General features: G+C 29.5%; 1 protein-coding gene across 1 annotated transcript; it reads left to right on the top strand.

The window, feature by feature from the left end:
* Positions 1 to 53779: 53779 nt before the first annotated feature.
* On the top strand, positions 53780 to 64593 carry LOC136971622 (adipocyte plasma membrane-associated protein-like). The gene is made up of 9 exons (XM_067266101.1): positions 53780 to 53872; positions 55958 to 56059; positions 56132 to 56247; positions 56358 to 56447; positions 58035 to 58148; positions 58228 to 58399; positions 58574 to 58708; positions 59236 to 59503; positions 64274 to 64593. The coding sequence occupies exons 2-9, from the start codon at positions 55962 to 55964 to the stop codon at positions 64463 to 64465; spliced, it is 1185 nt and encodes a 394-aa protein (XP_067122202.1). The 5' UTR covers positions 53780 to 53872; positions 55958 to 55961; the 3' UTR covers positions 64466 to 64593.
* The last annotated feature ends 7496 nt before the right edge of the window (positions 64594 to 72089 follow it).

The following is a 72089-nucleotide window of genomic DNA, read 5'->3' as shown; positions in this document are numbered from 1 at the left end:
ATGGAGTAATAGTTTCTGATATAAGAGTTACCCATGTCTTCGAAGCTTTCACGATCCGAGACGAAAATCTTCCATTCAACATCTTATGTAGACAAATTGGGTTTGAAGCAAGACATACAAACAATTTTTGGAAGATGGATTTTTATAATCAATTCATTACTTTCGATAATTTATCACCACGAGATAATAAAAAAAATCTGTTAAATTTGGAAATTTCTTTACATGAGCTGTATTTATCATATAAAAAACATAATTTTGGATGTTAGAAATTCATAGTAAGGTATATGAAATTTTATTTAATTTATATAAAAAAGTACGATATAATTTATTACAAGGGAGGGCAAATTGAATTTAATTTTTTAAACTTAACCGAAGCAATATATAACATAAAAATTCCATCATTTGACATTGAAAAGTTGGGAGTACCTAAATCCTCAAAAATTGGACAGATAGAAATTTTTATTTTACTAATGGAACTACAATTATTTAGACATCGAACTTCTTGGGTGTTTAAGATTGGATAATATTAAAAAGAAATGTTCCTTTTGCGATATGCTATCTTACCAACAGTTCTTAAACAAAAACCAGATATTTTCAAAATGAATACACTGTATAGGTATTTAATAAATAAGTAAGAAACATAATTTAAATAATTATTATATTGAACTATTTCCGTATTTTACTTTGTCTTGTTAAAATATTATTTTAAGTTGTCGTGTTTTAATTTACTTGGATATTAGAACAAATTGTAAAAATTATTATTGCAAATTAATTTAATAATTTAATAATTAAAAAAATTATTAAACTTTGCCTGATTGTTAAAGTATTATTTTAAGTTGTCGTGTTTTAATTTATCCTTTATATTAGAATAAATTGTATGGATTGAGAAGTTTTCTAAATATTAAAATTATTTATAATTGTAATTTACTCGATAAATTTCTGATCTGAAAATAATTTATAACCCGAAAAATTAATTTGAAAATTAAACACAACAAATTATTTGTAATCTTAATTTTGTGAACAAGATTTCTCTTGAAAAATTAATTGATTGGAATAAAGTCGCCGAATTTCAAATTCTTTCCGATAATTTTATTAGGCGATACATACATACGTTTGATATTAAAAAAATTTTAAAATACCAACGATTAAAAACTATGACTTTACGCATATTAAAAGATTATCTAAACTGGAATTATGTTTCTCATTACCAAATACTTGACCAGCAATTTATTGACGACTTTCAAAACGAACTTTCTTCGTGTCACATTTTAAAATATCAAAAATTAAATCGAGAATTATCGTCAGCAATCGTGAAGTCATTCCTGCATTTACTTGCAGAAATATGTCTTACTTTAGATAAACTGAAGGAAAAAGTGGAAACACTTAAATAAACTGTAATGTAAAAACCTTCTCAAAATAATTTCGGTGTTATATTAATTTGTGTACCCGAATATCAATCAAGAAAATTGATTTCAGTATTGATAATAAAACTATTACTCGACAAATTATTTGTAATCTTAATTTACTCGACAAATGTTTGATCTGAAAATAATTTTATTAAAAAAATATTTATATCCTCAAAAATTATTTGTAATCTTAACTTAATTTACTCGACAAACTTTTATAATTTTAAATAATAATTTATTAATTAAATTAAATAATAATTTGTAATCTTAGTCGAAAAATTAATTTTGTGATCTGAAATAATTCTATTCGACAAATTTTTATTTCTAATCTTAATTTAATTTACTCAATAAATTTTATAATAAATATCAATCGAGAAAATAATTAATTTAAAAACATAATTTCAAAAAATTAATTCTGGTATTGATGATAAAACTATTACTCGACAAATTTTTATTTGTGATCTTAATTTAATTTACTTGACAAATTTATTATCTGAAAAATTAATTTTGTGATCTGAAATAATACCATTCGACAAATTTTTATTTTTAATCTTAATTTAATTTACTCAATAAATTTTATAATAAATATCAATCGAGAAAATAATTAATTTAAAAACATAATTTCAAAAAATTAATTCTGGTATTGATGATAAAACTATTACTCGACAAATTTTTATTTGTGATCTTAATTTAATTTACTTGACAAATTTATTATCTGAAAAATTAATTTTGTGATCTGAAATAATTCTATTCGACAAATTTTTATTTCTAATCTTAATTTAATTTACTCAATAAATTTTATAATAAATATCAATCGAGAAAATAATTAATTTAAAAACATAATTTCAAAAAATTAATTCTGGTATTGATGATAAAACTATTACTCGACAAATTTTTATTTGTGATCTTAATTTAATTTACTTGACAAATTTATTATCTGAAAAATTAATTTTGTGATCTGAAATAATTCTATTCGACAAATTTTTATTTCTAATCTTAATTTAATTTACTCAATAAATTTTATAATAAATATCAATCGAGAAAATAATTAATTTAAAAACATAATTTCAAAAAATTAATTCTGGTATTGATGATAAAACTATTACTCGACAAATTTTTATTTGTGATCTTAATTTAATTTACTTGACAAATTTATTATCTGAAAAATTAATTTTGTGATCTGAAATAATTCTATTCGACAAATTTTTATTTCTAATCTTAATTTAATTTACTCAATAAATTTTATAATAAATATCAATCGAGAAAATAATTAATTTAAAAACATAATTTCAAAAAATTAATTCTGGTATTGATGATAAAACTATTACTCGACAAATTTTTATTTGTGATCTTAATTTAATTTACTTGACAAATTTATTATCTGAAAAATTAATTTTGTGATCTGAAATAATTCTATTCGACAAATTTTTATTTCTAATCTTAATTTAATTTACTCAATAAATTTTATAATAAATATCAATCGAGAAAATAATTAATTTAAAAACATAATTTCAAAAAATTAATTCTGGTATTGATGATAAAACTATTACTCGACAAATTTTTATTTGTGATCTTAATTTAATTTACTTGACAAATTTATTATCTGAAAAATTAATTTTGTGATCTGAAATAATTCTATTCGACAAATTTTTATTTCTAATCTTAATTTAATTTACTCAATAAATTTTATAATAAATATCAATCGAGAAAATAATTAATTTAAAAACATAATTTCAAAAAATTAATTCTGGTATTGATGATAAAACTATTACTCGACAAATTTTTATTTGTGATCTTAATTTAATTTACTTGACAAATTTATTATCTGAAAAATTAATTTTGTGATCTGAAATAATTCTATTCGACAAATTTTTATTTCTAATCTTAATTTAATTTACTCAATAAATTTTATAATAAATATCAATCGAGAAAATAATTAATTTAAAAACATAATTTCAAAAAATTAATTCTGGTATTGATGATAAAACTATTACTCGACAAATTTTTATTTGTGATCTTAATTTAATTTACTTGACAAATTTATTATCTGAAAAATTAATTTTGTGATCTGAAATAATTCTATTCGACAAATTTTTATTTCTAATCTTAATTTAATTTACTCAATAAATTTTATAATAAATATCAATCGAGAAAATAATTAATTTAAAAACATAATTTCAAAAAATTAATTCTGGTATTGATGATAAAACTATTACTCGACAAATTTTTATTTGTGATCTTAATTTAATTTACTTGACAAATTTATTATCTGAAAAATTAATTTTGTGATCTGAAATAATTCTATTCGACAAATTTTTATTTCTAATCTTAATTTAATTTACTCAATAAATTTTATAATAAATATCAATCGAGAAAATAATTAATTTAAAAACATAATTTCAAAAAATTAATTCTGGTATTGATGATAAAACTATTACTCGACAAATTTTTATTTGTGATCTTAATTTAATTTACTTGACAAATTTATTATCTGAAAAATTAATTTTGTGATCTGAAATAATTCTATTCGACAAATTTTTATTTCTAATCTTAATTTAATTTACTCAATAAATTTTATAATAAATATCAATCGAGAAAATAATTAATTTAAAAACATAATTTCAAAAAATTAATTCTGGTATTGATGATAAAACTATTACTCGACAAATTTTTATTTGTGATCTTAATTTAATTTACTTGACAAATTTATTATCTGAAAAATTAATTTTGTGATCTGAAATAATTCTATTCGACAAATTTTTATTTCTAATCTTAATTTAATTTACTCAATAAATTTTATAATAAATATCAATCGAGAAAATAATTAATTTAAAAACATAATTTCAAAAAATTAATTCTGGTATTGATGATAAAACTATTACTCGACAAATTTTTATTTGTGATCTTAATTTAATTTACTTGACAAATTTATTATCTGAAAAATTAATTTTGTGATCTGAAATAATTCTATTCGACAAATTTTTATTTCTAATCTTAATTTAATTTACTCAATAAATTTTATAATAAATATCAATCGAGAAAATAATTAATTTAAAAACATAATTTCAAAAAATTAATTCTGGTATTGATGATAAAACTATTACTCGACAAATTTTTATTTGTGATCTTAATTTAATTTACTTGACAAATTTATTATCTGAAAAATTAATTTTGTGATCTGAAATAATTCTATTCGACAAATTTTTATTTCTAATCTTAATTTAATTTACTCAATAAATTTTATAATAAATATCAATCGAGAAAATAATTAATTTAAAAACATAATTTCAAAAAATTAATTCTGGTATTGATGATAAAACTATTACTCGACAAATTTTTATTTGTGATCTTAATTTAATTTACTTGACAAATTTATTATCTGAAAAATTAATTTTGTGATCTGAAATAATTCTATTCGACAAATTTTTATTTCTAATCTTAATTTAATTTACTCAATAAATTTTATAATAAATATCAATCGAGAAAATAATTAATTTAAAAACATAATTTCAAAAAATTAATTCTGGTATTGATGATAAAACTATTACTCGACAAATTTTTATTTGTGATCTTAATTTAATTTACTTGACAAATTTATTATCTGAAAAATTAATTTTGTGATCTGAAATAATTCTATTCGACAAATTTTTATTTCTAATCTTAATTTAATTTACTCAATAAATTTTATAATAAATATCAATCGAGAAAATAATTAATTTAAAAACATAATTTCAAAAAATTAATTCTGGTATTGATGATAAAACTATTACTCGACAAATTTTTATTTGTGATCTTAATTTAATTTACTTGACAAATTTATTATCTGAAAAATTAATTTTGTGATCTGAAATAATTCTATTCGACAAATTTTTATTTCTAATCTTAATTTAATTTACTCAATAAATTTTATAATAAATATCAATCGAGAAAATAATTAATTTAAAAACATAATTTCAAAAAATTAATTCTGGTATTGATGATAAAACTATTACTCGACAAATTTTTATTTGTGATCTTAATTTAATTTACTTGACAAATTTATTATCTGAAAAATTAATTTTGTGATCTGAAATAATTCTATTCGACAAATTTTTATTTCTAATCTTAATTTAATTTACTCAATAAATTTTATAATAAATATCAATCGAGAAAATAATTAATTTAAAAACATAATTTCAAAAAATTAATTCTGGTATTGATGATAAAACTATTACTCGACAAATTTTTATTTGTGATCTTAATTTAATTTACTTGACAAATTTATTATCTGAAAAATTAATTTTGTGATCTGAAATAATTCTATTCGACAAATTTTTATTTCTAATCTTAATTTAATTTACTCAATAAATTTTATAATAAATATCAATCGAGAAAATAATTAATTTAAAAACATAATTTCAAAAAATTAATTCTGGTATTGATGATAAAACTATTACTCGACAAATTTTTATTTGTGATCTTAATTTAATTTACTTGACAAATTTATTATCTGAAAAATTAATTTTGTGATCTGAAATAATTCTATTCGACAAATTTTTATTTCTAATCTTAATTTAATTTACTCAATAAATTTTATAATAAATATCAATCGAGAAAATAATTAATTTAAAAACATAATTTCAAAAAATTAATTCTGGTATTGATGATAAAACTATTACTCGACAAATTTTTATTTGTGATCTTAATTTAATTTACTTGACAAATTTATTATCTGAAAAATTAATTTTGTGATCTGAAATAATTCTATTCGACAAATTTTTATTTCTAATCTTAATTTAATTTACTCAATAAATTTTATAATAAATATCAATCGAGAAAATAATTAATTTAAAAACATAATTTCAAAAAATTAATTCTGGTATTGATGATAAAACTATTACTCGACAAATTTTTATTTGTGATCTTAATTTAATTTACTTGACAAATTTATTATCTGAAAAATTAATTTTGTGATCTGAAATAATTCTATTCGACAAATTTTTATTTCTAATCTTAATTTAATTTACTCAATAAATTTTATAATAAATATCAATCGAGAAAATAATTAATTTAAAAACATAATTTCAAAAAATTAATTCTGGTATTGATGATAAAACTATTACTCGACAAATTTTTATTTGTGATCTTAATTTAATTTACTTGACAAATTTATTATCTGAAAAATTAATTTTGTGATCTGAAATAATTCTATTCGACAAATTTTTATTTCTAATCTTAATTTAATTTACTCAATAAATTTTATAATAAATATCAATCGAGAAAATAATTAATTTAAAAACATAATTTCAAAAAATTAATTCTGGTATTGATGATAAAACTATTACTCGACAAATTTTTATTTGTGATCTTAATTTAATTTACTTGACAAATTTATTATCTGAAAAATTAATTTTGTGATCTGAAATAATTCTATTCGACAAATTTTTATTTCTAATCTTAATTTAATTTACTCAATAAATTTTATAATAAATATCAATCGAGAAAATAATTAATTTAAAAACATAATTTCAAAAAATTAATTCTGGTATTGATGATAAAACTATTACTCGACAAATTTTTATTTGTGATCTTAATTTAATTTACTTGACAAATTTATTATCTGAAAAATTAATTTTGTGATCTGAAATAATTCTATTCGACAAATTTTTATTTCTAATCTTAATTTAATTTACTCAATAAATTTTATAATAAATATCAATCGAGAAAATAATTAATTTAAAAACATAATTTCAAAAAATTAATTCTGGTATTGATGATAAAACTATTACTCGACAAATTTTTATTTGTGATCTTAATTTAATTTACTTGACAAATTTATTATCTGAAAAATTAATTTTGTGATCTGAAATAATTCTATTCGACAAATTTTTATTTCTAATCTTAATTTAATTTACTCAATAAATTTTATAATAAATATCAATCGAGAAAATAATTAATTTAAAAACATAATTTCAAAAAATTAATTCTGGTATTGATGATAAAACTATTACTCGACAAATTTTTATTTGTGATCTTAATTTAATTTACTTGACAAATTTATTATCTGAAAAATTAATTTTGTGATCTGAAATAATTCTATTCGACAAATTTTTATTTCTAATCTTAATTTAATTTACTCAATAAATTTTATAATAAATATCAATCGAGAAAATAATTAATTTAAAAACATAATTTCAAAAAATTAATTCTGGTATTGATGATAAAACTATTACTCGACAAATTTTTATTTGTGATCTTAATTTAATTTACTTGACAAATTTATTATCTGAAAAATTAATTTTGTGATCTGAAATAATTCTATTCGACAAATTTTTATTTCTAATCTTAATTTAATTTACTCAATAAATTTTATAATAAATATCAATCGAGAAAATAATTAATTTAAAAACATAATTTCAAAAAATTAATTCTGGTATTGATGATAAAACTATTACTCGACAAATTTTTATTTGTGATCTTAATTTAATTTACTTGACAAATTTATTATCTGAAAAATTAATTTTGTGATCTGAAATAATTCTATTCGACAAATTTTTATTTCTAATCTTAATTTAATTTACTCAATAAATTTTATAATAAATATCAATCGAGAAAATAATTAATTTAAAAACATAATTTCAAAAAATTAATTCTGGTATTGATGATAAAACTATTACTCGACAAATTTTTATTTGTGATCTTAATTTAATTTACTTGACAAATTTATTATCTGAAAAATTAATTTTGTGATCTGAAATAATTCTATTCGACAAATTTTTATTTTTAATCTTAATTTAATTTACTCAATAAATTTTATAATAAATATCAATCGAGAAAATAATTAATTTAAAAACATAATTTCAAAAAATTAATTCTGGTATTGATGATAAAACTATTACTCGACAAATTTTTATTTGTGATCTTAATTTAATTTACTTGACAAATTTATTATCTGAAAAATTAATTTTGTGATCTGAAATAATTCTATTCGACAAATTTTTATTTTTAATCTTAATTTAATTTACTCAATAAATTTTATAATAAATATCAATCGAGAAAATAATTAATTTAAAAACATAATTTCAAAAAATTAATTCTGGTATTGATGATAAAACTATTACTCGACAAATTTTTATTTGTGATCTTAATTTAATTTACTTGACAAATTTATTATCTGAAAAATTAATTTTGTGATCTGAAATAATTCTATTCGACAAATTTTTATTTCTAATCTTAATTTAATTTACTCAATAAATTTTATAATAAATATCAATCGAGAAAATAATTAATTTAAAAACATAATTTCAAAAAATTAATTCTGGTATTGATGATAAAACTATTACTCGACAAATTTTTATTTGTGATCTTAATTTAATTTACTTGACAAATTTATTATCTGAAAAATTAATTTTGTGATCTGAAATAATTCTATTCGACAAATTTTTATTTTTAATCTTAATTTAATTTACTCAATAAATTTTATAATAAATATCAATCGAGAAAATAATTAATTTAAAAACATAATTTCAAAAAATTAATTCTGGTATTGATGATAAAACTATTACTCGACAAATTTTTATTTGTGATCTTAATTTAATTTACTTGACAAATTTATTATCTGAAAAATTAATTTTGTGATCTGAAATAATTCTATTCGACAAATTTTTATTTCTAATCTTAATTTAATTTACTCAATAAATTTTATAATAAATATCAATCGAGAAAATAATTAATTTAAAAACATAATTTCAAAAAATTAATTCTGGTATTGATGATAAAACTATTACTCGACAAATTTTTATTTGTGATCTTAATTTAATTTACTTGACAAATTTATTATCTGAAAAATTAATTTTGTGATCTGAAATAATTCTATTCGACAAATTTTTATTTCTAATCTTAATTTAATTTACTCAATAAATTTTATAATAAATATCAATCGAGAAAATAATTAATTTAAAAACATAATTTCAAAAAATTAATTCTGGTATTGATGATAAAACTATTACTCGACAAATTTTTATTTGTGATCTTAATTTAATTTACTTGACAAATTTATTATCTGAAAAATTAATTTTGTGATCTGAAATAATTCTATTCGACAAATTTTTATTTCTAATCTTAATTTAATTTACTCAATAAATTTTATAATAAATATCAATCGAGAAAATAATTAATTTAAAAACATAATTTCAAAAAATTAATTCTGGTATTGATGATAAAACTATTACTCGACAAATTTTTATTTGTGATCTTAATTTAATTTACTTGACAAATTTATTATCTGAAAAATTAATTTTGTGATCTGAAATAATTCTATTCGACAAATTTTTATTTCTAATCTTAATTTAATTTACTCAATAAATTTTATAATAAATATCAATCGAGAAAATAATTAATTTAAAAACATAATTTCAAAAAATTAATTCTGGTATTGATGATAAAACTATTACTCGACAAATTTTTATTTGTGATCTTAATTTAATTTACTTGACAAATTTATTATCTGAAAAATTAATTTTGTGATCTGAAATAATTCTATTCGACAAATTTTTATTTCTAATCTTAATTTAATTTACTCAATAAATTTTATAATAAATATCAATCGAGAAAATAATTAATTTAAAAACATAATTTCAAAAAATTAATTCTGGTATTGATGATAAAACTATTACTCGACAAATTTTTATTTGTGATCTTAATTTAATTTACTTGACAAATTTATTATCTGAAAAATTAATTTTGTGATCTGAAATAATTCTATTCGACAAATTTTTATTTCTAATCTTAATTTAATTTACTCAATAAATTTTATAATAAATATCAATCGAGAAAATAATTAATTTAAAAACATAATTTCAAAAAATTAATTCTGGTATTGATGATAAAACTATTACTCGACAAATTTTTATTTGTGATCTTAATTAATTTACTTGACAAATTTATTATCTGAAAAATTAATTTTGTGATCTGAAATAATTCTATTCGACAAATTTTTATTTCTAATCTTAATTTAATTTACTCAATAAATTTTATAATAAATATCAATCGAGAAAATAATTAATTTAAAAACATAATTTCAAAAAATTAATTCTGGTATTGATGATAAAACTATTACTCGACAAATTTTTATTTGTGATCTTAATTTAATTTACTTGACAAATTTATTATCTGAAAAATTAATTTTGTGATCTGAAATAATTCCATTCGACAAATTTTTATTTTTAAAATGATCAGTGCGACTTAATTTTATAATAATAAAATATTATTTCAAATTGTCATATTTTAAATTTAATTGACAAATTTTAATTAAATTATCACTGCAACTTAATTTTATATTAAAAGAAATCTTAAAAATTAATTTTGTGATCAAAGCTTTCCAATATTGTTAAAATAAAATTAATTTAATTCAAATTTGTAATTAGAAAATTATTTTTGTGATCAGTATGGCCCAAACCACTACTACTCATAAACAATTACAACGAGAACAAAGGCAATCAGTACAAAAATACAAAAAGTTTTTTTACTAACAGACTGCGCCCACATGCAGTTTTAAATGTCGCCAGGAAAGTTAAGCAGCTGGTTTGTTGGAATTTTTATTTAGGGTAAACATCGGTAATTCCGTGTCAATTTTTAAATTATCTTTATCAAATAAGTAATGTATGATGAGATTTTGCTCGCAGATAGCGTGGAATACAGGGCATAAAATTTGAAAATTTTGTTCGTTTGAATGAACTGTTGTCAGAAAGATCCCTATTGTAAAAAGAAAACTGAAAATTCGTAGAAGTGTTGAAGGAGAGCAGTTTTATCTTAAATTTACAAATAAAATATCGATGGTAAGTAAGTAAATTATTCTTTTATATTTCAATAATCTAAGAGCTGGATATCTCTGTACACGCGGTTATTATATTTTTATTTTATTGTGCGTTTAAATTTTCTTAGCTGTTTGGACAGCATTCTTAGCTTTGGCTGTGAAATGCAAACACAAGTTCTATTCAATGATTAATTATCGTCGATTAGAGAAGTAAAATAATAATATACGTAACTTATAGATAATGTTAGTTGAATATCTTACCTTATAGGTCGAAAACGAAATGCAACAAAATAACCAATATATCGCGAAATTACTATTCGAGATGCCATTAAAACACGTCAATGTGAAGAAGATCAACTTTTTAAAGCCGCGAAGATGGAAAGTGTTCAATATACGAGCAATTAATTATCTATTGCGACGTCGTTACAATGCCGGGCTGCAATTTTTAATATTTTAAATTTATTTCGTTTAAAATGTACGCTCTCCACCCGAGATTAGTAGTGCCTTGCCCCCGTACATCATACTTTTCGTGATAACAACACAATCGTGCCGTCATCTAAATAACTCTGTTCTGGGAAAATTTTTGAATTGAAATCACGTAACTTCCCGGTGTAGACTGGAAATTCGTATATAGTTAGTCGGGGCCTATTTCCCGTAAGATTTCCATGTCTGGTCTCGTCTTTCATCTATCTAACATCGTTCTCGAGATTAAGGAGGACATTCGGCTAGACAGACACTGCAGTGGGAATTTATAGGTGTACAATTTTTTCAAATTGCAGTCCAATAAACTAGTTTTATTCATTAAAATCATTTAATTTATTCACTAATTTGCGTATGTTCAAAGGTAAATTACAAAACAACCTTTTATTTTAAAACTTAAACTTTTTCACTTAATAGCCTATCTTGATATTATATACCTTAAAGCTTAAAATTTAAGTCTTAAAATCGTAATGTCAATTAATCTTTATATCATAATTATAAATCTGTTGAAATTAGTATTTTCTTTGTTTTAATTAATAATAATTAGGATAATCTTACTTTAATGAGCATTTAATTAAATTGAATAAATATTTAAAGCAAATTTAAGGAATAATTCATTCCTTAAATTTACTTTATCCAATTAAAATTTTCAGCGTATGATTGAGTGTTTAATTACATCTTTTAATATAAAATAAATGATTTGAATTACGTTTCGAATACAGTATTTAATTTTCAACAAGTAGTTCGCGACTCATCGAACGCACAGATGGATAATCTGACGTTTTCTCTTTTCATAAAGGTTGAGAAATTATATTTTCAAATTCGAAGTTTAGACTATTTACAAAAATACACTATTCGAGTCTATCTTTTAATCCTTTAATCCCGAGGACTTTATAGTTGGTGAGAAGATTTACTTGTTTGTTTTTAATGTAAAAACGTCAGATCCTCGAATAAAAGGCTGACGTTTGATCGTTTTAACTTTGTGAATTTTTTACCGAATTTATGTTCTTTTATAACGAAGTTTTTCTTCAAAAACCATTGTAACTGTTACTTCTGTGGTGGTGTTGAAGGATTAAAAGATAGACTCGAAAATGTATATTTTTGTAAATAGTCTAAACTTGGAAATTTTAAGAAAAAATATCCCGAGTCATCAAGAAAAAATGATATTTTATATAAAAATATCGGGAGACTATCCGATTTGTGAACAAGTGATTAAATTGTTTATTTTTCCATTTTCTTAGGTAACTGCAGTTTATTGTTTTTATGTCCCAGAGACGGAAGAGGAAGACCTTTTCTCCAACTATTATCAACGAGGTTAAGGTGTGAGGATCCGTCTGGTGAATATTGCAGGAGTCAAATTTTGATATGGAGAAGGGGTCCGGCTCTTATTGCGATTGCATGCTTCGTTAAATGGCAAAATTGACGAGTTTATCAGAAGATTGGATCACCTTCCAGAGTGGGTTAAGAATGTAGACGAGGCCTCGGTTGATGTTGAGACAAGATTGGGAGAGATTGAGCTGAAGGTGGGAAATGCAGTAAATGGAGATGGGCATTCTTTTGATATGGGTAAAGTTTATATGAAATTGAGTTCGTTCGAAAGAGAATTGGATGTTATGGATAATCAAAGAAGAATGAAAAATGTTGTTATTCGGGGTCTGGAGGAGAAGAAAAAGGAGTCGTCCTTGGAAATATTTGATACTGTTAAATCTTTTGCGGTTAAAACTTTGAATTTACGCTCGTTACATTTTGTAGATGTATAACGGGTTGAGAAAAGAATTGCAGATAAACCTAGACCAGTAATTTGTCGATTTGATTCTTTTGGTGATAAATTAAGGTTTAAAAAGGCTGTATTTGAGAATCGGAATCTTAATGTGTTTGTGTATGACGTCTAAGGAACATTAGGTATAATTTAAGGATATTTGGAAAGAGGAAAAGGGAGGAAGGTTCGAGAAGTGTGCGGTTATGATAAATTGGTAGTTGATGGAATTTGGTATAAATACGATGAACTATCGGCCAAAGTTGTTCCTATTTCATGGCAACCATCGTTGATTTCTGTTTTCTGTGATGGCGTGGAATTGTGCCGGAATCAACAACAAACCGCGATTTTTTTTGGAGTTATTTACTGAACTATCATGTCAGAATGTGGTTCATCAAGGGTAGTGGTAAATGTAATAGGGAGGAATTAAGGGATTATCATTATATCGTTGGTGATTCTCTGAGAGATCACAGCAGGGGTAGGCCAATGGCCGGTTGGTTGTTATGTATTAGATCTTCGTTACAACTTAAAATCATTTATAGAGATAGTTATACAGTATTGTACTTGTTAATATTTATTCTTGCTTGGGGAATTTAATGTGTGTTTTGTTTATATGCAGGAACAGAGACGGCAAAAAATTTTCGAAGTGTTATATAAGGTGGAGGTTGAGGACGAGTCGAACTGGATTATGTTGGGTGATTTTAATGCACGAACGGGTGATCATAATGAGGTGCCAACATGTATTTGTGATATTTTTGGTATTTGTGCTAATAAAAGATGTAGAGTTTCTAAGGACGTGACTACGAATGCTAGAAGTTGGAAAAGGCTCGAGTATTGTGCGGATAATAATTTGATAATTTTAAATGGTAGAACATGTGGTGATGAAGCGGGAGAGTATACCTTTGTTTCTAATCGAGGGTCTTCAGTAATTGATTTGGGAATAATTACTCCTTGTGTTTGGTATTTCATTAAATTTGTTAGTATTGAGAACTGTTTCTGGTCTGATTATTGTCCGATGGTTCTCTATCTGGAAGACTTTTCTACACATTCTTCGAGTGTTACCGGTAGCTGTTATGAGAGGATTTTTTGGGATAGTGATTAAGTAGGGACGTTTTCGGCTAATTTGGAGTGCTGCTTGGAGCAGATATTTAATAGGGCCTATATCCCTGCTGGAGTTCAGTAAGATCATACTGGAGATTGCTAAAAGGAATAAGTTGAATCATAGGACTAAAAAACGGTGGGACTATTCCCACCGTTTTTTTTTTTTGATGAATGGTTTGATTTGGATTGTCGTTTAATGATTAAAGCTAAAAACAAAGCATGGTTAGAGTTTAAGAAAAACGGTTTGGCCTCGTTGTTGTGTTGTGTTTCAAAAACTTTTTGTAGAGTTTTGTATTATAGGTTAATAACTTGGTTGAATATGAGAGATATTCTGTCATAGAATCGGGCCGGTTTTCGTGAAGGTTATTCGATTGTTGATAATATTTTTATTTTGTATGCTATTATCTCTAAGACATTAAGAAGGAAATGGCGTAAGGTATATGCTTTTCTTGTAGAGTTAGCATCAGCATTTGATACAGTTGACAGGAATTTATTATGGAGGAAATTATTAAAGTATGGATTAAGTTATAAATTTATTTCCCTGCCTGTGGAGTTATATAGTGGTTCGAATGTTAGTATTAAATGAAGGAATCGTTGTTCTCAACCTTTCTTTTCAGACAAGGATGTTAGACAGGGATGTATTTTGAGCCCCATTATTTTTAGTTTATTTTTAAATGATTTATTAAACTTTATAAATTATGTCGGGATGGAAGGTATTGATGTAAGGATATTAGCATATGCGGATGATGTGGTAATTGTGACTGATTCTGTGAGGTCGTTGCAGGTGTCGATCGACCTTTTGGATAAATATTTAATGATAACAGTCTACAACTGAATTTTACAAAATCTAAAATTGTCGTTTTTCGAAATGGTGGTAAGGGTTCTAAGTTCGATAGGTGGTGGTTTAGGGGTGTCCCAATATCGGTTGTTTCACAGTATAAGTGTTTAGGCATGACCTTTAAGAGCAATGCAATTTTAATACTCATATGAAGGTTTGTAAAGTTAATGCTGAGATAAAGATGGATAAATTTATACAAATGTGTAATCCGCTAAATTGTGTAATTTGAGGGACCAGTTAAAATTATTTAATGCAGTTGTAGGCTCCTCTCTTCTCTATGCCACCGAAGTGTGGGGATTTCAAGCAGAGATTTTGGATATAGTATTACCTAATGTTGTAGAGAGATTGTATGTGCTCACAAGATGTACTCCTCGATATTTAATAGGTATGGAGTGTTCATTGATTCCACTATCTTGTATGATTTTGAACAAATGCGTTAACTGGATTTTTAGAACATCGAACCTTGGAGAGGAATGTCTTAGTAAGATCTGTTTGTGTTTTGTTTTGAAACACGTAGAGTTGCCATGGACGAAGTATTTGTCTGTAAATTGTGCGAGGAATGGCATTGATATCGAAAATCCGTTTAGTAAATAAACTCCATTAACATTTTTAATGTTAAATAACTTTGATAATTATATTTCTAAGCTGAATAAGTGTATATTATTAAGCACTTATTATTTTGTGGGTGGTATAAAAATTGAAATAAAGCTATATTCTATTTATAATAGTGATCTTTCTTGTAATGTTATGGCAGTATTAATGCATGTTAGGTGTAATTCATTGAGTTTTTTATGTAATTACAGAAGGGATATTTGCATGTGGTGCGGCTGATTTATTAATTTTGATTCGTTTTTCCAGGTATTTATTTTTATCTTATGATGTTGGTTTCATGGTAATCTGATTTCTTTTCCCTTTTTATAGGTTTATAGTGAAAATTGTTAATTTTATGAAAATTGTTCCCTGGGGTTGTGGTCTGTTCGTTATTTAACCAGCGATTATCTTTAGATATTTGGGAGACTATCCGATTTGTGAACAAGTGATTAACAAGAATTGTCATTGTAAATAAAAAGACTACTTCACATCTCAAGATTACAACACCAATATTTATTATAAAACTATAATTTTATAATACACTATTATCCAAGGAATTGTCGAAATAAATTTATAATAATTCCTCGAATTTTATGAGAATTTTAACTAGTATTATTATAAATCACTAAAATGATAATTTCAACCGAGCATTCATCTATTTGTTTTATATATTAAGGAATGCATGAAATTTTATGTTAAAGTAGTCGATACTGAATGAAATCGTTAAATTGCGTAAAAATTGCACTCATTTTTACAATTAATGTGAAAATTGAATTAGTAAAATCTGCGTAGATCGTTATTTTCATGATTTTAAATTATATGATTTACTTTGAGTATAAAATTTATTTTTACTAAAATGCAGTTGCTTCGTAGTCAAGTATATAATAAAAATGGAAAAATCGATAACTGTCTCTTTCGTGTATCATCTTACTTTCCCAGATGTTATATTTACATAACGAGGGAAAGAATTGGAATCGTGTCAAGTTTGAGTGTGTGTGTTGGCGTCAATTTCGCTTAATATCTCAGGCTGGGGTAAAGGTTAAGAAACTAAATTATGCTGGGGGTTTGTTTATTAGGGGCATTGATGCTATTAAATTTTGGCGGTGAAAGGTTGAGAGGTGGAGAGATAGAGACGGGGTGATGTATCTCGAGAGGGGTACGACTTAAGTTTTTATTGTTATTAACATTTACACTCTTTTATGAAACTCACCATTACTTCTTGCCATTTTATAGTAGTTAAAAATATAAATTTTTATAACAAAATCTGATAACAGATGGCGCCACACACAATTTTATTTGTTTTGCTTAATAATATAAAAGTTTTATTAAATAAAAACCCATTAGAACTTATTTTTAAAATTATATAAATAAATTCAAAATTACTCATCGTTATCAATATGCCTTCAAACAGGTTCTTCCACAATGGATGCGTTAATGCCTCTAAGCAGTTTATTACGTCACAGTTGGATGGATCGGGTTTGGTGATTTTGGTTTTTGTGGATCTTTCTAAAGTGTTCGACAGTTTGAATTTTCGGATTTTAGAAAAAAAGTTGCAAAACGTCGGTGTAAGAGGAATTCCTCTAAATCGCTTACAGTCTTACTTGTCAAAAAGATATTATTACGTCAAAGTAGAAAATTCTATCTCTACCTTCTTTAAACCAAACAAGAGTATTCCCCGGGGCTCTGTCTTCGGTCCTCTGCTCTTTGATATTTACATTAAAAATCTGTTCGAAAACATACCAGAAGATAACCTTATCATGTATGCGGATGATATCGTAATAACTTCTTCTCATACAGAATTTAAAATTCTTCCAGACAATTTTAAATAATTACATCGAAATGAATAAGTTAAAAATTAATAGCAGTAAGACAAAATTTCTTTGCTTTGCTAATAAAAATAAAATTATTAATCCGGATCATCTGCAAATCCAAATAAATGAGGATAAAATCAGCGGAGTAAGTGAAGCTATGGCAACGGGTCTAGGCAAATATCGAGTTACAGATTTTTTAAAAATAATGTTTAAATTTTGTTTTGTAATAATAAATTAGAAATCCGATTTTTATTTAAAATCACGATAAAATAATTTTCTAATTAAATTTACTTTTTTTAAATATTTTAAAATTAAAATTTTTAAAACTTAATTTTATTAAAGATTATAAGTACTAAAGCGTATCTTACAACATTCATTTAAAACTTAAAGTAAAGCAAAATTCAATGTTTGTTTAGAACATAAAATATGAAATAATAAATAAAATAAATTACGCAAACAGATGGATTAAATATGGGAAGTGTTTTCGGACCAAACTTGGCAGAAAATAGTGGTGAAATACATAAACGAGGGAATTAAAAATATGAAAAGTACACTTCATTATACACATTTTGTTGATGATATATTGATATTATATAATGCGAATTTGATAGAAGGCAATAACATATTAGAAACAGTAAATAAAATAAATAATAATATTGTTCTTGAATTAGAAAAAAATAATACTAGTTTGAGGTCCACCATTTTCCCCAAATTTTGTTTGTTGTTATATATATATATATATTCGTGAATTATTAATAACATTATCCTTATAATTTTAATTTTAATCAACCTATTCTAATTTTAAGTAATAATGTATTTTCTTTAAATAACATGTTGGAAATTTTATTGTATTTTAAACTATATATGTATTTTATATCCTTATTTTGTTTTGTTTGGTCGTTCATAAAATAATTGTTGACAAGAAACCCTTCGCACCCACATCTCGAAGATGTAAATGCCACACTGGGATTGTTCATGTTTATCAAGCAACTTTATAACGGAATTTCGACTATTTTCCCGATTTTAGAAACTCGCTTTTAAATTTTTAGCAATACTGATTAAAAATAATTCAGAGAAACGAATTAGGTTAAAAAAAATAGTTTTAATAGTGTTAGGTGACAAAAGTTATTCGATCCATATCACGTGGACACATATAATTCATAATAGAGAAGAGAGAAGGAGGACTAAAGAATAACCAATCATGCCTATCCTTCATTACCTCAACTTCTTCCGGAATAAAATCACGATTGATCAGAAAATAGAATAAAAAACAAGAATGAATGTCGAAAAACGAAGCAGAAAGAGAAAGAAAGAAAAAGTGAAGGAGGAAGACAGAGGAAGAGAAAGCAGAAGGTGAGAGAGAAAGAGAGAGGAGCTGGGAGGAAAGAGAGAGCGAAAAGAAGCAAATCAACTCAACATCCAGAAAGAGGCTCAACACAACCGTAAAGAACTGATCAGAAGGTCTTTGAGAAGAAAACAATTATTTTCCTGGTATGTTGTGAGTCGCGAAATTTGGATAACCCCCGCTAGGTACTCAAGTTTTACTAATGGAAATAGGCCGATTTCCTAAAACAGATTTCGTACTTAATATTAATTTAAACTAAATTCTATTGTTATGTTTCGTTTTTCCGTAATAAATTTTCTTTTCATTCAAAAAATTAAACTAATTGATTTTGCATTCATCCTCCTGAGAGGATCATTCATGCACTTCGGAGTGACTTTCACTCTCGCTCCTTACCTATCTGCCTTTTTTTTTTTTTTTTACCGGAACTGTGTCTGATAACACACGCCTGGTAGCAGGATTCTACTTTAACTCCCAGAACTCGATTTCTGACGGCCCCCAGCCCCCAGAATAGCATAAACCACTTAGAGCTAAATATAAGAAGAGAAAAGAACAGATTATTGTTAAGAACGTAAAAAAAGATTGTAATATAGATAAAACTACTAATTACCAGTCATACAGTTCATTATATATTAAAAAGAACAATTTTGTTACAGAATTAAGAAAAACTTATTGTAGAACAACGTTAACAACAGATAGAGATAAAGATATTAATATATAAAATAATGAATGATCATTCAAAATGCTTATTACATAAATGGAAAACTGAATACGAAGAAAATAGATTTGACTTAAAGGTTAAAAAGTTTCATAATTTTCCTTACATGAAAGGATTGTTTGAAAAACAAAAGAAAACATTAAAACAAAAAGGTATAAATTTAGCTCCTTTATTAACTATTGAACAAAACATTATAAAAATAAGTGAATAAGAAAAATGAAATAAATCAGGAGGAATATATGAATTAAGATGTAATTGTGATAAAAATACAGAAATATATATTGGAGAAACGAAAAGACAACTGAAAACACGAATAAAAGAACATGCGACAGCTTTAGGACTTAATGCTCCAGCACTTTTTAAAAATGGCGATACCAACGAGGATTGTTCAATCGAAATGCATTTATTACTATAAAGACATTGGAAAAAAGTAAATCAAGTTTATTTCGTTTATTTTAATTTTAATGTCTTTTTTAAAATAGTTTTATCTCGGATGAACATCGGAAAGAAAATTTGTATTTTTAACAGCTAATTATCTCATTTAATACAACAGCCGACTGTGGCCTTTTTTAAAAAGTCTCTAAGTTTACCTTATTATACTTTTCAGTGTCTTAAAAATATTCATTATAAAGAAATTACCAATGAAAGAATAATGAAATCAGCTTTAATAATAAAAAAGTATTTTTTATAACCGATGAAAATAATAAGCCACGGTTTAAGGAAAAAGACGTAGCAGAAATTTCAAAATATGTTAGAACGCCAGAAGCTATAAAGAGACAGGGTGATGAAGATGATAAATGTAGGTTCGATGTCGTATAATAAAAAAAATTATTACTCATTTACAATTTTTATAAACCAATCTAAAGTTTCTGCTTCAACTTCTTTGGAACTTTCCTCTGAGAATAAAACCACGAATTGTCATCATAATTGGGAAATATTCTTGTAATAACGGACATAGTATTTTAGTTATCAACCGGAAGGATGAAGAATGTTCCCAGTTCAATATATGACGATGCAATTTCCTAAATTAGTTGCTTTGCAGCCGTGTTTTGTATCTTGTAAACAGTTTGGAGAGTATTCGGAAAACGCTTGATTATTCAACATCCTTTACGCGAGAGAATATTAATAAAGGATGTTGTTTAGTCAAGTGTTTTCTGAATAAACTCTGTAGTGTTTACAAAATAAACTAATTTTCAGAAATTATTATTATTATTTTTTGCAGTTCACATATTAAAATATCTTTTCTTCTTTCAATAATTTTGCAAATTCTGACTAACCCCATCTTTCCAATCTTTATGTAGAGCGGATAATTTAGCAAATTTTAACACATAACAATCAACATCAAACCGTCGTCATTTTTACTTTTTCAAATTAAAATAAATAATAAACTTGTTAGAATTTAGCAATTACAATTTTTTTTAACTTCTATAAATCTCTCTCTCTCTATATATATATATATATATAATATTAATATATATTTTATTTATCTATAATTATTTATTAAATATATATATATATTATATATATATATATATATATATATTATATATATATATTATATATATATATATATATATATATATATGTATAAATGAAGATGTTTGTTTGCTTGATCGTTCGCTATACACTCCTAGGCCTTTCGACCAATTGCTACGTAACTCGGCTGAACGTTTACATATTTCTAACTTAAATAATGTTATACATCCCGCCCCAAAATGTTGATTGCGTGTTGAATACATTTCTATAAATCAATTAATTTCTATGTTTGATATTTTCACTTACACACAGCGTCATCTATTGGCAAAGAATTTAACAAAATAATAAACTAAATGTAATTTTTACAGAAAAAGATATAATTTTAAAAGAATATATATTATATTCACTTAATTATTGAGACAATGATATATCGTGAAATAAATGCGCTATATCATTACTGAAACATGCGGCATATAGCACTAAAGTGTTACCCTGTGAAAAGCCTATGGGGGAAGGTGGGGCAAGATGACTTTAAGGTTTGAAAAGTCATAAGATGGCAACCACTTTGATGAGAACGATAATTTTTTAATCTCGGCAACTACCGCATTTGATAATACAGTAGAGCGTCGTTTATCCGCATCAATTGGGGACTGGGGTTGTTCGGATAACCGATTATGTACGAAAAAGTATATTAACCTATGCGATGTTGAAATTTTTCTCCGTTGAGTGTCGCTTCGTGTTGAATTTTCGTCGATTTTGAGCCTAACGAAAATTTTTATAATAATAATCGAGGCTATTGTATCGTTAAAAATTATTTCTTTATTTTGTACAAACAAAATAAATATATTGAAAAATTTAAAAACAAAAAAATTATACTTTAGAAGTTAATCTAGTATCAAAAACGTTCGATTCAGCGCGACACAGTCCGACTGGAAAGCTTTCGGTTAACCGACGTTTCGATTAACCGGCATTCGGATAAACGACGCTCTACTGTATATAATATATAATTTAATTTTTGAAAAATCTTTTTTAAAACAAGAAAATTTAATATTTTAAAGTCACGTGTAAATGCACCATTTTGCCCCACTCATGAGGTAAGATGGGGATATTATTTTTATATACAAGAAGGACAAATTAAATTCTCGTTTTCTTTAATATTGGCACAAGAACAGTGTGCTCATTTATCACAACGACTACATTTAGCCCAACTCTCGGTAGATGCAGATTATAACCCTCCACAATAGAGGCATTCTGTGTTATTTGTCTTTTGTTTCTTGTTATGCCTAACCTTGCTGATGTCTGTAACTTTTGATTTTACGGAATTTTTTTCGGTAAACAAAGACCGTTTTCCTGGAGGTGCCGAAACTGCTGTTGATTGTTTTTGTTGTTCCATCAGCTGCTGCTTGTACGCTGTATCTGTTAGGATTGGTGTTTTCCCTGTCCTGCTATTTTCTATTTTTTTTTCTTGGTTCCAACATGTGGAACTGGCATTATTTCTATAAGAGAAACTTCAGTAAAAACTAAATGAGTAGGCCTACTTGTAGTGGTGTAATCAATGACTGTTTCTGCACCTAGATTAGGCATACCTCATCCTTCGTGGTTTTGGTTGTCTCAAAACGAGAATCCTGGTGTGTCCTGCTGCTGAAGGGCCTGTTTGTCGTCTCTGCAGCAATAAAATCTGCCTTCGAAAATACTTCTGGATTTATTGGTCAATCTGGGGCAAAACGGATTACCCCATCTTGCTCCCATCATCTTGCTCCAACGTGCACTTTTCATACTGACTGCAAACACAGGTCAACTTTATTTCAAAACTAAACAGTTACAGTCTTAAAGGTTACTTCGAATATCATAATATCTTTATATAAAAAGTAATGTAAACGTTTACAATAACACGTACTTTGTAGAAACTTTGTAGCAAGCGTAAAATTAGATGAAGTATTGCTAAAACATGGAAAACTGTCTTACTTCCAAACAAAGAGAGCGATTCGGACGTTCTCTCGTCCCATGATCCCTTTTGAGGTTGACATTTAGTTCCCCAAATAACAGCTAGATGAAAACGCGTTTAACCACGAATAAACAGACGTCCTCGTCTTACCCGCATAGGTGCCTTCCTTGCACCAACTTCCCCTATGTATTTCATTTTCCACATCTAATTACTTGGGTTTTTTTTCGTTTCTAAACGATACTTTCTTAACACTAATAAGTGCCCTCTAGTAGCTGAGTAGGTGAAACCAACCAAACACCCGTAGTCGGTCATGGTTTCGCGTATTGTCAACGGGCTAGCTACGCGAGGTTTTCCGAGTTTTCTTCACGTAAATAAGATCCAACTTCCCATAAAAGTCTTCCCGGAATGCATCTCCCCTGGGCTGATCGCTCGGGTGTCACGTTGTCGTAACCAAACAAACCAAACTAATTCTAACGAGCAATTATTTATTGTAACATGGTCACAATGCCGAGCTGCAATATTTCGTCACAATATTCTCAATTCTTTTAGTGGTGGTCTTGCCCCTGAACCTCATACTTTTCCTGTTAGCAATAGAGTCGTGTCGGTCATCAAACTTCTGTCAAGGAAAAAAGTTTTAATTGAAATAACGTTACTTCCTTTCCAAACCGGAAGTTCGTATATAGTTAATCTGGACTTCCTGCCCTGAGTTTTCTATACTTGGTCTCGATTTTCATCCATGCAACTATTTTCTCGAAATTAAGGAAAGACAGACACTCATATGGAGGACAGTGGGAATTTATAGCTCTACAGTTTTTTCAAATTGTAGCCCAATAATTTTTCTATAAACGCGATATTTACCAGAACATAATTTCCACGTTGTTTATACAATCTGTTGTGAAAATATAAACACTTTATTATCACATAAAAGTAATTATTCTCGCATGTTTACAAAATTTTTTAATACACGGTTTAGACTATACAAACACGTCTTTCGATGTCCTTTCTCACACCTCAGGAAAATAACAGTCTTACGACGAAATCGACGTTTCATTAGAGGCTACCCATCCGCCTCACTATGCAAAACGTTACAAAACTTCTTTTCGGTGACGGAACAAATAAAAAGTATAATAAACATTTATAGTTCTGGCCATTTTATCAAAAGATTTTTTAAAATTTAAACAAGTCTTATATGAAGTCTTTCGGTAGTTAAAGTTAGCAGCTTCGATCACACTAGGGGCCATGACAACCTATCCAACACAGATCACTTTTGTGACAATGCGCGAAGCGCCCCCAATGCTTCCGCACCACAAGGACCGAAGGATCGACACCGCGTTTGAGATGATAAAGTACGTTAGGACTGACACCACTGTGTCTTTTAGGACAGACACGGAAACCTCGATGACCGCTAATTTCGTTTTTGCGCGAGCGATGGCGTTTGTGGGCGCTTGAATCCGGGATGGAGGCGACACGAGAGCGGCACGGGTTTAAGGAAGTGCACCATACACAATTCTAACTATAACAAATATCCGTTTATTAACTATAAGAAACTATTTACACGTAATCTAAACTTGTGCGGTTTACAATTGAAAGGGAAAATATTATGATTATTCGTTACTTATTTTCTTAAGATCTCTATTTTGTATTAACTATCCTCGCGAGTCCTAAGTTGGAGAGAGAGAGAGAGTTTATATAGCGTTATATGGATATCCGGTAAAGGATCTGAAGATGCGTTGTCATTACGACGGATTGACGGAGTTCACGATTTAACGGATTGATGGAGGAATGATGCATCGATGGATGAATCGTTGGAGAGAGGAAAGTCACTTAGGTAGGTAAAGATCGCTTGAGGATTTTCATCAGATGGTACATCCAACACGGCTGGATGCAAGAGCTCTGTTTGATCAAGACTATATCTTCATGTCTTCAACTCAAGCGTGTGTGCCCTCATTACACTATGCATTCAGTATCCAAACTCCCATCAAATATTAGATTTTTATTGACAGAAATGCCAAGTCGGTTTCGCTATAGCGAATTACAAAGAGATGCATTCAAAGAATTATTTGAAGCTACGAACACTTCTCGAGATTTTCAGCAAACCAGAACTGCACCACTTATATTTGAAAAACCTTCATTCACTCGGTGGATGGTGCGTGGGAAGGTGATGTTTAATATTCTCATAAACTGGGAAGAAATAAAGGCTTATTTTATCTGTGCCGAGTTAGGCCAATCGCATTTTCGTACAAAATATAAAGCAAGATCCTTAAAAGAAATGCTATTTGATTAAAAAATTACTTGTATTTTAACTTCGCGACACCTATTGTGCAGAAATTTGAAAAATTGAACAGCGTTTTCCAACAAACGAAAGCTGATCCTAATGAACTATGCAGACAACTTTTCTTACATCAGCAGTCTTCAGAACAGGTTATACGATGTCAACAGGCAAAGGAAGAAGATTCACGTGATCACGTGGAATCGTTACCAACGACTCGATATAAATGTATTAAATTCCGACATAAATAAAAATGCAAGACGATTACTTGCAGTAAGAGGATGGTGCGATTGCGGTCGTCGTCGCGCTGCTAACCGAAACGTTTAAAAGAAACCGCATTTTAATCTAAAGCAATACGAACATTTTGAATAAATGTTCGAAACAATCGTACAACGTACAATAACGCGAATCGTTAAACACAAATCAATTTTTCGAAATGATTTATCTGTCCATTCAGATGTGTTACTCGGCGCTGGATGAGTAAAATGATGCAAGCAATAATCAATATTCATTATTGCTTTATAATATCGCTTACGTTCGCGAATTACATTCGATGTGGTAAAAGCAATAAATATGTTTTGAGATTCAGAAATAAGTCGAGATGGCGCTTTTATAATTATTGCTCGATCGCTGTCGCTTTATAATGGAGAGAAGAACGACCACGCAGTTGCGGCTACATTAGCCGTACATTTAAAAGAATATTCTACATTAAAATCTCAAAACGTGTCTTACGATTCCGGTAATAAACGAGAAATCGAATTTTTATTCAAAATCACCGTAAAATGATTTTCTAATTAAAACCATTTTAATAATTAAAGATATTTGCGCCTCGTTTAAACCACTCGTTTTCAGAACTGTACTTATAGATTATCATTAAATTACATTTTCAAATATAAACATTATCAAATCACAATTAACGTTTATTATTATTATTTTCTAATCAATTAAAACGTAAAGTTATAATAATTACTACTACTTAATTACTACTTTTACTACTGCATTACTGCTACTGCTTAATTACTGCATTAATTACTACTTAAACGTATTCGCTTTTGCAATTGGAAGAGAGAAAAAGCTAATTTGTGGATGCAAATGTATAAATGCGCTTATAAAAAATGCAAAAATCTTGTTTCGTTTTCTGAAACGAAATTTATTTCGAATATATTATCGAGTTTGCGCAAACTTATATAATACACAGACTATATAAATCGTCGGCAATCGGTCTTGGCGCGACTCGCTCGGCCGTGGCAAAGAGGCAGAGTCGAGATGCTTCTGTACCTGTTGCTGTGTCTGCACCCGTACGGCGTCACCGCCCGAGTAAATAACACCTGCGACGTATTACTGAAAGAATGCACCGACAGATTACACTGCGGCATGGTACTTCACAGTTACCGCATCAGTTGTCAGAAGGAAAGGTACGGCTTAGTCGGCAACTGCTCGGAGATATGTCGAAGATCGATTATCGACCTGACCACCACCCACGAAGGATACGACTATTTGCATTGTCACTGCGGCGACGACGAGTATTGTCGAACTATAGGCAAGAGGATGTCCTCGTGCTGGGATCCTCGCGCCGTTCGCGTCAGAGACCCGGGACCTCCCGTCGATTGCCGAGTGGCCGAAAACACTTGCCAAGCCGACCCTATATGTTTGGAGGCGTATCAGTACTACAGGAGTCTGTGCGTGGAAATGTTCCGAGGCATATGAGCGCTACGTTTTGGCTCTATGGAGCACTTATCACACACTATTGTTGTAGTCGGAGTAATCAATCACACAGAAGTCGTTAGACACAGTTTTACTATGATATGATATGTGATATGCATTTTGGACAGGTTGTCTGTCCCTCTTCGGCCGTATTTGTCGGAATTAGATGGACATACTTGAGTCTATAAAAATACAAGCGGTTATTCGTTACAAACATTTGTGTTTTGTATTAAAATAGTATAAAATTGCATTTTTAATACATACAAAAAAGTTGTTGCGGATGAGTGCGTGGATGACTTTATTTTCGTGGTTTTTTCACAGATGATAAATTATGTATACAACAAATAGCAACCTCTGCTATTTGTACCGTATCATCTGTGAAAAATAGTTCTTTATAGAGCCAAAACTGGAATGTAAGAGTAGATTTCAGCCCAGCCACTTTCCCGAACCTATTTAATCTTAGTCAGAGAGATTATCAGCTCCGAAATTAACACCGGGGTTGCTGGAACTTGATTTTTCAAGAAAGAAATGAAAATAAAGTAAACTGTTTTTTGCGAAACGAGAGAAGTAATTTCTTCCAAACAGAAAAAAAGCTAAATTTAGCGGAGAAAAGTAAGTTGACAATATTGACAATGGCCTAAAGTAGGCGGGTATCAATCACTATGTAGCGATGACCGATGAGTTAAACTCCTTTCTCTTTCATTTGAACTATCCAAATATAAAAGGAAAATATCCAATCTGATCTTTTAATTCTCTCTATAAATTATATCCTATTAATAGTTAATTAACTCGCTGTTTTGTGAATAATACTTTGATATTCCTTAATCATATTTTCGCTTATTTTCGGCCGACATGAAAAAATTTTCAGCCACCTTTTAGTGGACTTTTTTCGAATTGTTAGAAAGAAAATTTAAAATTCACTAAAGTTTACTTAATATTTCATTCTTGTTTTCTCAAAAGAAAAGAAATTAAGTGTTATATTTTTCTTCCATTCGTCATGCTTCAGAAATTATATTTTTTACGTAAAGAAATCATTATAGATTTAAATTGATATTAGATCCTTTAAAGGACTTTCTAACTGCGAATTGGAAAACGTTTTGTAAACAAAAGGATTGGATTTCAACTTTCAACCAACTCAAATCAATATCAAAATACAAAATAATTACATTTAATTTTTATAATAAGTAAATTTAAATCGAAACTAATTCGAAAGCATTTAAATTCCCATTAAATTTCCTGTAAATAAATAAAAAAGTATGTTCGAAAAGTTTCAGAAATAAATCAAAAAGTAATATACCTTTTAAACAATTATTTAATATTTTAAACTTTCAGTATTAATCATGTTTAATGTTTTCTTATTTAAATTTAATTATCCCGAGCTTCAATACATTTTCTCCGATTCATTTATAAAAATCTGTTTTTTTTCTAGAACTTCTAAGACAAAACCTTCGTTGATTCCAACTATTTTCCTTTCAATTGGGCTGCGACTTGAGAAAAATGTGGACTTATAAATTCCCACTTTCATCCGTCAGTCTGGCTGTCTGTCCTTCCTCCCTTCGAGAAAGGAGTTAGGTAGACGTAAGCCGAACCAGATATGGAAATATTAGGGGTAGCCGGCTCCGATTAACTATAGACTAACTTCCGGTGTAGAACGGAAGTCGCGTGATTATAAATTACTTTTAAATTTTGTTAAAAGGTTCTTCCAGTCAATTCAAAAAGGGGAATTAAAATAATAATAAAATTAGCTAAACTTTACTCATTTTTAAATAAAATTCAATTATTTTATTGAATTTTCTTAGAATTTTCATATTTTACTGTACGTTTTAAGAAAAATCTAAAACAAATTTTGTTTTATCGATTGTTTTCCCGTCTCTTTTCCTTTTTTGTTTTCGTTTATTTTGCGAAATTAATAGTCTTTTTCAGAGAAAACTTTAATCAAATTCTCTTATTACAGCAGTTTTGCAGATAAACACAATTGTTTATTAATTGAAGTGAATCTAATCGAATATTTATAACACTAAATATTCTCTTATTTATACGTAAAACATTAACTTTTAATAAATATGTGTTACTTAATTTAATGTGTTCGCATTAAAGACACTTCTAATCTATCTTTTCGTGCTATGAGCCGTTTAAAGCAATCGTGGAAAGTCTTCGGTGCACGATAAACTGACCATCGAGACAATCGATGACAATAGAAGTTTTACAGGGGTGCAGAAAGGAAACAATATGCCTCCAAAATCTTTTACTACCCGAGCCACCCGACTTTACTCTCAAAAACCCTCAGATTAGGGGTGAGTCGCCACCCGTATCATCCCGAATCCGCTCTGTTTGAAGGTTGAGTAAGTCCTTGATCTTACTAACATTATACCTAATTCTGTAAGTTCTGTTAATAACTTTAACGTCTGGCAGAGAAATCTAAAAACAGTTTAAAGAAAGCTGGACGTCTTGCTCGGCAGTTTAAAATCAACTAGTGTTGCCACCCGAAACTTAATTCGCTATCTTACGCAGACGTATGTCGCAACCTGTCGACCGTTTTTATTATTTATTTTTTTGCTTCTCAGTTCTTTACTGCTGTTATTTCGTTACTTAATTTAAGTTGCTCCCACACGAGTCCCTATCTGGCTTTAGAACTGGCTTGCACGTTATTCTTCGCATGATAAAATAACATTCGCATGCGTCAGAGCCTTCTGTTCGAACAAATCTGACCTGCCGTCCGGGTCTGCAATTTTGAAACGGTGGCAACATAATCGACTGAGCCAGACAGCCAGAGTGTCGCAGTCGCTCTCGCTCGAAAACCGACAACCGTAGCAAGACACAACGGCGCCAAAGCGAGGCGACTCAACCCGTTGGGCTCGTCCCGTGACCACGCTGTCTTACCGCATCGTTGTACTGGTGTGGAACAGTGCCGCTTTCCGGCGCTGTTGTATTCAGTAGCGTATGAGTAGGGTTTTTACGGAATTTGACAGAGTTCCTGAAGGCGATATTATTATTTGTTTCAAATTTTTAAATTTTTCAAGAAGTCTTCGCGTGCCACTGTTAAAACTCCGCCGTGCCACACTGTGGCACGCGTGCCGCGGGCTGGCCATCCCTGGACTAAATATTCACGAAAGATAATTATTTCAGACAGTAGAATGTATACTGTTTGTTTATTTAAATAATTTATTAAATTTAAATGACGATTTTTTATTGTCAAGTAATTTTAAATTACTGTAAAATTTTTCGAAAAAAATTTGCCAGAGTTGGCAGTGGTTTACTATTTGATGGTTTACTATTTGACAGACAAAACATCCCGCATTCTTATTTCAAGTTAATTGTTTGTGATTTAAACTGCATTGTTTATCGGCTAGAAGAATATATATTCTAGTTATATTACGATTTCTATCTGCATATAATACTTTCTCTACAATATTTGGCTGGTACAAACTTCTGAGATGTACTGTACATGATAAGATATAGAAAGTGTACACGGTCTTAAACGTGGCTCTTTTCCTAAGCTGCGGAAGAGACTACTACCTAAACTTATCCCTAAACCCAACACAGATTTTAGAAAAGCCGAGACAATACTAAAACCAATTATTTTAATTATTTTCAACATCTGTAGATAGACTGTTGCAGTTGATAAGATATGGCGATGGAACACATGAGCACTCTGCCAGGAGGGGTGCCGAAAGGACTTTCTATAGAAAATTGGCCTTTGTTTACGTGTTAAACATATGAAGAAAACTTGCAGAATTCCAAGTGGCTTGTAAGGCACAAACCCATGACGAATTATCAGAGTTTAATAGTTTTACCCACTCGGCCATCGGTAGGTTCTCTATATAAAAGGTTCCAAAGAGTCTATAAGGAGTAAGTAGCGGAGATACCCACTAAAGAAGTAATAAGGATAAACACTAAAATAACCAAATTTTGAATGTAGCTGGAATTTTTAGCCCAGTTAGCATCTGATATTCCTTCTAGAATTATTATAAGCTAATAATACAATTATTTTTTCACAAATAAATAAGATAAAAATGTAAACGTTATCTGTATTCCTTTAAATATATAATAATAATATTTACCTAATAGTATTATTTATAAATACAGTAGAAACTATTATCCGTAAAAGGTAGAAACCGAGACCGGTGACAGATACGAGAATAGAGGGATAATAGATTCACGTACGGTATTGTACAACCAATCGATTATTTACTGTAAAGTGCAATATTTATACGCGATGCATCCGGTATCGTAACTAGCATACTGTAAAGAAATACAGTACAGTATGTACAGTATCTCGTTACGTCAATAGCAAATACGAAAAAATACAGTAACTCTATTCCTCAAAACTAAATTTAGTACTCTGGCGGTTAAAAGAGTGACGGATAATCGCGTGTTTATGGTATATAATATTTTTTACTTATTTGTTGTAAATTTAATACAGTTCTTTTAATTATAGAAATTATTTTGAATTACATTCGAGCTGGATCCAGAGCTACGTCAGTTTGCCTGTGAAACTACTAACAAAAAGTTTTTTAATTTAATATTTAGGGAAAATATTCGTTGGTGAGTATTCACTATCGTCTCATAGGGAGGGGGCAAGGCCGTACCGAGGTTTTACTGTATTTCCAAATTCGCTCAAAAATTGGAAAGGTTTTTCAACAAAACATTAAAATCATCACAAAATTTTTCCTCGATTTTAAGAGATTTTTATTAATTTTATACGAAAACAAATCGAAGTCATTTCAATAAAATTTAAATACTATAAAAAAATGTTTAAATTTATGTATTTTAAAAACTGAAATATATTTTAAAATTGGGTCGACGAGTCAATCGATATTGGAATTGTATATTCTGTTTACAAGGGTTCTTTCCAATACGAATGTAGAAGGATTTTTAAAGGATGTAATTAAATCTAGAAAGATTCTATATAATATATATAAGAATATAAGCATAAACAGCGTAAACGAACTTTCTCTTCTGAGGAAAAAAAGGCAAAAGTTAGTTAACTTTAAGTTCATTAAATATGCAACATTAATTAAATTTTATAATTAATCTTTAATGTTACTTGCTGTTGATTAATTTAAATAAATCTAAATTTCCATCTAATTAGAAAAGCAAATAATTAAATGCGAATCCAGATTACATTTCAGGAAATTATTATTTTATTATCGTATTCGAGTTCGCATCTTTTTGATTTGATGAAAAAAGTATTGTTTGATGTTCTTCCTTCCTCAGATTACATTTACTAGGTTTAAGATCGATAATTTGGGATTATGACGATATACTTATAGAAAATAATACACTATTTATAGAATTAAAACATGATGTATTATATAAACATTACGTTAGATAAAGATATATTAATTGTATTTTTCTGTACATTTGTTACTTCAAAATGCATTATTTTTGTGTCTTACCTTATCGTCTTACGTAGTTTATTTACTCTTAAAAAATAAAATACTGTATACAGTTTGTTCTTTATAATTATTTTGAAATTTTCGTTGATAGAACTTTCCTGTTTTATAAACAAATTTTGAAATTAATATTTCGAACGAATTAATTCCTCTTTCTTCCTCATAGATTTATGCTATAAATCGATCAATACAAATATATCAAATACTAACTTAAAAACATAATTTATAACCTTAAAAGTATTGTTATATATAAAATTTTAATTCACCTTTATTGGATATTTGTTTTAAAAAACTGTAAAATTAGGTAGTAAATTAAAGCGTTAAATTTTACTTTACAATTAGTAAGGGGGAATACCATGTTGCTATCAATAAGCGGACGATAGAATCAATGCCTCAAGTGCCTCACACAGCTCTGATAATGTGTTTTCTCCTCCTCCGAAAGATTAAGTTGTTGCAGATGATTTTTACTTCTGATTTTGAACGTTTATTAATTTAATTTAAAACTTACACACTCAACATTAATACATTTTTCCCGATGCAATGCAAATGCATTAACGCCAATTAGGTAGAAATTTCTTATAATTAGTGAGAATGAGAAGCGAAAAAGTCCTTAAGGATACTTTTTATTGTGTCCTCTTCCTTGAAGACTTTTCTTCCCAAAAAAAATGTCCAAGTGTATAAAAAGAAAAGTGATAGTCTGTTGGCAAAAAGTCTGCAGAATAAGGTGCATGACGCTCCTTATTTCTCTCACTGAATTCGTGTGATACCCACTTGTCGAGCTTCTTGACTTTTCCTAACGTGTTTACATGTAGAGAAATGGTTAAATAATGTCCATTACGTTAACCTTTCCGTGATTTCCCGGCAACAGATGTTCTGATTCGGTGTTCTTCGATTCTGATTTTTGAGATTTGCATTCCCGAATAAAATTATTTTAACCAATGCCTAGTGGCATGTTCACTCACAGAACCTTCAGCAAAGTTTTATTGGTATTTCGGATTGCTTCAACTGTATTATGTCCTTGCTTTATACTATATCCTTTTTTCCATGCCGTCATAAAGAGTGCTCTTAAACATATGGAACTCATAAATAAGACTACATTTTCAGTTTCACATATTATAAGTGGGCTCTTCTAATTGTAAACATACAGACTATTCACGTGGAAAAACGTTAAACTACAAGGCCAGAAAGTTTAAATTTTAAAAAACGGCCGTTTCATTTGTAACGACCCAATAGATTCTTAGAAACGACTTGGGAAATTCTTAATTAATAGAATAAATACTTTCGTCTTATTTTCTGAAAGAAACAAAGGAGTTATTACTTTCCTGGCTCTTTTATATATAACAGAGGGAAAGTATGGAAATGAATCAAAAATTGGTCCTCAAAAATTTATACATTTTTGGACTCAGAGGACTTCGAAATGTCGAGAAATGTCAAAAATGTTTTTTTTTTCTCTGTATGTATGCATGATGTGTGTGGGGGCACGATTTTGTTCACCTTCTTTGAAGCTTAATAACTCCTGTGCTTTTTTTCGAAAATTTCTGAAATTTGGTAGGGAGGGTTCTGTATTACGAGGATAGATTTTATTAGATTTTGGTGAGTAAAGGTCAAGGGAGTGGGGTGATAATGGGAGTCGCGTGTATGTCTAATAGGGTCGGATTTAATGACGATTTTACCCGTTATTAGCATTTACAGTCTTTTCATAAAACTCGTCCCTAACCTCAAATTTAGGCTTTTCGCCATTTTATAATAGTTTAAAATATAAAATATGTTTTAATAAAATATAACAACAGATGGCGTAGCCAAAATGTTAAACGTTGCCTGGAAAGTTAAGCAACTCGTTGCTGGTTTATTTCTCTTGTGCATTTCTATCGAGTTTCTTCACTTATGACGAAACATTTATCATTTAACATATTTACTTTGTCTTTTGTTTTTCTCTACAATAATTTCTATTTATAATTTCCACTTTTTACAACTTAAAAAGTAAATTTTTTTCATGCAAATTCTGAAATTGCAAGTAAATTGTTTATTAGAAAAATTTAATACTTACATAATTTACATTCCACTAAATTAAGGTTACATTCTAATTTACTAAATATAACACGTAACTAATTAATCTGATTAAGATCAAATCTGCGAGGATCCGAAACACCCACTTTCCCCCCTTTTTTCTGAATAGTATCGTTCTTTTTTATAAACCTTTAATTCTACGGAAGAATGTGAAGTAAGAAAGTTAAAGAGGCTTTCTAAGGTTAACAACCGCAACGATCTTTACAAAATAGCTGTTAAAAATATATGTATAAACAAGAAGGAAATAATCGTTTGTATTACAGTAATTCGATAGACGATAGAATCAACAAGACGGGAATAAGCGATGTTCTCATCCCCCTTTTTGTTGCACGTGACACGTGCAGCAGTAATAAATCCCATAGATCGTCGTCGAACCCGACATTGGACATAAACAATATCGAAATTGTAGACAAGATTGTAATAATTATTGTCAGCTATACGCTAATTGATGGGTGCGAGCTGTCATGTCAATAGAAATTTATATTTTAAGTTCACCTCTGCGAAGCACTTAGGTCTGTAATTAAAACAAACATCTCAATTCCCGGCGTCCGTACCAACAAAATCCAGACATGACCACAATAACAGGTGTGCAAATAAATCCCGGCTATATGACAGTTCACACCCCTCGAATTAGGTATAAAAAGGTATTCACACCCCCACTAGTGTGTGTGACGTCAAGGATCTCGAAAAGAATTAATCCACAATCTTCCTCCGTGCCCTCCACTCGAATTGACGCCGACGACTTACGGATAGCAAGGTAATTTTTGACCTTTCATACGGAAATCTCTCTCTCCCCTCAGTTGGTCGAGGTTTAGTTATTAATAGACAGAGGAAAGGGTTAGAAATCTCTCGGAATGCGAGTACGAGGGTCAAACCCCCGCTAGCCACCTCATTTGTTATTCCGTGAAGGATTATTGTCGCGTCGCGTCTAAACTATTATTATTAGTATAACCATTATTGTCATTTTTAGTAATGTATGCGTCTTTTATATAATATCCTCGTTAAATATGTTTAGAAGCTTAAATAGGTGTGATTACTCGAACGCGGCCAACACCTTATCGACTTATCCACGACCTCCCACTCGATTTTTGCCCTCCTAAATTGCCATCCATTGACCACGTGAGCGGGAATCACCTCTCCGTTGTCGGATAACGGGTTAGATCTCATCGCGTAACCCCCGATTCTCACAATTCTATTTAAAGATCTTCCATTATAAAAATTAGCTAAATTCGAAATGTACGCGGCAGAAATGAATAAATTTCGTCATTTAGAATTATTTGTGTATTAGAAACGAAATTTGTGTAAATAAAACCAAAATAAATTAAATTTTTTCAAGTTTCGAGAAGTGGAATTTCAGTCTGGTCAAAGGCAAATGCGAATACACAAATGTTCGAGGATAAAATTACACACGAATAAACGTCATACAGCGCCTCGGATGACTAAATATGCTAATTGTTAATTGGTTAAATGAAATATTCTCTTCTGTTTTAATACAGCCGAAAGAAGCCAACGTTATTTGCTTACGTTTGATCACGTGGTTAAGTTGCGTAGTCATTTTATTTTCATATAACATAAAACTACGTGATAAATAAACATCCAGTCTAATTTTGTTTGCGTTTAAAAATGATTTATAAATTTTCTAAGAAAACATCGAAAATATATTAAGTAAATTTTGATAAACATCAACAGAATTTCGAATTATATATTTTCGTTTTCTTCCCAAGAGAGGACGTTAAGATTTACTTTATTAATATATAATAAACTAGCAAGCCCAGCGTTGCCCGGGCAAAAAATATCGACAAACATTTATTAGATGATTTCGTACTTCTAACCCTTCTTTTATGTTATTCTATTATATTATAGTATTTGATTTATATAACTGCAAAGGTTATCTTAGGTAAGAGTTTATCATACCGAGGGCCCAATTAACATATTTAAAAAATTCTTTAAATTGTGTACAGTAGAAAAATAAAGAATTTTTAAAATGTGTTAGATTGATTACTCGATGTGGTAAATTCCTACGTAAGATAACCTTTGTAGTCTTATAAATGAAATATCAATACTATAATATAGCGAGCATTAAAACGAAAACCATGTGAAGAGTTGGGTTAGTTTAACCTACCAATGTGACGTTTATCACGATACTCGGATGGTACGAAATGGCACAAATTCAACCGTCAAGTAGACACCAATGGAAAACACGATACCTTAAAAAATTTAAGATATCGTATTTTTTCCTAATGTTAGCTCAAACAAACTGTTCCATTCACAGCCGAATATCTAACGGTAATCTTCCAACCAATCAAATTTCGCGAAAAACGGATCAAATATTTAAAATCGGCATCCCGAAATCCACCTAAAACATACCGATATTTTGTGCTTGCAGGTAACTTCGTATTATGTAATTTTTCTATTCGAATGCCATCATACTATGGTCCGTTAAAAAAAGGGGGGGTTGTTGCGGAAGTATTTGAAGTTCATTCAACCAAAAGTAGTCGTTGCCCTCCTCTTGGAAGAGAGGACGGTCAACGACTACTAATTAATACTGGTCTACCATCAATAATTTAAAAGTGATCTGTATTGAATAGGTTCAGATGACCTCGCGAAGTTGCTAATCTTAACTTCCGAAAGACTTCGTATGACTTGTTTAAATAAAAACATGTAAAAATACAAGAATAATTGCTTTTATGTGATAATAAAGTGTTTAAATTTTGGTAACAGATTGTATAAACTACGTGGGAGAAATAGTATGTTCTCGTAAATATTGCGTTTATAGAAAAATTATTGGACTGCGATTTGAAAAAATTGTAGACCTATAAATTCTGACAGTCGTCCCCTGTCTGTATGTCTGTCCGTCCTTCTTAATCTTGAGAAAGGAGTTAGAAATATGAAAGTCGAGAAAGCGTAAGGGCAGAAGACCCTGATAAACTATATACGAACTTCCGATTTAGAACGGAAGTAACGTTACTTCGATTCAAATTTTTCTCCCGAACGGAGTTAGATGACCGACACGATTCTATTGCTAACAAGAAAGTATTACGTACAGGGGCAAGACCACCACTAAAAGAATTGAGAACATTGTGACGAAAAGTTGCAGGTCGACATTGTGACCAATAGATATTTTTGGGTGGGATGTACGACATTATCTAACTTAGGCGTATAGAAACGTAACTGCCGAGTTTCGTAGCAATTGGTCGAGTGTAGAGTGGATCGGGGGAAGATACCTTATTATTATTTTCATACGGTGACGTCAGATACTGTTATGTGTTTGTATGATCGATCGTTGCATCAATATTGAGAGCGAAAAGCTATAGTTATCGTTATCACATTTTGTACCTCTGAGAAAAATAAAAGCAAGGTAAAACGAAGTGTCCTGTTGTGAAATGTTCCCAGAAAAACTTGAAAACTAAAATTTAAAACAGAATTTATTTAAAAAATGCGAAAAACAATTAAAGTGTGATGTAGTTAAGGTTCTAAAGTTTTCAATTGTCAGCTACCACCTATCCTAATCGGACACGCTAGAACACGCGACTCCACTATGCATCTTACCCCGACAAATGTGAAAGATGCCACATTTTTCTTGGAGTAACATGCCTATATTTAATAAATTTTTATTTTCTCGTTTTATTACAGGATATACCTAGAAATTATATAAGGACCTCCCAAAGCGGTTTCTGGACTGAAGACAGCCTTCAGCTAGCTATGGAGCACATTAGAATGAGCGGAATAAACTGCTTCAAGCGTGACAGGAGTATGGAATTCCTTACGGAACTCCTAAATGACGTCTAGAAAAGAATGACGATAAAAAATAGGCTAGGACCACAAAATGATAATATTTAATTAACATTAATATCCGAAAAATTCACAGAAAATACCGGAAGAAGCCTTTTTTATTTCTGATATTGTGATTGCAAATTTCTCCAAAAACTAGTACAGACAAGCTAGTACTTTTTGAAAAGGAAATCTCAAAGGTAGACTCTGCGACAATGATAACAGATACTAATGACATCGACAGAGGAACCGATAAATAAAAAAAAAACTTCTTCCTTAAAAATGGCATCATCCACACTGAGAATACCGTGCTCGGCTCAAGCAGGATCTTCATTTTAAGATATTTCGCCTGTGCCAGTCTTAAACCCTGTGCCGAAACGAATGAATAAAACAGCTGCAGTGCTATCAGATAAAGTGCATTTAGAGATGGCCAAATTACGAAAGAACAAAGAATCGGGAACAAATACTACTAAATCCACAACACGATGACGAGGAAATAAAATGATTGTGCAGTATGTAAGATAAATTACTGTGATCCAAATGGACCACAAATGGATTGGATAAAATGCGTTGTTTGCAACAAGTGGCTTCACGAGTCTTGTACGGAAGAAGAATTACGCGCAATAATTGTGCAAATAAGCATTAACAATACTTATACTGTGCTGTTACACTTACTTTAAAGTACTTCGTACTACTTATGCAATAAATTAAATTTGGTTAAGATATTCGAGAATTCATTTTATTTAATTATATTTGTCATCTTACCCCAATCCTTTAGGCATTTCACCCGGATACACGAGGTGAGATGCCTAAATTGTCAGAAAGTGGAAAAGTCGTCATTGCAAACACCATACATAATTATTTTTGATATATTCCAAAGTTTCATTTGAAAACATACTCGAGAATATGGTACTCTCGTTAGAGGCCTCAAAAACCCGAATTATCGCTATAATTTTCTCCATAAACAAAATGTTAGGCATCTCCCCGATCCGTTCTATAGCGAACAAACAAACAAACATCTCATTTATATATATACAGATTACAAATTTTTTAACGTCTATTAATTATTAAATTCTAACAAGTTTTTTTATTTTAATTTGAAAAAGTAAAAACGACGACGGTTTGATGTTGATTGTTATGTGTTAAAATTTGCTAAATTATCCGCTCTACATAAAGATTGGAAAGATGGGGTTAGTCAGAATTTGCAAAATTATTGAAAGAAGAAAAGATATTTTAATATGTGAACTGCAAAAAATAATAATAATAATTTCTGAAAATTAGTTTATTTTGTAAACACTACATAGTTTATTCAGAAAACACTTGACTAAACATCCTTTATTAATATTCTCTCGCGTAAAGGGTGTTGAATAATCAAGCGTTTTCCGAATACTCTCCAAACTGTTTACAAGATACAAAACACGGCTGCAAAGCAACTAATTTAGGAAATTGCATCGTCATATATTGAACTGGGAACATTCTTCATCCTTCCGGTTAATAACGAAAATACTATGTCTGTTATTACAAGAATATTTCCCAATTATATTGACTGAATCCGTGATTTTATTCTCAGAGGAAAGTTCCAAAGAAGTTGAAGCAGAAACTTTAGATTGGTTTATAAAAATTGTAAATGAGTAATAATTTTTGTTTATTATACGACATCGAACCTGCATTTATCATCTTCATCACCCTGTCTCTTTATAGCTTCTGGCGTTCTAACATATTTTGAAATTTCTGCTACGTCTTTTCCCTTACACCGTGGCTTATTATATTCATCGGTTATAAAAAATACTTTTTTATTATTAAAGCTGATTTCATTATTCTTTCATTGGTAATTTCTTTATAATGAATATTTTTACCTTTATAAAGTTAAAAATATTTTTAAAAATATAACATCAGCGGAAAAAGATGTTTAATAAAAAAACATTGATAAGCACTTCGTGCAGTTATACTTTTCTAACAGAAAAAAACATTCTATAAAACAGAGTGATTGGGCTGTAATTTGAAAAAATTGCAGACCTATAAATGTCCACTGTCGGCTGTCTGTCCGTCCTCCGTCCTTTCTTCCTTAATCTCGAGAACGGTGTTAGATAAATGAAAATCGAGACCAGATATGGAAATCTTAGTGGCAAGAGGCCCCGATTAAGTATATACGAACTTCTGGTATATGCCGGAAGTCACATAATTTCAATTGAGAGTTTTCTTCCGAAAAAAGTTAGATAGATGACAGGCACGACTTCATTGTTAACAGAAAAAGTGTGATATACGGGGCAAGACATTAAACTAGCTCATCGTGACAAAAAGTTGCAGTTCGGCATTGTAACGAGTCACAATAAATTATCGCTCGTTTTTGTGTGACTCTGTCCCACGAAAGTTTTTCAAGGTCGTCGGGTATGCGGAACGAGACGGATCAGTCACGTTCTTGTCACCTGGACACACGGTACAAAATCCAGCAATCCGAGTTTAACAACGTCAGAAATTGTAAGAATTCTTTCAGTTTAATTGGTCCACGTAATCGTATCACGCACTCTTATACCAAAATTAAAAAACTCAAAATGTCCCATCATGCGTAGATAAACACCTATTAACTTATTGGATGACATATATACACGTCAAAGGAAAATTCAACTGGCATAAGTTGAAAGTATTCGGATTGACAAATAAAGATATGTTTTTCGAAGATTGTGATGCGACAGGAAACGTCATCAACACGATCCGATTTGTGTTTTTAAGTTAGTTTGTAATAAAACGAATGGTTATTTTGCCCACAGCGAAAAAAACGTTATTTCGTGTAATTATATAAAAGTAATTAGACAAATGAGAAAACACCCAGTTAAATCTGATAAAAACAATTTTCTTTGTCATATCGATTATAATAAGCTGCGTATGGCGCCATACGCAGTTTTAAATCTTTGATTTTATCTTAAAAAAAGTTAATAAATTTGATTCGAAATAATGCCAAATACTAACGTATCTTCATGATAAATCTGTTTTTGCTTCTATACTTCATATAACAAAAAAATCAATTTAAGAATAAAATTAAATGCAATCTCTCTTGCTAAAACTTAACGTTATATTAATTTAAAGTACACAGATAAGTGGTTTTTGTTACATTATTATTCATTTTAGACACATTCACATAGTTCAAGAATTAATAAATTACAGTTGTTGCTAGTAGTAGGGGTTTGACACAAAATTAAATTAATTTTTCATATCACAAATAATTTTTAAGATAAAAAATTTGTCGAGTAAATTAAAACACTAAAATTTTGGGAGACTTGTATCTAAATTTTTAAAAAAATCTATCAATCGGACATACGAAAAATATACTTACAATTCACCTTGTTGAGGTTTGTTGAAACTTCTGATGAAAAGTTACTTTTTATTTATATTTAAACATGACAATTTGAAATAATATCTTAACAATAAATCAAATGTAACGTTATAAAGTTAAGTTGTGCTGATTTGCAATAATATTCAATAATAATTTATAAAATAAAAATTTGTCAAAAATTAAAATTAATTCCAGTATTGCGAGGGGCGAGTGTTGATAATTAAACTTTGACTTATTGTTAAAATATTATTTCAAATTGTGGTATTTTAATTTTTGACAACCTTTTATTTTATAAATTATTATTGAATATTATTGCAAATCAGCACAACTTAACTTTATAACGTTACATTTGATTTATTGTTAAGATATTATTTCAAATTGTCATGTTTAAATATAAATAAAAAGTAACTTTTCATCAGAAGTTTCAACAAACCTCAACAAGGTGAATTGTAAGTATATTTTTCGTATGTCCGATTGATAGATTTTTTTAAAAATTTAGATACAAGTCTCCCAAAATTGTAGTGTTTTAATTTACTCGACAAATTCCATTCTTATCATTCACAATGATTATAGATATTTGTATATTCAGCTGTCATCAAGATGTAAGCCTATCTCGAAACACTCAAAATATAAAAAGGTATAGAAATTCTTCCTATACTATTATTTTGCTTATAAACTATTTTTAAAATAGTTTTGTATGATTTACTTACTTCCGAGCGGTGTAACATCTCATTGTATCATTCGCTAATTTAGCATTCATTTCACTTCGAACTTCTGAAAAAGCGGTGAAATTTTCACATCTAATTAAAAAGTTCGGAAAAGTAATTATAATTAAATTAATTTTTAATTGAAAAATTTCAGCAAAAATTGAAAAACTGACAAGAAAAATCTCTGTCTAAGGAAGAAAAAATGCCATAATATCATTTCATGCATAATACTTCATTCGAGGAATTCAAATATTTCTTCGCAAGATTTCTCGGTTAATAAAGAGCGCGCAAGTATGCGGGAGTATAAAAAAGGAAAAGTATATAGGAGAGAACTTGTTTGGATTTGTAATTCTTGTTGAGGGGAGGTGGCATATTATGAAATAATTATCAGAATGCATTCAACAAGAGGTTTTTAATTTCCTACAGGAGTTTCTCGCATATTTTTGCATTCAACAGTATGATTATTTATGGAAAACATTAATAAATATGCGAAATGTTTCTGAGTGATGTGCACATTTTTATAATAAATTAATGTTTAACAATTAATTTTAAGAAGATTAAGTGTTTTCAAAGTTACTTAAGCTAGTTGCCGTTTCGAAGTTACTCAGTCATATCCGAAATGCGAGACTTTAATGGCCTTCTACTATTGAAATTTTCATATTATTTCAGGCACCAGAAGAGCTTCAGAATATAAATAGATTCTCTTTTAATATACATACGATATATATAACTAGCAGATGAGCATGGCGTTGCTCCGGCAAATAGTAATAACAGCAAAGATTAAGATTATTAGATGATTTCGTATTTCTAATCCTTCTATTATATTATAGTATTTGATTTATATTTACAAAGAGTTTGGTTATTTTAGCTTATCACGATATTCGAACGGCACGAAATGGTACAATTTCATTGGTAAAGAGGACACCAGTTGAAAATACGATATTTAAAATTTTTTAAGATATCGTATTTTTGTAATGTTAACTCTAAGAAACTGTTTCATCCGCAGCCGAATATCAAACGGTCATCTTCCAACGAATCAAATTTCCCAAAAAACGGACCAAATATTTCAACTCGGCACCCCCGAAAACCACTTAATTCATATTTTGTGCGGGCCGGTAACCTCGTATTATGTAATTTTCTTATTCGAATGTTACCAAACCGCTGGGTCCGATAGAAAGAAGAGACTGTTGCGGAAGAGGGTCGAAGTAATTTGATCAAAGTAGTCGTTGACCTCCTCCCGATTGAGAGGATGATCAACTACTACTAATTAATACCGATCTACCATTAGTATTTGAAAAGTGATCCGTGTTAGACAGGTTGTGATGGAAGTATGTTCTCGTAAATATTGGATTTATAGAAAAATTATTGGGCTGCAATTTGGAAAAATTGTAGATCTATAAATTCCCACTGTCGTTTGTCCGTCTCTGTCCTTAATCTCGAGTTTGATAGATGAATGCCTAAACCAGACATGGAATTTGAACGTAACTGTCTAGTTACGTAGCAATTGGTCGAATGGCCCAGGAGTGTATAGCGAACAAACAAACAAACATCCCGATTTATAGATATAGATGGCTTCTGGTCAGTGTCGTAAACAATAATAATAGTATTTGTATCATAACTATAACGTCTTGGGACTTTTCACGCATCAAAAGAAATGTTACTTACACACATCAAAGTATGATTTTTTATAAATATAGGAAAACAGAAATAAACCCATTATCCAAACAAATAGACAAAACGTACAAATGTATTTTGTGAGATTCTCTTTGCCGGCTGCATCACGCGGCCGGTGTCTCCACCTGAAACGTGTAGCATCGGGGCCAGTCGTTTAGTGGAAATGGTCGGTTGAGAAGACGAACCCACGACATCGGTATGTTAGGCGAGTATGTTGCGCGAGTTGGCCCATAGGCGATATTAGGTCACGGTTAATATTGTCAGTTTGCTTGTGAATATACCGACCTCCCGATTATCCGTCTAATTAATGCACGGAAAACGTAATACACGGATGATCAAAATTGGTGTTTTAAACTATAATTTAAAAAACTATTCCGAGGTCTTAAATGAACTACATTGTATATACAGCTCGACTCCGTTTTAACTTTAGATTGATGAGATTGTACTGTTGACTGTTTACTATTGTACTGATGACTTTAGATTGTACTGTTAAATTTATTTGTACCACATGCGATGTCACATACTTAATGAAATACTCTGGTATGAAACATTTGCTAGTTCATTCATTGTCCTTTATAAATACAGTGATAAACTAAATGATTTCTCACATTTCTTTGAAAATTTACTGTCTTGCTACTGCTATATTATTTCTACTTTTACAGCTACTATGTTATATTGTACTGTACATATTACTACTGATATACTGCACGTATATGTCGTTATTAAATATCACGTAAAAAGGGGGAATACAATAACATAAAACATACTACATACATATTATATGACGGTACATCTTAAAATTATGTTTCTGTATTTTTTTTATCATATAGGTGTATAACCATTCTCTATAATATAAAAATATATAAATTATTGCGGTTTAATACAATTTGATAAAATATATACAGTTATTCATTTTAGATTTTCTACGAAAACTTACATTTGCAGTAAATTTGTATTATTCCCAATAAGAGTAAAACAGAGTAAAAAACCGACATCAGGTGTTTATCCGGTCTTAACAGAGTAACAGTATACCGACAAGTAATGTTATTCAATTCATTCCTAACATTCCGTACAACGGGGTATGCTTTGGACAATGTTTAACGCGTGGAGGCGCTCTCTATTAATTTATACCATTGGAGATCAATTGACACGCCTTCTGAAATATTAATTAGATTCTCTTTAGGGTGTTTTTTAATTTCTATATGTTCTTTAAATTTCCTTTTGTATGGTCCTTTTCTGAATGTAAAACTTTGATATTGTTTTTATTAATTTGACAATTATTATCGATTGTGTGATTGTACCAAGGGGAAGTGTTATGTTTTAGGCGGATAGCAGCTTCGTGTTCTTTAACTCTTGTTTCTAATAACCGGCCTGTTTCGCCAATGTAAGTTTCCGGGTTATGGCAGTTGCATTCTAGTCTGTAAACTGTTCCTACATTTTTAAGAATGTTTATTTTATTGTTGTGTTGTTTATTAATGTTATTATGGATGGTATGCGATATTTTGTTGGTCAAAGATGGTGCCAAACTCGTCTTTTTTTAAGGATCTTATTACAGCCCTCAAAAATGTTTTTTATATGCGAGAAGGTTTTATATTTTTTGTCTGATTTGTATTTCGTATTATATCTGTTTTTCCAGTATTGTTTTTGCCATGCGTTTAATTTCGATTTAGGATAGTCGTTAAGTAAAAATTTAGTTTCTCACCCCCTTTCTTTAATTTTTTGCCACTTATTAACTGATATCCTTGTATAAATGTTTTTTTAACTCCACGATATAAATATTCTTTTTTATATTTTCCAGATATATGAATAGTAGTTGATAGTTTTATTAACATTGCAGGGTTTTTTGTATGTTATAACAGAAAATTCATTAAGTGTATTCGTTATTGTTATATCTAGGTAATTTATTTTATTATTGTTTTCTTTAGAAAAAGAATATCAAATTGAATATTTTCGTTAATTTTGTTAGCGATGTTAAGAATAATATTATCGTTTGTTATTTTATTATTGTATATTAGTAAGTAATCATCTGCATACCCCATTACTAGTTTTATACCTATTATTTATTTTTTCATCTATGCTTTTCATAATTAATTCTGCTAATTTTGGCCCCATCTTTGATCCTATACCGATGCCATCTACCTGTCTATAGAAGTCTTCATTAACTTTAAAATAGTTTTTTGTGTATACAAATTGTATTAGATTAATTAAAGTTTTATCCACATTTAGCATAATTAGGCTTTCCTCTATTAATTTCCATTTTATATTTGGGTACATATTTTTTACCTCAACACTTATTAATTTATCAGTGTTTTCTTGTTGTATTTTCTGTATTCTATTTATAACTTCATCGGCGTTTTTAACGCTATAATTAGAATAATCTATGTCTATTAATTGTTGTTTGATATATTGTTCTAAATTGTAAAAAACAGAACATTTAAAATCTACTAAAGGTCTGAATTTTTCTTCTTCTTTGTGGGTTTTTAATCTTATATTTAGTTTGGGAGTTCTATTGTTTTTGAAGTTAAGAATATAATTTTTGTTGTTTTCACTTATATTATTATTTAGGTATATGTTTTTGATCGTATTAGTGAATTCTTTTTTTATTTATTCGTATGGGTTATTATTTAATTTAATATAATTTATATTATTAATCTGTTCAATACTTTTCTTTTTTAAATTATCAATATCAATTATTATCAGTTGGTCGGTTAAATTAAATAATATTTAATTTAATACGAAGAAATAAAAAAGGAATTAACTAATACGATCAAAAACGTATACCTAAATAACAATATATGGCCACTCTCCGCTTTTGTGATGCCCTCTAGTGGAATGGAAAAGAAACAGCGATCGTAGGCTAAAGGTTGAATTTCACGCACATGTTATGATTTGTTACCTTCTTTAATGAAACGCCCTCGTATATTTTGTGGTCACTGTAGCGAGAGTCCACTATATCAAAAATAGTCTCTCCGTATCCTATCACACATATAAAGACACTATATAGTGTAGTGTATATTGTATTCGAGTCCATTGTTTATATATCTATATATAGGCTACAATTTAATTTTAGGTTTTGATAAAAAAAAATACTTTTACACCCTATTATTAGTATTTCTCTCCCCAATAAATGGAAATGAATAGGAAATTGCAGAAAAGGGTGAGCTCTAGAAAGGAGAGTGTAACACTACTTACACTATTGAGGATATCATAACCACACAGAATACGGCGCCATATTCAATTATTATAAGCTAATTGGGAAATGCAGACTGACATAGGCCTGTTGGATCTAATTAGAAGTAAAAGTTGACCTATGCTCTAATGTATACTGTTGTGAGATAAGCAGAGGGTCAGGGGTTTATCCTCGCTGACCACTTACACTGCACGGGTCGGCAAAACCCGATCTCGTTGTCGTTTCGGATGGCTAGGAGGGCAAAAAGTGAGTGGGGAGGTGCGTCGGTAAGTCGACAGGCGTCTTGGATTGACAGGAGACAGGTTAACAAATAAAACATTTATTGAATAACTAGAATAAACTATAAAGGCGATTACAAACTATTCTACGATACTACGCCATCAAATGCGGTTATATGTAAGTAGATATAAAGTTCTACAAGTCCTAAACAAACAGGAGAGCCTATTGCCGTTGCGAGAGAGAGTTTACAAAGGTCCTAACAAAATACCTCTTGGTGTGAGATTGGACGATATAATTCGATGTATGGCGGTCGCCGACGATGTGGAAGAGTTGCTGTGGGTCTTCTCCGACGGTACTTCGTTCCTGGGCATGGAGACAGGCACAAGTACAATAATAACTTCCTATGCGAGCGCGCTAAGTTTCCGGTGGCGCGAGCTTTTATAGCGTTAGTGTGGGAAGCGGTCGGTTGTTGACGATGACTCGCGAATTCTTGACAGCTAAGTGTCAACTTTCCCACCCTAACTGTTGATAGTTACTGGAGACCTCTGCTCCGTTTCTCTGCGAGAAGTTTTTCCCTATCGGTGATTGTTTACAATATTCTTGAACAAAAAAATGAGAGTTTTCTTTCATTTACACAAATTTTTCCGCTAAAATCCGAGGTCTCACACCGTTATTTATTCCTTCATGCCTTAAAACATCTGAAATGCAGTTATACGGACTCTCAGACCTATAATTTTCGTTAAACAATATTTGAGATTATATAATAGACATTTTAAAGCTTTCTCTAATCGGATACAGCGTAAATATGAGAAACGTGTTAAATTTAAATGAGTAGGAACAATTATCAAGTGGTATACTTCATAAAACTATATATTTTATCTTAAAATTAATCGTTAATGCATTTGCTCCTTCTGTTCGCTTCTCCGCTTGACTTCAGACTCGTACAGAGAAGCTCACAACTTATTTTGTATTGTAATAAATTTCAAGTTTAAATACGTTTTTCAACACTGGTATAAAGATTAACCTCGGATTTTAAGATGGAGACGAGGACTAAATCATTTGTGTATACCTAATATTAGACCGGATGTGCCACAGTTGTAATCTATCTCCTGTTTCACAAAAACCGGAAACAGAAGGATAAGAAGGCAAATAGAAATGTTAATCTGCACTTGAAATCACAGAGATATTTATCCCTGTCTTCTGTTTCTTAAATTTAAATAAGATTTTTGTAAGAGTTTTTTACAGTTGAGTCTGTGCTAAGCTCGCTAAAGATCGGAGAGACAAGTCAATTCACTAGAGAAAGTGTTTTGTTATTGACGTAAAGTATCAATTTTCACATTAACTAGAAGTAGATTAAATTTTATAAAGACCCTAAGAGTTTATTTATTATTTTAAGCATCAATTTTATGGCTTGCATCTTCATCATTTTCTAACAAAATAAACATCATTCACTAATCTATTATTATCCATTTACACTAAAAATAGAACAAAAACGGAGTGATTAATATCATAATCGTTAACCTTAATTTAATTTTTATCTAATCCTACATTGTTTTTATAAAATTTTCTATATTTGATAACGTTGATACATCGCTTAATTATATTAAAATTTATGTAAAAATAGAAAGATCCGAAGAAAAATTCCTAAATTTTATAATAAAGTAACTAAGTAATAAATTAAAAAATAAATTTTATATAAATATAAAATATATACGTTTACTTATCTAATAAAAGAGCCTTAAGAGGAATATTTGGACTGCAATTTGGAAAAATTGTAGACCTATAAATTTCCACTGTCGTCCTTCTGTCTGTCTGACCTTCCTTAGGCTTGAGAACGGTGTTAGATAACGAAAAATCAAAACCAGATATAAAAGCCATAGGGGCAGGAGGACCGATTAACTTTATAAGAACTACTGGTTTAGATCGTAGGTCGCGTGAATTCGATTCAAAAGTTTTTCCCCGATTAGAGTTACCTATATGATTGACACGACTCTGTCTTAATTATTCATTTTTGCATGCAAATTAACTCTGAAAGTATACACGTGGTAATTCCAACCCCTTCGAAGAAAGGAGGTCACGCGAAGAGAGACGACGTGGCCACGTGTTTATTCACATTAGTCTTTGTTAAAATTAGTCAATGACAGAATCCAGTCTATTTATATAGGTATGTCCTAGGTCCCCAACCTTTTTGTACCTAAGAGCACATTCTAGAATACCGGTGGGACGGCGGGCACCATTTATTTTTTTTTGGTATTTTGGTGCGGACCGGCACCAAAATACATACACAAAATGTACAAAAAACATTTCATTCCAAAAATGTAATAAAACATACACAAGAATATTAACAATAATTTTTACAAAACAAGTAATTACTAAACAATGCATACAAAATCTACAAAGTATAAAAATTCTTTATAAAAAATATAAATCTGAAAGTCAATGTGATTTTTGGCATTGCATTTCATTGGCCATTGCTTCGTAATTAAGAGAGTATGATGATATTCCTGCTCGTAAGCAATCGTCAAGGTGTTCATCTGTAAGTCGTGTACTTTGATTTTATGATATTCGGAACGGACCAGTTTATTTCATTTTAGGTATGGAAAATTTGGTTAAATTTCCCATATTTTTCCCCTCGTGCTAAATCTGGTGAAGATTTGGCACAAGGGGAAAACGAGATCGGTCGTATTTCGCTTTGTGCTTTTATCTGTGTTGCACGCCATTTCTACTTTTGAGTGGTTAATCATTAAAAACGAAAAACTTTTACATAGCATTTTATTGAAAACTAAAATATTTTTAATTTATCGTGGTCGCACAGCGGCGGGCACACGTAAAACGATCGGCGGGCGCTATGGTGCCCGCGGGCATAGGGTTGGGAACCCCAGGGTATATCTATCTACACACAATACGTTAAGGTAAAATTTATTTTCAATTTGTTAAATTACTAACGTTGTATATCGAGAAATTTTCTCTTACATTAATAAATTTTATGCAGTATAATTAAAGTTGTGGCTTCGTTATTTTTCTTTTTTATTTGTAACTTAAGTTTTTACAGCAGATACAAGTGTACAAATAGTTTCTCTGTATTCTTATTGAGTTTATTTTGTTCTCAATTTAATTAAACACGGCAGAAATTCGTGTCGAAACAATCCACTAGTACATATTTAAAACCCTTTAATTACTAATGATATGAATTTCTTTTAAATTTAATTTTTAGGACAGGTGATACATGTACTAAAAGTTAATCTTATGTAACGTTCCTTTCAAATTTCTTACAAAAACATTTATTTTATCAATTTTAAAGTAAATTTTTAGACAGATCCGTCTTAAACATTCTTGAAGATTTAAATATTTCTTACAAAATTCCTCTAAAAGTTCTACTTTTTAAGAAAATATCACGTATTTCATGTAATACATTTTGACATATGTTATTTATACTTTTTTTTTATTTACTTAATCATCTTTCATTCGAGTTACTTCAATCTTAATACGTGTAAATAATTTTTTTCCTTAGAAATGTATTGATTACGGTCCCCAAGTTTATCATTTTGTACTTAATAATCCACCCCTCTTACAATTGCTCATTAATGGTGTCGAATAATATAATATGACGTACGTTTTTATTATTCGTATCCTACGTACAAACAACTTTTCGTTAAGCATACTGCATGACAAAGACGTTAATGTACAGTACAGTACAAGCTGTAAACATCGATTCATAATTTGATCCGTTATAATCAAACAAATACGTAAACAATAAAGAAAGAAAGCTTTTAGCTAAAATAATAAATGAGAAAGTAATGAAGTAGTTCGAGTGTATCAATAGGTAGAGGAGGAAAAAAATGTATCAAGTGATCACGAAGAGAGGCGTCTTCTTAGCAAAGGATTTAAAAAGCAAATTAGATACAGAGAGAAAGATATTTGACAACAGATAATGACGAGGAAAGAGATGAATGAGGAGGAAGTGAAAGTGGCTTTATCTGGAAATTGACTCGACGGCAGAAATCTGGAAACAAATATTAAGATAATAATAATGATGATGAATCGATATCTAAAAAATCACTAATGTATTATTCCTCCTTTCACATTTAGTACAAGGAATGTATTAAACATACTCTATTCATAGATATTTTAGCAATAAAATCAAAAGTTAATTAGATTTAATGGTAAATAAATCAAAATCGGAATAAAATTAATTAAAATGGTGATTATTCTATATTTTGTAAGAAAAATAATGTAGAAACATCATTTTTATTAGTTTTTAAATAATAGAAATGGTGTTTTCTATTATTATAAAAAGTACTATAAAACAGTAAAAATCAATGGCAAACGGAAACATAAAAAACGTGGCAATAAATTTGTTTAATATAAATAAAAAAATGAAAATTTTTATACTTTCAATTTTATAATTTTTAAATTTCAATAAATTTTTTACTGGTTAGAAATTAATTAAACAAAAATCCAGCAACGAGTTGCTTAACTTTCGCGGCGACATTTGGTGGCGCTATCTGTTATGAATTTTATTTTAAAATTTTTATATTTTTAATTATTATAAAACGGCAAAAAGCTAAATTTTGACAGTAGGGGTGGGTTTTATAAAAAGAATTATAAATGCTAATAATCAGTAAAATCGTCATCAAGTCCGACCCTACTGGAAATACACACGACACCTTTATTTCTCCATTCTCTCGACCTTTAACCAGCAAAATTTAATAGTATCAATTCCCCTAATAAACAAACCTCCCCGCAAAATTTCAAAAATTTTCGACAAAATACTCAAGTATTATTAAGCTTCAAAGAGAATGAACAAAATCGTTCCCCCCCACACGGACAAACATCCATATATACAGAAAATACCCCAAAGTTTTTGCATTTCTCGACGTTTCAATGTGTCTTGAGTCCAAAAATCCTGGTGACCATTTTTCGACCCATGGCCATACTTTCCCTCTGTTATATATAACAGCCGGAAAAGTGATAAATTACAACAAAGTCACACCCCTTCAGCTTGCGAAACAAATAGACCGTACCGCCATCTTTCGTATAAAAAATAAATTTTTCTTTATTTTAAAACTTTCTTCTTAAAATTATTAATTAATTATAGTTAATTATAATAATGTTATTTTTAAATTTTTTTTCATTTTCACAACATTAAATACATTTTTAAAAATTCTAAATTTTAAGAATATTTATACAGTTTTACAGATAATTTATTTATTAAAATTAATCAATAAAATCATTAGTAAATTATAATCATAAATTTTATTTTTATTGTGCTGCAATTTGAAAAAATTGTAGACAAATTCCGTCTGTTTGTCTGTCTGTCTTTTCTTAATCTCGAGAATAGTGCTAGGTTGATGAAAATCGAGACCAGATATGAAAAGCTTAAGAGAGAAAGACCCGATTAACTGTATACAAACTTCCAGTGTGGACCGGAAGTTACGTGAATTCAATTCAAAATGTTTTCCCTGAAAGGAGTTAGATGGATGACCGGCACGACTTCGTTGCTATCGGAAAAGTATGATGTATAGGGGCATGTTCATTTTTAAATTAATTTTTGAGTCATTATATTGAACGTATGAACAGCACCTTTAGCTAATTATGCTGCTTAATTTGATTTCTAAGAACATAAAATTGTAAAACAATACTGAAAATGGGGTTAAAAACTTAGAAAAAATATTTTCAATACCATTTTCTACCTCTCATATATAAAAAACGAAGAAACAGTGATAGAATATCTTTATTACTGGATGAATAAATTGGCATTTTACATGCAAAATCATCTGTTTTAAATACTTAATTTAATTAAGCATTAATGGCATTTAACTTCATTTAAAACATTATTAGGTATACCAACCGACTTAAGAGGAGCCAATTACTTCATTTTATGGTCTGCCTCTCTACGTTGAAACACTAAAATAATTAAAGTAACAAAATTCCACTCCTATTCTACCTCCGGGTGAAAGCAGGTCGGTAAGAATTTCAATTTTTTTATGAAAAGATAAGATCCTTAAACGTAACGTTTAGAGCTATTACTTTGATTAGTAATAATAAATTTTTTGTATTACTTTCATAAATTTAACCCCCTAGCTATTCACCGAAATATATTATATCTTATAAGTATTTTAGAAAATCATTCATTAATTTTAAAGTAATAATTATATTTTATTTTAAAAAACCATGTGATAATTTATATTTAGAAAGCGTACTGGCCAAAGGGTAAGTGTTGTAAACGTCATTAACCTTATCGAGATCTGCCGAAGTTGTAAGGAAAGTGGCAGGGTGGAAACAAGGTTGGTTAATTTTATAACTCGCTCTTTATATTTACTCTATATTAATAAATATGTATATCAATATTTTCTGATTTTAAATAAGTTAAATAATTTTTATTTATTTTAACGAACATCTACTTATGTACTGTACTGTACCTTAAACTTTATCTACCTTATATACTGTAAAATTGTACTGTAGATGTAACCTTTACATGCAAACGAGGAAAAATTTTTCGTGGTTAAGATACAAAAAAAATACTAATAAATTACGTATTTAATTCGTAAATTTTAAAAAAACATTTACGTATATTTATATAGAAATACAGCTTTTTATATTTAAATACTTTGCTGTTAACTTAAAATTTTGCTTATTAATTTATAATTACTGTCCTAAAAAATGTCCAAAATATTGTAAACTATACTTTTTTTCAGTTTTAATTAGTATTAAACTATTTATATTATTCATCCCATATACTGTGTTATGTAATTATTTGTTACTTACTACATAATTCTATTATGTAATCATTCCTACTATATTACGAGTAACTGCAATATAAGGAAGTTGAAATACATTCCTTTTGTATAAATATATAACGTATGCTGTCTTATACTGTATATTTACACATACATAATGACTAGTGAATTACACTCCTGAGGAGAAGCATTATAGAATATAGAAACTATATACTATATACTCTTAATATAATTTCCCATTGGTTAACATCGACAAATGAGAATTGTCTAGTTTTATAGTTATGTGAAATTATATATATATATATAAAACGACTGTCCAAATAAACAGTCATATAGTAACGATCATTTCACACTAGGATGGAAGGCGGCATCTAGTCAAGGTCACATACAAACCAAGGCAACCTGTAGACAGGTTGCCTTCGTTTGTATGTGACCTTGGTTTGTACACGATGGCAGGAGGGCACACGACACGCGGCTTTAATAAAGATTCTGCATCCCGATATTAGATGCTACCAGTACTGTTTAACACATACGAAGCTCTAACCACTTTCAACTTTTTTTGCATGCTTCTAGAAGAACGACGAAGCCTCCTTTAGCAGGATACTGGTAATACAACAATTTATAATCACACTCAACAGTATAATAGTACAATTCGTTTCGCAAATATTGGGTGGAACAGACCACGACAGATTTTCGAAGAAGGTCTGAAAATATTTTTTAAAAAAGCATTTGCAACTTCACAGACTAATAAATTTAAAAAACAGTTTTTTTAAATTTTTATATATCTGTCATAGAACAGCCGGGTGTACGTACCTACGTTAGAGCGGAAACGGAACCGCCCAACGACACATTTTCATAAATTTATAAGCAGAAGTGTCACTTTAGTCAGTTTAAATCACACTATCAGATTCCTCGTAAAAACTTACGTTTATTAAATCTAGTAGACAGTTTCCTTTTAATTTCTATAGCGGACAACAGACACACATCCAGAAATATTGTATATATGAATAGAGAGGATATATCGTAGAAGCATGTATAGAAAAGTTAAGTTTCTGTATATTTTCTATACACTTTGTAACAGGAACATAAATGGCGCGTGTCCAATAGATAAACTATATTATTAATTTAACCTTTTAACCTTAAATGTATAAAATTTACAAATAAACGTACTGAACTCTAAACAGTTTAGACCAAGATACAGCCTACTTAATCTTACATAGCAAACATTTTTACTATGAAAAATTAAATATTCCACACTACAAAATATAGTTTGTTGCACGTACAAATTATATTCTGCTTGTAAAATACAATACTTGGGCTTAAATTTTTAATATATAATTTTATATTTACATTGTTTTTACTTAATTCTGTCAGCAGATTTCTTCGTTATAATCTGATATAAATTTAGATATAAGTGTTTAGAAAATAATCTTTCACAATTCTATCTTCGGTTATTTATCACTCTATCGTCTCAAGTTCAAATTCCATAATATAACTCAACTTATCAATAGAAATTGGATAAGTGGTCGAGTATTAAGTTCTTTACTAAACTTATCGAATATTTAATGTATTATATGTAGTTATTAATAATATTTCTCGGATAATTACTTTAATTTTTTAATTTAAACAAAGCTAAATGTCGTTCCTATTCAAATTATTCGCCATCTTGGGGATAGTCTTTGCCTACTTTGCCTACTCTCCTCATCTTTTAGACTTCCATCCCAAACCTTTCACGTGAGTATGCAATGTTAAATGGTTCCTCGTAAAACGCATCGAATGTCACATTTCACGCTTTTCCCCTTACAGAGTTCGGCAATGGAGCGAATTAACGGGTCCTCTTACTGTCAATAATCGCTTAAATGAAGGTGAAAGGTTATTCGATGGCGCCATTGACGCTCCCGAATCTCTCGCCGTTTATCAAGGTATATTCGTGTTTAGATAAAAAAAAAATTATATTTAATTAATGATAGGATTATTGTATTAAAAAATTCAATTTTTTTCATAATTTTACATGCATTTTTTCATTTTTTAGGAGAAATTTATACCGGAACACGGGATGGATGCATAACAAAAATATCTGGAAAGAATTTCAATTGTTTAGTCAACTTAAATAAACTTTGTGGTAAGAAAAATAATAATTATTATTTTAAAAAAAATCACAGTTAAAATCTTTTAAATTATTTTCAAATTTTCGTAAAATGTATATATAAATAATTGCTGCAAAACGCTTTCTTTAAGTGAACACAACACCTCTTCCTTCTTGAGTGTGTATACAGGTGACCTAATGGTCACTTTAGCGATATAAAGACTAAATTACCATCTCATTCGTGTACCCTGTTAATTAATTTATAAAAATTGTCTAAAATGTTTGTTTAATACAGAAGAAATCTAGAAACCGGTGACGTAACTTTTCCCACCAAAACATTTAAAATTGTGTGTGATGCCACCTGTCACGACATGTTATTTTTAAAATGTTTTTATTATTAATTATTATAAAATGTCAAAGAACTTAATTTTGAGCTTAGAGACGAGTTTTATAAAATTGTAAATGCTGCTCCCACGATGAGATACGGCATTTGACCCCGCTCTATCTCCCACCCCTTCACCTTTAACCATCAAAATGTACTAGCGTCAATACTCTTAATACACAACCTCCGTGCAAAATTTCAGGAATTTTCGACAAAAGGCATCGGAGTAATTATTCAATTGAAAATTGTTCCAACTCTCTTAATTAAGAATGTTCTAGCTTACAGTAATGCATATAATAAAAAATAAATACACTGTTTAAAGTATATACATAATATATTTGTAATATTTGAAATACCGATATAAATATTATAAATGTATGATGTATATATACTTTTTTAATAGTATATTAATTCATTACATGCATTACTTTAAGCTAGCACATAGGGCCTATAGGCCTATATATATATCTGTATATAGACTGAATGGTACGAAGTTCGCGATATACTGATAAATTGACACCATTATCAAATCTTAACAGTAGTTATATCTGAATTTAATTGAAATCTATATATTATATAAGAGTGTCAGTAAATTATATAAATCACGATCTAACTTATAACTGTACGAAGAAATATTATAAAAATGGATGCCGTTATCGCCATTTTAATTCTTGAAATTACATTTTATTTTCTTATATAAATAATGATATATTCATGAATCTAAATGCTTTTAAGTTAAAGTTTTATATAAATTTATAAATGTTGTATTTTTTTCTTGAAGGGTCGTATAATTAACTAGTCGATCACTACGCTCGTATATTTAGTTGTACTGTACATTGTTTGCTAATTTTATAAATTCTATAATAAAATTATATTAAAGTTTTTTGAAAGTTTCTTCTTAGTCAATGATAACAGCGGTAAACTCGATGTGCACTCTTTAATGGCTCTTGATAACATCCTTAGAGCAAGAATGTTCGTGTGTACATAAATAATTACACAAGAACACAAGAACATACAACAGTTATATTCTTCTGCGTAACATTGAATTACTGATGTGCACTTGATCTTTCCTTTCTGGATGGACGAGCCTTTATTCTAAGGTTATCCAATAATACAACTGAAATGCTTTGCTTTATAAATTATATAAACCCCATTCCTGAGTATTTCTTAATTTATTAAGTTGCATTAATATAATTAACTGATATATCTACTTGATAATTAATTTATATATTATCTAACAGAGAAACAGAAAGCAATACCTTGCAGTCGTCCTTTAGGTTTAAGATTCGATGCCAAAGGCACCTTATATGTAGCCGATGCTCAGTTAGGACTTCTACAAGTTGATATTAAGAAAGGTACAGAACACTTACATTCTTTATCATTAATATATTATTTACATACATCTATTACAATATTGTTGATTTAACTGTATAGGAACAGTCACAACTCTCGTAAGCACTGGCGAAAAGGTAGAAGAAAAGGAAATAATGATTCCAGATGATTTAGATATGGATGAAAATGGTGTCATATACTTTAGTGACGTGTCCACTAAATGGAAGTTCGATACTATCTTTTATAGCGTAGCAGAACACGAAAATACTGGCAGGTATAGTTTGTTACGACAATACGTTGTTACGATTTGATAAGACAGCTTAAAATTTATTCTGTAAATTAACAAACGGTATAAATTTTATATTTATAACCAATAGTCTGAGTAATGTATTCGTAGAAAGGATAATTTTATAAACTCGACTCATGTTTAATTTATTCCTATTTATAGAATTATACAATACGATCCAAAAACCAAGAAGGCTTCGGTACTTTTAGACGGCTTATATTTTCCAAATGGGGTGCAGTTTTCTAAGAAAAAGGACTCTCTACTAATTGCAGAAATAGTTAAAGAAAGAGTACTTAAGTAAGTTCAATTTCACATATCAAAAATTAATAATAATATTATATATTTTTATTAAAAATCATCCATAAAAAAAGAAAATGCTACATTTTTCTATTACTCTAACTCCGGGGCAAGATGACCAAATGAATTTTTATAGAAAATTCTATTGGGTATACTGAGAAATGGTGTTGCCACATAGAAGATTCTGTTTCCAATATTCTATTGTACCTCTCGATTGATTTTTCCATACGTCAATTATAATTTATTACTACATTTAAATTATTTTCTCTAATTATTAATTTAATATTATAATTTTTTTTTAAACTTACAAGTATTCTTAGTTTCTTTATTTCAGAATTATTTCTTATTCATTTACTAAACAAATTCCTTCCGCCTTTAGTAAGAGAAAATGTTGACTACTCGGCAGCTGAAGAGTATTAAATATCTTTCTATAATTACAATTTATATATATTAACTTTAAAAATCGCAGAAGCAATAACTGTTTAATGTTTTTGTACAAATATAAATTAAAACCTTTCCATTTTTAGGTATTATCTGAAAGGTGCAAAGAAAGGTCAATTGGAAGTACTGGTCGAATTTCCCGGAATGGTGGATAATTTAAGACCTAGTAAAAACGGTTATTGGGTCGCTATTAATAACTTCAAAAACTCTTCAAAACCTGGAATAATGGATCATTTGAGTAAATATCCTTTGGTGAAGAAAGCGGCAGTAAGATACCTTCATTCCATCAACAAAGTTGTTAACTACGCTACCGATTATTGGCCCGCCTTAAAAACTAAACAGTTGGAACGATTCGTAAGTCGTGTTTAAAATATTTCTTTATTTATAACTACAGGGTGATCAAAAATTTACTACGTATTTCTATAACAAAAAATAGGGCAATTCTGATTATCCCAATTTCCGCAACACCAAAGTATCACAAGATTTCGTGATACCCAATAATTGATTAAAACTTAAATAAATAAGTAAGTTGTTCGATATCAGATATATCCACACACACACATCCAAAATCATTCATTTTAATTATTAATTCGAGATTTCAAATTCGGGTATAATTACAATTAAAGTTTCGATTTCACAATGTTCTGAAATAATAAATACTAGTCATATTGACTAGTATTTCTTGACATTTTGCGTGAATATCCGCAAAGCAACAGAATTTTGTTTGCGTAGGAAAAATTTGCTTCAAAAGTTTTCCGCAGGGGAAACTTGTGATGCATACTGGCAGTATTATAAGATACAAATTTCTTACACGTGACATGCACACATCACAAACATTTACCATGTCACAAACACTACTTCGCAGGCATTTTGCGAATGACAGAATAATCAACCGTCATTTTCCTGCAACATGGCCAGCACGTTCTCTAGACCCGAATCCACGTGAGTTTTGACTTTGGGGAAATTTTTAATGTTTTGACACGTTACAGATTTAGCGGAACCGAAAGCCAGCATCACGCGACATATCAACATCTCTACGGAAACCCTCGGATCTGTGTTGAACATTCTATTTTGCGACTTCGGCTTGTTTCAGAATGCGAAGGACATGTTCTAAATGTTTTTACTTTTGTATCGCTTTCCGCCCTATTAAAGCACGAATTGTCCCTCTAGCGCCGAGGTAAATTTTATGTAAGAGGCATTGATGCTATTAAATTTTGGAGTACGAAACTTCAGGGAGTGGGAAGGTAGAGGAATTATGTGGGACATACTTCTTCTGGGATAAGATTTAATGAAAATTTTACTCGTTATTGGCATATATAATTTTAAAAAAAAAACTCATCTTTACTTTCAAAATTAAGTAATTTGCCTTCTCATAATTAATAATGAAAAAATTATTATTTTAATAAAATCTCATAACAAAGGGTGCCACACAGACTTTTAAACTAAGTAAATCTTTTGGCCTTTTTATTCTCTCTGAGCGGTAAAGAGCCTAAACTCACAAATAGTAAAAAAAAGACCTTTACACTTTGAGCTAGTAACAGTGTTTTGTAGATTGATATATTTTTAATGGATATTTTTATCATAGTTCAACAAAGTTACTCCTTTAAAAATCAGTTCTTTAAATATTTCTTCAAAAAAATTGAAGCTACATCCGAAGAAGTTAACCGATGTTTTTTCTGTCTGGACCGCATTTCATCAAAGACAAGAACTTCTGAGTGTTATCTTCGTTATTATTTATTTCTTTATTCATATTCAGACTACTCAATAAAAAACACCGACGAATTAATAAGAAAACTTATGAGTGTAAAAATGAAACCAACGTATAGGCTACTAAGTTTGGACATAATTTCTATGTACCCATCAACAAAATGGGAATTAATTGAAAAAAGCCTACACAATCTAGACATACATAGCTGGCTACTAGAAATAATAAAATAGAGTTTTAAAAATAATTACTTCCATATAAATGAAAAAATGTATAAACAGAAAAATGGTATTAGTATGTGAACAATAATCGGACCAAAACTTGCAGGAATATGCATGAAAGAAATAGATACAAAATTAACAAACCTAAATGGAATAGTATTTATGGCTAGGTATGTGGATGAAATTATAATAATATACGACAAAGAAATAACTAATGAAAATATAATATACAACTATGCGACCACATTAAGCAATACTCTAAAATAAAAATGAAATTAATTATCTACACATAACTTTAAACCGGGAAAAAAACACTATCAATATAAAACCTTACAAAAAAAACAGCAAGGTAGATAAACTTCTTAACTATAAATCGTATAGTCCTATAACAATAAAAAGAAATAATTTTATAACGGCACGATCAAAGATATGGAACAGAACATCTATGGCTGAAGACAGAGAGAAACAAAAAATAAATTAATAAATACTTTAATCTTAAACAATTACCCTAACAGATTACTAAAAAATGGATAACTACATTTATAAAAAACAGATTCAATGTTAAAAATAAGAACTAGAATATTACATATACGTCATTCCCCTATATTAAAGGAACATTTGAAAATATAGAAAAGTTTTCAGAAAACATGGTGTTATACTTGCAGCCAAACTAAAAAATAAAATTAAAAACATCAATAGCAATAAAATTAAAAATAACGAAATACTAAACGAAGAGGGAGTGGTATATGAGATAAAATGTACGTGTAAAAAACCAGCAATATACATCGGAGAAACAGGAAGACAACTCAGAACCAGAATAAAAGAACACGAAGCAGCAATAAGTCGTAAATACAGTAGAGCATCGATTATCCGACTTAATTTGGACTGGGGCTGGTCTGATAACTGAAAAGTCGGATAACCGAAAAGTATGAAAAAATACATTATTAGTATAGTGTACTAGGCCTGATTTAAATACTAGTTTCCCTTTCGTGGTCGAGCCAGTGCTGCCAGCTAAAACATGCAAAAATTTAAGAAAAATAGTATTAAAGTAGCCAAGACATAACCAAACATAGTAGCGCCACGTCACTAGCGGACATTTGAATTTGCCGACTAGAACGCGATCGGTTAACCGATAAATCGGTTAATCAAGGGTCGGATAATCGATGCTCTACTGTATACCCAATCACCATGGACAAATCACTGCAGCAGGTTTGGATGCACAATCACTGAAAAAAGTGTACAAATAACTCCACAGTTATCTACGTAAATTCAAAGAACACTTCGCAATTGTTAATAAAAACAAAACCATAAACTTAAATAATGGCATGGAAATTGACAACATATGGGAGGAAATGGGAGGGGCTAAAGAGCGAGCAAACAGAAAGAAAGACAGAAATGCTTTAGGGGATACGACGTCAACACAGCGTAGCTGTATGCCTAAACATAAAACAGGTTAGTTCACTCTTGTGTAAATATATCCAAATAATGGAAGTTGTAATAATAGTTGTAATTTGTAAAGTTGTAATTTTACCGTAATAATCACTGTAATACAAGTACTCCTCACTTTACGACCGAGTTCCGTTCCGACGACTACGTCGTTAAGCGAATTGGTCGATAAGCGAGGAGCTTGCGCCGGGAATATAGGATCGTTGTAAAATTATCCAAATTATGCAACAAACTTCCAATTTATTCATAAAAAGACTATTATAGTACGCGCAATCCTATTATAGTACGCTTAGTGCGCATGTCACCAGGCGCCACTGATCGACACTCTAGCTGAGAAAGGGGATTCCCCGAATTTCAGGTCGATTGGTCGTAAGTGCGAGTGGTCGTTAAGCAGTTAGGTCTTAAAGTGAGGTGTACCTGTAATTGTATTTATACCAATTTGTAGAAATGTAACACCTAACGAGGGCTGCAAGTTACACAAAAAAATCTTGCAACTGAAATGCATAGTGAATAAAAAATAACGAAGATAACACTCAGAACTAAAATTTATCTTTGTATACTAGTACATTTATCAATTAACAGGACTTATTATACTGGAAAATTATGGATGCAGATATTTAGTCTTACAGATCAGAAATAATATTTTTTATTTAGTTCACCTGAACACACACTTTAAGCTCGTGTTTCGGACTTGTTTGTCCCTCCTCAGCAAGCATTCAAATAGCACTTTCTACAAATCAACAATTAAAATTTTTTTTGTTACAGTTATAAATAAAATTAACATATACACATTAATTTCCCAACAATAAATAATAAAATTCTTACAGTATGTGTTCAGGTGAACTAAATAAAAAATATTATTTCTGATCTGTAAGACTAAATATCTGCATCCATAATTTTCCAGTATAATAAGACCTGTTAATTGATAAATGTACTAGTATACAAAGATAAATTTAAGCTATGATAAAGGACACAAAGGCATAATAATTAAATAACACTCAGAAGTTTTTGTCTCTGATGAAATGCGGTCCAGACGAAAAAAAAAAACATCGGTTAACTTCTTCGGATTTAGCCTATGAAGTCTCATCAATTTTTTTGAACAAATATTTAAAGATTTTATTTTTAAAGCAATATAAAGAAAACCGCACCATTGATATAATACATATCTACTCTTATAGTAGAAAGTTACTCCTTTAAAGCCTTTATTGTCGTTATAATTTTATATTGCAGTATAATTAAAAATTACCTTAACTTCCTGTTCGAGTACCAGGAAAGTCGAGCGAGAGTCGTTCGATTACTTCAATGGTTTTCACGATATCCTGGGAAGTGACAGAAAACTTCCAGAGATATCGTCAGATTTCCTGACACCTAAGAATTTATTTATACTTTAAACGGATTACTGGGTTCGGAAAATCCTGTGGTACTCCTAGAAACCTGTTGCAATAACTGGGATGATGGTAAAGTACTCGGCACTTCTACAATAACTCATACAGTGTAGGTGCACAGTACCTTTTCCATTACTTCAGTGGTTTCGAGCCACCGCAGGATGTCACAACAAACTTTTAGAAGTGTCACAAGATTCCCAGAAATTCAACAATTTATTTAAACTTGAAATGAATTAGATATACCACAGACACAATAAGGATTCTGGCTTTATTCAAATTATACTGGATTACCCTGTAGTTTAGCAAATTTATGAGACAAAATTCATTGGTACTACGATAATATAATTATTTTAATGTTTTTTTCTAGTTATCGATAGAAAGCTATTTCGATAAAAATCACGGAATGATTGTGGAATTTGATGAAGATGGAAAAATAATTAATTCTCTTCATTCGCCGGATGGGAAAAGCTCGTTATTTTCTGAAGTACTAGAGTATAATGGATATTTATACGTTGGATCATACGTAAATCCGGTCATAATTAAAGTAAAACAGACATAAAATTAATTTTATTCGTACGTGATGAATGTCATCCGGTTTGTTACGCCTCCTCAGCCTTACTTGTGCATCTTGTAAACTACTACTAATAAATCATTTAGTTAAATTAAAAATTGTACTTATCTTCGGCATCACTTTCGCATCTTGAAATCCACTTAATGATAAAATTATCACAAGAATAAACTAATTCATAACGTTCTTCATGAAACAAATCGAAAAAAATAGTATAAACATAAATAATGGCAATTTTTCCTATAAAATCTTAAGGATGCAAACCATTAATGGTTTTAGTCTAGTACAGAGGAATTTATAGTACAGTAGAAATAATTTATAGATGCTAAGGATGTAGAATATAGTAACCAAACATAATTTACAGAATCTGAACGTGTAGCAGAATGGTAAAAAATAGTCTATAGACTTCAGCATTTTCTAGATATAAAAAAATATCATTAATAGGTGTTGAAATCGTGTAAATTTACAATTAAAAATTTATAATTTTGATTGTTGAATATAGGATTATCTACTATGAATTGGCATAACACTTAATATTTAAAAAATGTATAATACAGTCAAACCTGTGAGTAACGGACACCGGCGAAAACATAAAAATGTCGAGTTATTTTGTCACGAAAGAAAAAAATAGGTCGCTGTTTACAGGTGACCGTTATTGACGGTTCAACTGTATTAATTTATATTACTAAAATTAAACATCTTTCTTAGTTAGGAGTGGAAATAACACTGGATGTAGTTTATAAAATTAAATAGGCACAAAATAGAAAGATTATGAGTTTATATTAAAAAATTTACTTAAAGTTAATTAAAATTATTATAATTAAATATTTTTCTTAGTTAATTTCGTCATAAGGGGGTTAAAAAGATAAGATTTTAAAGCTCATTCTCACTCAAGAACGTAGCAAATTGAGTGTTGCTACTACTAACCAAAACTAACAAAACTTGAAAGAACGGAAAGGAGGAAAAATTTAATTTTACTAATTTACCGAAATAAATTAATTGAAATCGACTTTTAAAAACATAAAACCAATTTCACTTTAAAATAAAATTAAAAAAGCACTTTATATAAGTGATGTTTACATTGCTTTAAACTTACTTTTAAAATCACATTTCTCTTTTAAGTCTTACTTTCTTGTATATACATTTTTTAAATTCCATTAAAAAATTAAACTTTATAATTTTAAAATTTACGAAGTAAACTTTGATATACTTTAAAATTCTTAATTTTAAACAATTTTTAAAAAATTAATAACAAAATATTCATAAACTGCAGAATCTCATTGATTAAAGGTAGGTTTATTTTGTTTGTTTATTTCTTTAAAATAAACTTAAACAATTTAAGCTTTACATTGATTCCTAAGTTGGGTACATCCTGTCAGTTATGGATATTGAATCTAAAGTAATTTTCCTTTAATTTTACCGTAATCTATCATCCTGAAAATTTCTTAACGTTTATACTGTCAAAGGCTTTAGTAGAATGAGAGGGCTACGTGTTATATTAATACTATAACGATTGATTATGCGCGAGTTCTAACGATCTACACATCGAATTGTAACAAGAACGTTAAAGATTCTGATGGCATACAAAGTATTTAGGTCTGTAGCATATATTTTGTTCTAGAAAAACACTATTATCTGGATTAAACGAATCTTTTAAATCGAGAAATACGTGAAATTTTCCGAAATTGCATACCCCAACTCTTCATTAAACACTATTATAAAGTCTGTAAAATGTAAAACAATTACATTTTCTTATTTTCTTATCTGTTTATCTGTAATTGTTTAAATATTATTCGAGATTAAATTTTTCCGTTTGATACCATGTAAATTTGATATTTTTCTAACAAGAACCAAGGATAAATCGTTATCCTCATTCCATGCAAATACGCCTTCAATTTAGATATTTTATAACCTCAATTACTGAATTTAAATAACAATTTTAATATTTCTACTTAAGTATTATGTGTAAGGTGTTTTTATGTATATCTATCTAGTAATTTAACTTCTGAATATGTCTTTGTATACAATACAAAATTAAATTTGCTCTTAAGAAAAATATCTCTAGATATTAACCGGGTTTCATTTATATGAAAATTAATTAGAGAATTCTCCTAAGAGATTACATGATTAAATACTTTAATTAAAAATCTTTAAATTAAACTTATTTAATAATATTTTTCAATATTTAAACGTAACGTTTCTGTTAATGTGAAGCGCAGGAGTAGCCTGGGAAAAAAGGTGCGCTTTATCATTTTCACCTAAATGAACATTAATAATTTGCGTGATTAAAAGCTTAAAATCATTTCAAACCACTCGAAAAACCTTTCAAAAGTAGTATCGAAGCCATTTAATAACATGCAAAGCTTACATTAAAGGCTGAGAAGGTAGGGGAAACACTATGCAACCATCCAATGATGCATAGAGGAAATCTAAAATTAGATCCTGAGCTTTCCAGACATTAATGTTGGGTGTAGGGCGTAGCACGTGCTACGCCCAACACGCAACATCAATACATTTTAATTAATAACTAAACAGAAGTGCCATTTTAATCAGTTTAAATCACGCTTTTAGATTCCTCGTATAAAGTTACGTCTATCACACCCCTTTTGATCTAGTAGACAGTTTCCTTTTAATTTCTAAAGCGGACAACAGACACACATCCAGAAATATTATATACAGTATACGTATAGAGAGGATGTATCTTAAAAACATGTATAGAGAAGTTAAGTTTTTGTATATTCTCTATACACTTCGTAACAGAAACATAAATGGCGCGTGTCCAATAGATAAACTATATTATTAATTTAACCTTTTAACCTTAAATGTATAAAATTTACAAATAAACGTACTGAACTCTAAACAGTTTAGACCAAGAGACGGTCTACTTAATCTCTACATAACAGGCATTTTTACTATAAAAAATTAAATATTCCACATTACAAAATATAGTTTGTTGCACGTACAAATATATTCTGCTTGTAAAAAGCGATACTTGGGCTTGATATATAATTTTATTGTATTTCCTTCGGAATTAGCACAAGATTGCTGTTGCGAACAAATCACACAGGAACTCTTTTGGAGTGAAAAAGTAGGTTTATTTTCTATAATTTAAAAGAACGTGCATTTCAGGCTTAATGCCCGTCTTCAATTTTATTTTATTAAATCGGCAAAAATTATGTAAGAATTTACAGAATGTATTAAAATATATTTAACATACGCATATACGGAAGTTATGAAGTTGACTATGATAATCGATGTACTCTTAGAAAATACAATAAATTAGTTAAAAGATTAAATTATCCAACTATTAACGAACGGGAGAATTTGGAACAGAGGTTAGTAATAAACCAAAGCCATTGCATAATACCAAATTTTGTTAAAAATTAAAGGTTTAAACTTTAACGGTTCAACAAAACTTAATTATAAAGATTTTATAGAAAATTTAGAATACCTCTTAAGGAAAATACAAACAAACGAGAGAGAACAGGTTAGAAATACTGACCAGTTTATTAAAAACATCCAAAAACTGAATGTAAATAAAGATATTAGAATGTTGAGCCTGGATATAGAAAGTATGTACCCCTCATCCATAAAAAGTTTATATTAGATACATTACAACCGGATAACTCAGTTTGTTTTTGTTTTAGTTAACGATTATTTAATTTGTAATGATAATTTTTTAGACAATTAGAAGGCATCTTTATGGCTCTTGCATCGGTCCAAAACTTGCTGAACTTTGCATGATAAAAATTGACAATATTACGAAAAACTTTAAGGTATAATGTTTTATAATTGTTACGTTGACGACTCCTTTGTTGTTTATAACACGAAATTAACCGACCCCAAAATCATACTTTAACGTGCCAATAATCACAGCCTACAATAAGAAACAGCCTAGTCAAATGGGGGAAATCCCATTGAAGAGTTGTGTCCAAACGAAAATATTTTCTCCCACTAGATGGAGCCACACAACTGACCATAACAACACACACTGATTAAGTTATCCTAGCTACACGCTGTCATATGTTCGTAAAATAAAACAGTAATTCAAACAGGATATAGCAAATTATTGATTTTTTTTAATTAAGATTTTGCCCGGATTTCTGCAGAACAATCTAAAACAATAGACATGTTATCAATAATTATCTAGACGGTTAAATGCGATAATAATTAATGGGCTAGATGTACTGTACCTATTCTGGTCATATTAAAACAATTTTCAACTTTAAAAAATATTTTTATATCCTTACAATTTTTTAAAGCAATGAAACAGTAAAAATAATGCAAAAAAACATGTTCTCTTTTACTTTATTACAATAATTTTTATTAATTTTAACATTTTATAAACAAAATTTAAATTTTTTAAAATATACAAAAATCACGAGTTTTCACCAGGCCTGTACCAGTTGTGGCCACCCCATGTTTATAGAGGTGCCACTTTTATTATTTTTCTTGATAAAGCTTTATTATTTGACGTTTTGGGTCTATGATTCTCCCGAATATAAGTGTCGTTCACAGTTCTTATGTAGTTGGAAATGTAGGGTCTGATGAATTTTCTTAGAATTACATTACACAGTATATTTTGGTGTCCATCTTTACCACACATAAACAATGGATTTTTCTCCATCCAAGGAAGAATAATCTTACATAAATTATGCATCACAGCTGGTTGCTGAATTAAAAATGGTAAGCCTGCATGAATAGCCTTCTCCAGTTGCTGCAAAAACCCAATAAACTCTACTTTTGGATATAAGAGCCCGCCTAGATCATTTAAATTTATTATGCCCATGATAGGTGCAGGGGATTTCACTGATGCAAGTATGTCCAAACAGTCGGAACATTCAATTTTCTCTTCGGTGATACCTACTAAGTATCCAGCAATGTATGCCATTGTAGCAGATTGAATGTTTGGCTTTATAATATTGGAAGGTCTAATCTCTAGCTGTTTCAGTTGTGGCTCAATATGCTTAGTAACTTCCTTGATAGTATAGTTCTTATCCATGCATGCCTTTAAAAATAATAAATTATTATTATAATGATTACTTTATTAGGTATATTAAATTAAATTAAATTAGGTCTATTAAAGTAATTTATTAATCAAAATATAATACCTGATTTACAATAATGGACATGTCTTCATTAGGAGACATCCATTCCTCACAATCTAAGCTTTCTGCATTGCTTTCAAGGGATGCACTAATTAGTCCTGTTTTAAGAATTGTATGCAGTCCTTGCATTATGCTGCAGGCGTTTGTCTGGTCATTGAATCCAGACATGGACCGCAGTCCACTAAAAAGGTTCTCTATATCATCTGAATTGAATTTTCTGGTTAATATAAAATCAAAACCATTCTCCAACAAATACCTGATACACAGAACAGTGGATCTGGTTGTGAGACAAGCAGCTTCATAAGTTTGCTTACTGATAAATTGAACATTGGGACTGTCACAGCTATCTTTCCAGGACTGTAAATATCCCAAAAACTCACCATCCAACCAATTGAGCCTTTCATCATTAGCAGAAACAAACTGCATCACTGTTGCATTTCTGGAATGAATGTGGTGTTGAGTATTGCTGATATTGTGAATAGCAAACCATTTTTGCATCATTTCCAAATACTCAATTGTGCCCTCGGCCTCAACAAAGTTCAAGTTCCCAAACCTGTGTCCGTGCTTCTGTAAAAACTTCAGTGCAGCAATTACATTTTGGCTGCATATGTCCACTGCACGCTTAACCTTCATCTTATCAAAATTTGTTGGATAGACATGTTTAAAAGTTAAGCATCTTACTGGTTTAATAACATGATCTCTCTGTAGGTGAAACAAGTTTCGGAGAAATACACCACTAATATGTTTTCCATGATTCACCATTACCCTACTTGGAGAAAGAAGCAATGACCAGAAATTTTTTAATATATGACATGGATCATATGATAGGAATATTGAACGATTATTATCCATTGGATGTGGAATCTTTGGAATTGGAGGGTTAACAGCACTAAGTAATTCAAATAACTTAACATTTTTACTATGGCCATCAGCAACTATCCTGAGTACTTTTAGACCTGCTGTCTCCACTGAATGAATCACATCTAAAGTTAAAGTATAAAGTTCCTGACCTTTTAAATCATTGATAAAAAAATATGCAACAGGAATTCGAAAATTTTTTGATAATCCTGAAAACACAAAACACAGGAGACTATTTGCTGTGACATGTTCAAGTCCAAGTTGTTTTTCCAGGCCATTCATTTTTACTGTTCCCACTACTTCGTCTGCTTGCTTGTTATACTGTTGATTAGGTTTAATGGTCATTTCATCCAAAATAAGTGAACCTAATTTTTCCACTTGTGACAACTTTTTTGCCTCCTGAGTTAATCGTTGCTTAATTAGGGAACCCACACTAACCCCAGAAACAGAGCCTATATATCTTTTCAATGTTGATTTTGATGGTAATGATAAAAGTGGAGTTTTCCTAGCAAATGTATATGCCCTAGAAGACTTTTTGCTCCATAAGACACAGTATTTTACTGTGTTGTCACTCCAACGAGGCTTTTGTTTATTGTAAACAACCAGCTGTTCAAGTATGAAATCTGCTTTGCAGTTACCTAAAAGTACAATATAATTTTATTAGTCACTAACACAAATCTGCCAAAAAAGTTAAACAATCAATAGCAGATTACATAAAACCAATTTTGTGTTATAATGTACTATATTGATATAATAGGATATTAGGAATATTAATATGTTATCACATGAATTATTGTAACATACCTTGGGCACTGTCATTCTCTAAGCTTTCTATATGATATTTTTCAAGCTTTCCAGCTAACAATTTATTTTCTGCTTTCAATCTACGTTGTTCTTCATACAGGCGCTTGATAGTGTAATCTTGTCTCCTGCATTTCTGCTCCAAAGTTTTCAGTCTTCTCTTGTCAGAATTCAGTTTTAACATTGTATAACTTGTCCCTACAGAAACTTCTATACCAGATGCAGAACTAGATGGCCTTATGTCACAGTCTGAAAGTTCACATCTGGCTGTGGAACTAGAGAACCTGCTTTCATAGTCTAAAAAAACAGCTCCGTCCACAGGACTCATTAATGGAACTTGATCATGTACTTGTTGCTCAGATTGAACATGCTTTCGTTTGGTACCAGTACAAACTCCTTTCTTGGGACTAACCTTTTTTACTTCTCTTCTGGCTTCTTTACAAACAATCTGCTTATAGGATGGGTATTCGGGAAAAACGCTTGGGACGGCATTTCGAATCAATATTCTCTTTTTCAATCCTGGTTTATAATCTGATTCTAGAAAGTGCTTACTGCAGACAACTGACCAGTCACTTGGCTTCCAAAGTTTGGAACTGTTTTCATCTGTAAATTTTAAAAAGAGTTAGCTTATACAGTAAATCTATTAGTTATACCATCTATAAATAATTTGTATGCATAAATAGATAAATTGTACAAAAATTTAAAATGCAATTGCAATATAGCCTAATCTCATTGAAGTTAGGGGTTGTGCAAAAACCGTACTTGTCCTCATTAAGGGGGAGTATATGTATTTAATTTTATTTGTATTTTAAAAAGCTGAAATTAAATGCTTTTCAAATACACCCATG

This window comes from Centruroides vittatus, unplaced genomic scaffold, assembly GCF_030686945.1.
Source record: "Centruroides vittatus isolate TY-2023 unplaced genomic scaffold, ASM3068694v2 contig_1051, whole genome shotgun sequence".
In the NCBI taxonomy this organism is placed as follows: Eukaryota; Metazoa; Arthropoda; class Arachnida; order Scorpiones; family Buthidae; genus Centruroides; species Centruroides vittatus.
The sequence above is the reverse complement of the archived record's forward strand: the minus strand, read 5'-3'. Positions and strand labels throughout refer to the sequence as shown.

What these genes read in the sequence shown, in the direction of transcription:
- LOC136971622 (XM_067266101.1), top strand. Translation starts at nt 55,962, where the DNA reads ATGTCGTTCCTATTCAAATTATTCGCCATCTTGGGGATAGTCTTTGCC. An exon ending in CAACTTAAATAAACTTTGTG is followed by an intron (nt 56,448 to 58,034) that starts GTAAGAAAAATA and finishes ATTATCTAACAG; the next exon opens with AGAAACAGAAAGCAATACCT. An exon ending in CTAAACAGTTGGAACGATTC is followed by an intron (nt 59,504 to 64,273) that starts GTAAGTCGTGTT and finishes GTTTTTTTCTAG; the next exon opens with TTATCGATAGAAAGCTATTT.